The sequence below is a fragment of the Polyodon spathula genome, chromosome 5, assembly GCF_017654505.1.
Source record: "Polyodon spathula isolate WHYD16114869_AA chromosome 5, ASM1765450v1, whole genome shotgun sequence".
Classification (NCBI taxonomy): domain Eukaryota; kingdom Metazoa; phylum Chordata; class Actinopteri; order Acipenseriformes; family Polyodontidae; genus Polyodon; species Polyodon spathula.
The window spans coordinates 44,778,199-44,850,287 of record NC_054538.1 but is presented as its reverse complement, the minus strand read 5'-3'; the positions used below and the strand labels follow the sequence as shown (position 1 = coordinate 44,850,287).

At 39.3% G+C, this 72,089-nt stretch overlaps 1 protein-coding gene and 1 long non-coding RNA gene across 3 annotated transcripts in view; both read right to left on the bottom strand.

Annotated features, from left to right (window-relative positions):
* LOC121315294 overlaps positions 1 to 3,439 on the bottom strand; it is a 4,431-nt gene extending 992 nt beyond the window's left edge. The window contains exons 1-2 of the long non-coding RNA XR_005950232.1: positions 3,119 to 3,439; positions 383 to 1,946 (exon numbers count right to left, since the gene is read on the bottom strand). This is a non-coding gene — a long non-coding RNA (uncharacterized LOC121315294). The remainder of the gene's footprint in view (positions 1 to 382; positions 1,947 to 3,118) is intronic.
* A 22,495-nt stretch (positions 3,440 to 25,934) lies between these two features.
* Positions 25,935 to 68,274, bottom strand: LOC121315986 (EH domain-containing protein 3-like). Of its 2 annotated transcripts, XM_041250643.1 has the most exons (7): positions 67,891 to 68,274; positions 67,398 to 67,595; positions 65,558 to 65,734; positions 53,921 to 54,018; positions 35,291 to 35,703; positions 29,770 to 29,934; positions 25,935 to 28,970 (listed from the first exon to the last, which is right to left on the bottom strand). In XM_041250643.1, the coding sequence occupies exons 1-7, from the start codon at positions 67,896 to 67,898 to the stop codon at positions 28,443 to 28,445; spliced, it is 1,587 nt and encodes a 528-aa protein (XP_041106577.1). In that variant the 5' UTR covers positions 67,899 to 68,274; the 3' UTR covers positions 25,935 to 28,442. The 2 variants fall into 2 exon arrangements, with proteins under 2 accessions (XP_041106577.1, XP_041106576.1); XM_041250642.1 differs by having other exon boundaries at positions 67,398 to 68,274.
* Positions 68,275 to 72,089: the final 3,815 nt, after the last annotated feature.

The window sequence follows — 72,089 nt, the reverse complement described above, 5'->3', positions numbered from 1 at the left end:
ACTTAAGAGTGAATATCAAAGTTTGAAAAAAGAAGTAAAGAAGGTGCTTGAGTACATCAACTCAAAAAGTACATCACCAGATGTTGCATTCAAGTTAAGCAGGCCCCTCTGCAGATAAATTACCACCTAAATTACTGGGGAGGAAAAGAAGAGCATCCAGTGTCAGGATTAAGCTGTGTGCATCTCTGCTCCATTGTGCTGAAACTTCACTCCAATGGAGTGCTCCTAGCAGAAATTGCTAGAAGCCTTTTGGCTACCACAACAAGAGCTGGAAAGCTAGCAGAGTTGTCTTTCCAAAAATGAAGCAGTGGTGTATCTTGAGTGTCAGTCTTTGAGTTAATGTACTCAAGCACCATTTCTCTGCCGTTTTTCTCAACGTCACCTTTTGATGAACTGTCAATGCAGGCAGCAAAGAAACTGTCTGTCTCCTTTTCTTGCTCCGACACAGACTTTTGGTTTCTTTGTATGACTTGGACCTAAAAGAAAGTAAAAAAACAAACAAACAAAAACCAAAAATAATCAACTCACCACACCACACAAAGCTATGTGTGTCATTTTTTTACCCTGGGAATCCTGCGAGTCCCGTGGGAGTCCTGTCTTCATGTCACTCTCTAGTGTGCGGTGAGCCAAGGACTCCCCTGCCAACCTAACCCCTAGCCCATCAGGGCAGCACTTGACGAATTGTGCGCCGCCCCCTGGGAACTCCCATCCATGGTCGGCATAGCTTATTTTTGAACCAGCGATCTCCAAGCTTTAGGGCACATCCTACACATATTTTATTTAATTTTTTTATGTTAGACTCGCTTTTCAGTCAGAAAAGTCTTGCATTAACTATGGGTGAATAAAAATAAAAATAATTGGAGCACAGCCTCATCCCTTGGAGCATCCCATTGCCGCCTGCTAAAAAATGAACAATAAAATAATAAATCTATGCGACATGTTCATCCTGGTGAACCAAAAATATTAGGCAGAGGAGCATCGTATACTCCCCCCAAAGGAATAGAGAGGCTGAGAGATTAGGAGAATCCCTTTTTGCTCAGATATGGCCTGCACCACGTTACACATTTTGTTGAATGTGAAAAATATTTAAAAAATAAATAGTTAACTCCCCCCCCTTCTTTAGGATGTTGATTCCAGATGTTGCTGGGCAACGAGAATATCTTTAAGATTTTTCCTTATGTAGCTCTCATAAGCCTATGAAGACCACCGACTAAGCTTTTTTATGACATGCGCAAGAATATTTTGGTGAGCAGCTGTGGTTGGCAAAAATAGTTCAAGGAAGAAAGGTCGCCTTTTTGGAGCTCTCTGTCTTGCAGAAACCAGGACCAGGAGACGGTCGGATTCTGCGCAGTTAGAAACAACGGGTCCTGAGCTGCGGATCGGGGTCTGGAGGCCAGATATCTCAGCATGGAAGCGTGTGGACAAAAAAAAAAAATAGGGCGAACAATGTGAACAGTTCTCCTTCCCTTAATTTTTTAGATTTACTTTGTTTACAAAAGATAGAACCCCCCCCCCGAATTGCAGAAGGACCCTGTCAGGCAGCCAGAAAGAGCAGAAAAGGGCAAACGCAACCCGCACGACACTCTACACACTCCAAATGCATGAAATACATCACCCGAGACTGAAGTTCAAGGTGCACACGAACTGCAGCAAAACACCTTGACAGGCAGCTACAAGCAGAAAGAGCAATTCAGATTAGTGCAACATTTGTATGTGCTTTAAAATGTATGGAATACATGACCTGAAACTGAAGTTTAAGGTCTACGATGCAGGGGTCCGATAATGGATCAAGGAACAGGTTTCGGTGCAGCAGAGATGATGTAGTTTCTAGAAGGACATCCTTGAATAGGGAGAAGCATCCAAAGAGCAGAACATTAACAGATCTCCAGAAGTCCTTTGTGACGGATGGATTGGAAGATGAAGGTTAGAGTAGATCTTTAGATGTCCTGCAACGACATTTGTGACATTTCCAAATTATAATGGATTTTCTATTGGATCCGTTGAGATGGTTTGTTGATCTGAAGGATCGGTGTGCTAATGAGTGATGGAACATCCAGTTTAACAGGGGTTAGGAGCAATACATTAGAGAAGCAAGTATAATAGATTCTGAGCAGCTTTTGTAAAACGTGTAGAGATGTCTCTTTGTAACTTACCTGAGGTAATTCCCTTACGGTAAGTTCGTCTAACCTGTGGTTAGAAAAATAATGCGAATGAAATTGAATGTCCCGGGCAAATTACTGTTTGAATTGGTCTTGATCTGGAAGAATTGGTTGTATGGGATTTAGAGAAATCTGGTACATGGAACAAAATGAACATCACAGTATGATGAAACAACGCTTTTGAACTGTTTATAGCTGAACATTATATTTTGGTTAAATACTGGAAACACCTGTTATAAGTGAATCACTGTCGAAACATTTTTGATTAACTATGAATTGGAAATTTTGGTCTCCCTATTTTTACCTGGCCTCATGGTCCACTTCATATCATACTCTCAAAATGCCCCCAAATAAACTCAGTGCCTTTATGCCCTCTGCAGACCCCATTGGCAATGTAACTATTCCAAGGCATTTGGAAAGGCTAACTTTGTAAAGAATGAATGTTATACTGTGATTCTATGATATGTTACCAACTGTGAACAATGTATTTTCTTTTTCTGACATCCTGATGTGTGTGATGTGCTCTCGCATTCGGCTACGCTCCATGGCATTGATGCTTCCTGACAGCGCATTGGATACGTGTCACAGGTTTTAGCACAAGGAGAAATAGCAATTCAAGGAGCAATAACAATATGACTACATTGTACATTCCCACCTTGTGGATTCTGAGATGAGGATTACTGAAACGAGAAACGTTTAGTGACGGAGTGACTGGGATGAAGGGGTTGCTGCAAAATGAAACATTTCAGCGTTTGTAAGATGGATGTGTTTTTTTAGACAATTCCTATCAGGACATTTTCCCCTGAATCATGGACTGGTCTACACTTGGAGAGTTGAATCCATAATGCCAAGGTAAGGGACAACGTTGATACGACTGGCAGAGGTATACAGCCAAACAAGCGTTAAGCAGGAAATTCGAAAGCAGGGCAAGACTGAGATTGTGAAATAGGTTTATATACCTATCGGATAACTGGAACGTGCTGGTAATGGGTGGTAATCTTAGAATTTTGTTGATCATCATCTGGTGCCGTCTGCAGGTACCAGTTCCACTGTGCTTCTCCACATCAGCAATGTAAGTGGGCAGATGGCTTTATAATCCTCCTGTGGTCTATAAGAGTTCGCTTGAGTTAAAAGTTAAAAGCTAAAAGTAATGTACAGTATAGTCAATTTTTGAAAAGTAAATACTAAGTAGTATAGCCTTGGAATAGGTTCAAAACAGTACTTTTAAATAATGTACTGTATACATTTCTTTATGCTTCTGAAAAAGGAGGAAGCGCTTTAAACAGTAAAACAGAACATGTTTGCTGCAAATTGACTTTGTCCCACTATGGAGATAATTACGGCAACAAATGTTTACGTAATAAACTATACGGAACATTGTATACTAATTCAGTGTAATAATTACGCAAATGTTGCAACATGTATATTTTACAGATGTTTTATAAAAGCTAAATTAGTAAAATAAATAAATAAATAAATAAAAACATTCTTGCCAGCAATCATTTAGTGGTAGGTGTACTAAAGCGCTGCGCCTGTCGCAATAATCACAAACCAGCTGCAAACGAGTCGCAGGTCTAGTCTGAAATGTACTAAACAAACGCAATGCTGTTAGCGACTTTTTAGGGAATGCTTTGCAGTTTTTCTTTGCAGTTCAGCCTTAGGTGAATACAGTGGCTTGCGAAAGTATTGACCCCCCCTTGGCATTTTTTCCTATTTTGTTGCCTTACAACCTGGAATTAAAATGGATTTTTTGGGGGTTTGTATCATTTGATTTACACAACATGCCTAGCACTTTGAAGGTGCAAAATATTTTTTATTGTGAAACAAACAAGAAATAAGACAAAAAACCAGAAAACTTGAGCGTGCATAAGTATTCACCCCCCCCCCCCCCAAAGTCAATACTTTGTAGAGCCACCTTTTGCAGCAATTACAGCTGCATGTCTCTTGGGGTATGTATCTATAAGCTTGGCACATCTAGCCACTGGGATTTTTGCCCATTCTTCAAGGCAAAACTGCTCCAGCTCCTTCAAGTTGGATGGGTTCCACTGGTGTATAGCAATCTTTAAGTCATACCACAGATTCTCAATTGGATTGAGGTCTGGGCTTTGACTAGGCCATTCCAAGACATTTAAATGTTTCCCCTTAAACCACTCGAGTGTTGCTTTAGCAGCATGCTTAGGGTCATTGTCCTGCTGGAAGGTGAACCTCCGTCCCAGTCTCAAATCTCTAGGAGACTGAAACAGGTTTCCCTCAAGAATTTCCCTGTATTTAGCACCATCCTCATTCCTTCAATTCTGACCAGTTTCCCAGTCCCTGCCGATGAAAAACATCCCCACAGCATGATGCTGCCACCACCATGCTTTACTATGGGGATGGCGTTCTCGGGGTGATGAGAGGTGTTGGGTTTGTGCCAGACATAGCGTTTTCCTTGATGACCAAAAAGCTCAATTTTAGTCTCATCTGACCAAAGTACCTTCTTCCATATGTTTGGGGAATCTCCCACATGCCTTTTGGCGAACACCAAACATGTTTGCTTATTTTTTTCTTTAAGCAATGGCTTTTTTCTGGCCACTCTTCCGTAAAGCCCAGCTCTGTGGAGTGTACGGCTTAAAGTGGTCCTATGGACAGATACTCCAATCTCCGCTGTGGAGCTTTGCAGCTCCTTCAAGGTTATCTTTGGTCTCTTTGTTGCCTCTCTGATTAATGCCCTCCTTGCCTGGTCTGTGAGTTTTGGTGGGCGGCCCTCTCTTGCCAGGTTTGTTGTCGTGCCGTATTCTTTCCATTTTTTAATAATGGCTTTAATGGTGCTCCATGGGATGTTCAAAGTTTCAGATATTTTTTTATAACCCAACCCTGATCTGTACTTCTCCACAACTTTGTCTCTGACCTGTTTGGAGAGCTCCTTGGTCTTCATGGTGCCCCTTGCTTAGTGGTGTTGCAGACTCTGGGGCCTTTCAGAACAGGTGTATATATACTGAGTCATGTGACACTTAGATTGCACACAGGTGGACTTTATTTAACTAATTATGTGACTCCTGAAGGTAATTGGTTGCACCAGATCTTATTTAGAGGCTTAATAGCAAAGGGGGTGAATACATACATGCATGCACCACTTTTCCGTTATTTATTTTTTAGAATTTTTTTAAACAAGTTATTTTTTTCATTTCACTTCACCAATTTGGACTATTTTGTGTATGTCCATTACATGAAATCCAAATAAAAATCCATTTTAATTCCAGGTTGTAAGGCAACAAAATAGGAAAAATGCCAAGGGGGCATGCCAATGTGCTTTCAAAAACTTTTGAAAGCACATTTTTTTGTGTGTTGCTAGTTGTGCTCAATGCATTTTTGAGGTGAACACCCTAATATTTTTGCCTAAATGCAGGGTGTACTTACAAGCCTTGCAAATAAATGTCTATGAAATTTTTTGTTTCCTATGGCCGCTGTGATTACAGGTTTGGAAATCCAACCTCACCTACGGAGGAGCGGTATAATGAGGGTTGCCGCAACATAGATTCATGTATGAATGCCCATATGTATGGACCAGGGGTGTGACTGAGTTCACCTGGAGTGCTTAAATGCAGACTCTGCTGCCTGGACTACAGTGGAGCAGAGCTCCAGTACAGGCCGAACACCGTATCTGACTGGCCCATCTTAGTACATCTACCCCTCAATGTTTTACAGTATGTACTGGTGCAACTTAAAGTTCAGAGCATAGAGTAAGAAGGATTTTAACGCATTTACACCATCATATTTCTCATCCCCGAGACAGATATAATTTTGTTTTGTTTCTCCCACCGCCTCTGCTTTCTCCATCTTGCTGCAGATTTTGGGGGGTTGCTCATCAGGAATTCTCTGGCTGTTTCCTTTTGCAAGTGCCTGTTTCCTGACTGAAGTATTTCCTTTTCTTCAGCCATGATGTTAATCAGTGTAGCCAAACTGCGTAAAGTCCTAAACTGTAAGGAAAGATTTGCATTCTGGCAGACTGATCATTATGATTATGATGTATTCATTAACCTTCAGAAGAACACCTGGATGTTTTTGTAATTATTATCTTCCATGAAGCTGTTAAAGGAATATTATTTTATAGAAAAAAAGTACATTTAATGTATACACCTGTTTACTCTGTAGATTAATAAATAACTTACTAAACAAATTCCTGAATTCCTGAAAGCATTCCTGATAAATGTTAAAATGTTACCCTGAGCTGCGTTGTTCTCCAACACTGTAGCTCTTAGCTGGCTTGCAGCGTGAAAAAAAAAGTGGTCGGCTGATGGCACACGCTTTAGAGGACTGCGTGTGTTCACCTTCACCACTCCTGAGTCAGCGCGGGGTTGGTAGCGGTGAGCTGAGCCTAAAAATAATTGGCTATTCCAAATTGGGAGAAAAAATGATACAAACAATTGGTGACTACTACATTTAAAATAAATAAATAAATAAATAAAAAATGTAACAGATCATAATTGTCAAACTATTATTATTATTATTATTATTATTATTATTATTATTATTATTTTATTATTATTTATTATTATTTTTTTAATATATTTTGTACTGGTACAACAGAAGACATCTGTACAGTGGAATATTTATGCCTAAAACCAGTGATTTACAGTCTGCAAGAATGTGTTTTGTAGTTTACAGAGGTACACTCGAGGATAAAGTACAGGAATTTATTATATAATAAAATTAAGCATTTTTTAAACAAACATTGCAGTCGGAAACAGCATAGGAAGCGTTCTATGCTTTTTACTATAATAGACCACATATCTGATGATGACTGTAGAGGGGGTGTGGGGAGACACATTTAGAAACTGCTAAAAACAATACAAATAAAGAAATTTGAAAGATTTTTTATTCCCTCGAGGCTTTGTGACAGCATGGGATTACAAAACAGGAATCGCTTAATCAGTTCCTAAGGAAATTGTATTCCTATCTGATGGGAAGCTGTTTGAACCTAATTTATGTTTGTCAGCCAGGCGTCAGATCTCAGCTGAGGGGAAGAGAGTAGAGAGCTTACCAGAAAAGATGAAAAAAATTTTATCTATAAAAATACACAATGAAAATGAATAAAGATGGACTTCACATCTCAAACCCCTTCATTTTGGTCTAACTATTGAGTGTACTCCCTTTATTCTTAAAGTCCTATTGCTCAATTTAAGGGAAGCAAAGGTTAACCTACATGTTTATTTGGAAGATGATTTCCAATTATTGTATATTTCAGTGTCTTCATAGATGTGGTGATCTGTAACAGGGTGCGGTGGACTGCCATCAGTAGTGGGCATTGGCCTACTGTAGAGAGCAGAGATCAGCTGAAGTGAGTGAAAAGAAACTCATTGTGATATATGAGCAAATTTAAGCTGTATGAAGTGCCTCCTTGGGATTGCAGGATGTTGTTGCACAACTATCTGCCAACCAGAATTTTTAATATAACATTGATATCTTTACCTTCAATTATTTATTTTCTGATGTTAGGAGAGAGAGTGACGCCTGATAGAAGGGGCTTCTGAAATCACAGGCAGCTCGTCAGTACAGGCAAGTGAGGCATGGTCTGCTGAGTGTCGCCTAACTGTCTATGAAGACATTCTGCATATTAGAAAGAAGATGAAGAACGAGAAAATCTTCGGAGCAGGTAGGAAAATGGCTCTAAATCATCTGAGTCAGATGAGAGAACAAGAAGACGAAGTTTAGACATTAGTCAAAGAGAAAAGGTTTAAGCACGTTTGACAGAGTCTGAGCGATTGCTAGAAAGCGAAAACACTAGAAGAAAACAAACTGAAAATGCTAGACAGCGAGCTGGGTGAGATTCAGACTTAAATAGGAAATAGGAGAAGATTGACAGGGAAAACAGGGTGGAGCCCCGGATCTCATCCTCCGAAATACGCCTATAGGCTATTACAACAGTGAATACGTTTACTGTCATTTTACCTCAATATCTCCCATGACACTATTACCCCTTGTAATGGAATTTACAGTCACCTCTCAGTCAGAAGGCTGCAGACAGCTTTCAGAACTTGAATTACTTGAGACACAAGAGCCATGTGAAAATCTGGAACAAGCCAGCAGCTGATTCCCTGAATAAGGGTAGAGAAAGAGTGCACAATACGTGAGTTACCATGGCTCCAAGGAAGGAGATATAATATGATGATTGTTTAGCCATAATTACCTGTCACATGATAATGACCCTAAACACACAGCCAAACTAAACCTAAATTACTTAAATCACAATGGACAAAAACAGATGGCAATACATTGCAAAAGTTGTGTGACAGAATGCCTAGAGTATGTGCAGCTGTGATTGCTAATAAGGGGATATTTTGATGAGAAATGTTTGCAGTAAAATGGCAGCAAAACATATCCTCTATTACATGTTCATTTGAAAAGATTAATAATTTTTCATATAAATCAATAGTTTATGCTGATTCTTCCTTTCTTATTTATATTTCATCAAGATTTACAGGTGTCCACATCATTTTGACCGCAGTGTACACATATATAATATATCAGGGCCAGCTCAAGAAATTTTGGGGCCCCCTGCCAAAACAATAAATAAACAGGGCCCCCCCTTTATACATACATTATTACCAGAAAAAAAGCTGTTTGTCTACAGGTACAGTGCCTATAGAAAGTCTAGACGCCCTTGAACTTTTTTCACATTTTGTTGTCAGTGCCTCAGAGTTTCATACATTTAAATGAGGATTTCATTCCACTTATCTGCACACCATACTCCACACTGTTAAGGGGGAAAAAGTTTTTATTGATAAAAAATTATATATTATAAATACAAAACTGAAAGATCATAATTGGAGAAGTCTCCTCCCCCCTGAGTTAATACTTGATGGAAGCACCTTTGGCAGCAATTACAGCTGTGAGTCTGTTGGGATAGGTCTATACCAGCTTTGCACACCTAGATTTGTCAATATTTGACCATTCTTCTTTAAAAAACTATTCAAGCCCTGTCAAGTTCCTTGGGGAGCGTTGATGGACAGCAATCTTCAAGTCATGCCACACATTTTTTTATTGGATTTAGGTCGGGGCTCTGACTAGGCCACTCAAGGACATTTACCTTTTTGTTCCTTAACCTCTCCAGTGTAGCTTTGGTTGTGTGCTTTGGGTCGTTGTCATGTTGAAAGGTGAGCTTCTGTCCCAGTTTCAGCTTTCTTGCAGAGGGCAGCATGTTTTCCTCAAGGATTTCAACTTTTTTTGAGACTTTTTAAAAAAAAATTTTTTATAAATCTTCCTGGTAGAAATTGCAAGAAAACAGTGATATGAATAACTTGACAGTTTTTCTTGGCAATCTCCCCTAATAGACATTTTTATAATACCATCTTCCAACTAAAAATAGCTTGAAAGCAGTGATATGAGTAACTAGACAGTGTTCCTTAATTCAAATGTTTGTAATAGCCATTTTCTCACAGAGAGCTAGAATGTGTATGTTTGGCATCTTCATCAACTAAACCTTTTAAAGGTGTTTTTATAAATCTTCCTAGTAGACATTGCAAGAAAACAGTGATATGAATAACTTTTCTTGGCCAGCTCTGTTAATAAACACTTTTATAATACCATCTTCCCACTGAAAACAGTGTGTTAAGGACCGGTGTAAATAATAATGAAGTACTGCCTATGCTAAGCGGCTATAACCTGGTAAACACATCCCACTAAGCTCTGTTCACAGCAGTCTCACAGACTAGCTTGGTATGGCTGACCCAGGCTATTTATACCTTTCAGTCCCCCCCCCCCCCAAATGCAGAATTGCACTTTTTCTTTATTTGTTTATTTTTTAAAACACAAAATGTCATAATAAACATTTCCTATCAGAGAGGTACTTCCTTGGACTAATAAAAACATTATTTCCAATTTAATACTTCCCTCTCATCTATAACACGGTAAGCGCGCCCTCTACTGCCAATATCTAGGGCTGCTATACCACCGCGCCCCCTTACTGAGACATACCTCTTATACACACACACACACACACACACACACACACACAGAATCAGACTCCCAGCATGCAGTAAATTCCACTTTCTTTATCTGTTCCCAATCTCCATTAATAACACTATACCACTGCATTATCACATTACTGCCCCAAAAACAAATCCGATCCTTATTCTCCAGATTAAAGTTAAAAATAAATAGCTTATTTGCTAACAGAGAGGCCTCCATTCATTGAGATCGCTGTCCCTGTGCGACTAGCCATTCAACTACCTGTATTTAACTTTGATTTTCTATTTATGTATGCATTTATGTTTTTAGGAATCCGATCAACTCCACCTGCTCCCAGACCCCAACGTCCTTGTCAGGTAAGTACACTTATCTTTTAAGACAGTGTTTCTTGGCCATCTTTTACACAATTCAAAACTCGGTTGTGTCTACCAGTGTACTGTATGTAAGGTATACATGTACATGTGTAAATATGATGTCACTGCATTAATCAGTTGGTGAGCCGTACAATATAAGCTTAACAACAACAAACATCATCAAGAAAAATATTTGAAATCCTCTTCTTACTTCTACTACTTTTCATATTTCTTAAAACCTAAATTGTTAACTGTGATGGAGTACCCACCCGGCCTCTATAGTTTGTGATCTGTATTATTGTTTGTTTTGGATTGGCAGGGAGGGGGTTAAATTCCTCCCTGTCAAATACATGTGAGTGAGTCTGCAGGGTGGATCTGTGAGTAACCGAGTTTGTGTGAGGAATGTGTGGAATGTGCCAGGACAAATGAAGTGTTAATTAATCAATTAGTCCAGGCACCTGTATAAACGGAGAGTGGTTGGTGTTAGTTGGTGAGTGTTTGTGAGAGTGAGAGGGTCTGTTTGGTAACGGTGATTGAGACTATGTTAGCAGTGTTTTTGCTAGTTGTTTATTAGTTATTGTTTAGATTGTTTTGTGTGTTTTATATTATATTTTATTTGCTGCACTTTCCAAGTCTCTTCACTTTGGCTACCCAGTTACAGTTGGTGTTAGAGTGGGATAGCGCCCCCTGGAGACTCAGAGAGGGGGTGCAAGGATTTTTGTTTTGTGTAAAACAAAATAAAAAAATTGAAAATGGAACCGGCCCAGGAGAGGAAGGGGAGGAGAAGGAGCGAGAGAGGAAGGCGGCAACAGAACCGCAGCAACAGCAGGAGGAGGTCGGGGATGACAGCTAGAAGTTTCCTTTTTAAAGAACTTTGCGGTGGAGTTGTGCCCCGGCTCTGGGGCGTATGGACACACGGTGGCCATCTGCCCCACGTTGTATGAGGGGGAGGAGCCATCGCTGCCATCCCAAGAGCCGGAAGGGGAGGAGCCGTCGCTGCTGTCCCAAGAGCCGGAAGGGGAGGAGCCGTCGTTGCCTCTTGGGCGCAGAACCAAGTTCAGTGAAATGCCACTGGAGACATTTTGGTGTGAGTGCTCCGATGAATACAGCACTGCTTCTTCTGCAGCACTGAAAGTGTTGGTCCCATTCAGTACAACCTACTTATGCGAAACCCGATTTTCAGCTATGACATTATTGAAAACAAAGTACGGAGCCAGAATGAGCATTGACCATGACGTGCTGTGACGGGGGACTACCCCGTCTATATGAGTGTGTTTGGAACTGGCAGGGAGGCGGTTAAATTCCTCCCTGCCAGGAAAACATATGAGAATGTGGCTAATTGAATAATCAGTAATTATTGATTAATTGGGCTCCAGCCACAGGGAATAAAAGCCAGGGGAGAGGCCCTTGCTGAGAAGGGTTTTTTTCTGTTTGGGAGTTTGCTTTGTGTTGGAGAGTTTTTTGTTTGGAAGAAAGGAGTGTCTTGTTTAAAGACTTGGAACCTGACCATTTACTTTGTAAGTTCACTTATTATTTTTGTTTGAACCTCTTTTGTTGGCCCTTGTGCCTATTTATTTGATTATTTTGTTTAATAAACAACTTTATTTTTGCCTTTATATAACCCTCAGTTATATCCTGTATACAACAATCCTACTTCTTGCGTGCAGACAGGGTCAGTTATATCCCCTCTCATTAGAACTGCTGACGCAGGCCATAAGACAGACAACCAGTATTGCACCCATTAATATACAGGGAACTAAATATTGCATCTCACTTCATGCTGCTGATATCCTACTTTTCTTTCTAATGTCTCTAGCTCAGTCCCCATGCCTTGAATTTGATAATTTTGGTAGATTCTCCACACACAAAATAAATTTGTCTAAATTATTTTTATACCTGTGAACATTTCGACTTAGAATACCCCTCTCTCCCTTATATCTCTAATCAACCACAGCTCAAAGGTTTTACCTATCTGGGTATTAAGATATCGCTCCCGACCCCCTTTGTCACATATGTAGTCAGGGAGTAACTGATACTTATTTACATATGTTTTGTGAGTGTCCCATTAATGAACATTTCTGGAAACATGTGGTTACTGTTCTCTCTCAAGTGACTGGTGTAGGTGCTACTCAGTCCCCAATTGCTCCTTGTCAGTGATGACTCAAGTAACTGTTAACTTTCAGGAACGGTGACTTTTGTTGGCAGGACTAACACCAGCTAAAAAATTTTTTTATGGTGCTGGGTGGAAACTGAGATTTTAGATCGCACTTGGTTGTATTATTTTGCAGACATTGTGTTTATGGAAAGAAGTACTGCCAAACTACATCATGTCAGTGTAAAGTCGGTGACCACCTGGTCTGCTGCATTTTCTTGTATTTACACTTTAAGAACTGGGGTTGTGTTAACATAATCATACTGAAATTTGCTTCTAAGACCACGATCGTGTAAACACGATAAAAAAAGCACTTTGTTTTGATGGCTTGCAGTACAGGCTTGAAACACATATGATTGCATAGGGGGGACTGACGTTCACTTTCTGATAGTTTTTTTTTTTTTTTTTTTTTGTGTGTGACATCACTGAGAGGAGCATTTAGTGTCTAAAGGTTGGAGACAGTTTACAGCAGCCCGCAGAGACAAAAGCAGAAACAAAACATCACAGGAACTTGTTCAGAGCTAATAAAAAAGGGGAAACACTAAGTCTGATGTATTTTACTTAATTATATTAGAACATTTATTCTGTCTCGTGTGTTTTAATATATCAAGAAACGAGTGGACATAGCAGATACTATTTCATGGACTAAATGTATCAGGTACCTTTTTTTTTCCTTATTACTGATAATAATGGAATGAATAACTAGTCATTTATTTATAAATATTTATTTTGATTAAATAATTGGAGTAGTGTCCATTATTGCCTATACAGACCCTGAGAATAAACATGTATTATGTCATTGCAATCACTCAGGTGAAACAATGTCTTGTAATTTTTCAATAAAACTTTCAGGAAGTATTGTAAAGTCCCTCAGGTCATAGAATAATGCTTTCTTATACATGTGTAGTATTTCTAAGCAGAATACATAATAAAAAATACTTAAAGAAAAACAAAATGAAATATGGTATTGGGGGGCAAAAAAAGCGAAAAGTTTGTATGGTTTCTGAAGTACTTTATAATGTTCCCCAGAATGTTCTGAAAAAAGGACACTATTTCCACGTTACTGTAAAAAATAGATTTTTAGCTAATTTTTATAGGAAAAGAGTCAACTATAGTCACAGAATGCCTGGTCCTGGGGGAGCATCCCGCTGATAAATGATTGGCCCTGAAAGGGTTAAGAATACGTTTTTATGGTGTCTCTTTTTGTCTTGTGGAAATGTTGCTTAATTTGTGTGTGTTTTTTGAGGACCCCACCTCGCTATACACAAATACACTGCTTTCTTGTTGTATTTAATACTGTTTTTTTGTATTCTCTGAAAAAAATGTTGTACAAAATGTGTTAAAAAAAAAAAAAGTTTACACAGGAAAAGACTCTGATTGAGCTGCCTAGCTGCCCCCTATCCTTGCAGACCACTGAAAAAATTGTACGGGATCTTGTTTGTCCCCTTCAAAATATTGGTTACCATATACATTGGATGGGCAACTCCAGTCCTGGAGGGCCAGTGTCCCTGCTGGTTTTTGTTCTACTGTACCCTAAATTACTTAATTGGACCAATTAAGTGCTTATTAGAAATTTCATTGGTGAGTTGGAACAAACACCAGGAGGGACTGAAATTGCCCACCCCTGAAGATCTGATAACATCCAGTGTCAAAAATATGCAAAAATGCAGAAAATCAGACAGGGCAAATACTTTTTCATGGTGCTGTATATATTATATACAGTATATGTAGATAACTTCTACCCCTGTGCACATCTGATACAATGGCTTGTGGTAAAATATGACACAACAGGAAAGGATTTCCACATCAAGTGGTAGCCAAGAAACAGAGGCATGGTGAGACCAGCACTCTGCGCTGTGAAGAACTGCTGGCAGTTAAATACACAGCCAAAAAAAAAAAAAAATGTGTACTGCCTCACCACCATCCACGATGAGGTTACTGTAGCAGTTCCAGTGAGAGGTCAGGACACATACCTAAACAAACCAAAGTGTGTTCTGGACTACAATATATACATGGGAGGCGTGGATCAGTCCAGATGCTGGAGCTGTACAATGCTGCAAGGAAGACTATGGTATAAGAAACTTGCCATGTACATGGTTGAGATTTCTGCACACTGTATGGCACCAGAGAATCATCTCATTTTTCTGGAATTTCAGACCTCTATGATCTTCCGCCTTGTGTTTGGTACACAAGAAATACCAGAGACGGAAACATCAGAAACAGTGGCAAGGCTTAGTGAACAGCATTTTATTAGAATGGTTCTGCAGTCTGGGAGAAAAGCCAAGCCACAAAAAAGGTGCTGTGTATGTTCCCACAAGGGCTACAGAGAGATACATGGTACTACTGTCCATGCTGTCCCTCTCAGCCAAGCCTCTATTTGGATGAGTGTTTTGAAAGGTACCACACAGTGAATGAGTACTGGAAGGACTAAATAAATCCCAGAAGAAACCACCATAACACGTCCTGTACCTCTACCTGAGGTAACGTAACCAAAAGGTAGTAAAACTCACTTGATTTTATGTCATACGACAGCATTACCTTGGACTCCAGAAGGATTATGTACAAGAAACTATTGAAGAGAGATGTTCTGTTACCTATTCCTAAAATCCTTATAGTTATGCCAGGGTATCTCATTCTATGGCGGTGCACTGCGCACATGAAATTGGGGTAGTCAGGGCTGCATAATTCATAGTGAAAAAGTGAAAATGGTCTTGTCTCACAGACCACAGACGAGATATATATATATATATATATATATATATATATATATATATATATATATATATATATATATACACACACACACACACACACACACACAGTCGTAAAAAAGTTTAAAAATTGAGAAAATTCTCAAAAACTTTTGTAGCAAAAGTTTTGCTTTTGTGTATGAGGAAAAAAAAAAGAAATAGATGGCTATAATTATTTATTTCAAACTCCAAAAATGGTAATTCAAAAGTAATCATACCCTTTGTTGCTGTTATAGTATTGTCTTGACACAAAAATCAAAATGATAATGCAGAACCTAATTCTAGATAAGTCTAGAAAATGCTGAATTGTAGGTCAACGTTGTTAGAGAGTATGACAGGATGATTGCTGTCATTACCAATAAGGAAGACTACAATTCTGTTACGGAGTTCACGGATTCCGTGATTTTAAGAGATGAACTTTCATGAAATTCCCATAAGCGTTATATTTTACAAAAATAACAACAACTATGCAATGTGCTAAAAATACCGCTACATAGCATTGTGTTGCACAGAGCTGCACAGTAAGCACGTAGCAGGCAAGTGTAGTGGTGTAGCTCAGCCAATTAAATTTGTTGTAATTGAGCAGTTAAGCGTGTGAAGGCTTAGATCGAAGAGAGAGAGAACTGTAAAAAATGGCGACGTCAAGTGCATGAGTGATGTTTTGTACAGCATGTAATATTCCTGCAAGATAGCAGTGTTACTGATGAGGTGCTCTTAGAACAATTAAACATTGCTTGTAGTAATGATGCTGAGTGACAACGAAAGCTTAGATCTACTTCCTACAAATCTGTCAAAGTGAATGCTCTACACTCAGATGACAACCAAGCCAGAAAGCAACCTGAAAGTAAAAAGCAGGACACATCAGCACTTTTGGCTGAACTGAAGGAACTGAAAAATGTTTCTTCTCTGAAAGAGTTGAAAGCTGAAATAGCGTCAATTAGACAGACTACACTTCTCCAACCACAGGACTACATTCAGACCAAGTGAATCTCCAGTTGCTGTAGGGACACCGAGAGGACCATGGTGGCGTGGATGTCCTTTATGTCAGGAAAATGGGCAAGCATACAACTGCAGCCATTGCTTCCACTGCGGCAGTGATGAGCACTACATGTCGGGTTGTCGCAAAAGGAATAGGAGACCACCCCCCATGTATTCGGGAAACAGAAACCAGTTACCCCCGAGGGACAGGGTGTAACTGCAGCTAACCAGCTGTCCCACTATTGCAGTAACTGCTTCAGGAGACCGGAGGCGAATAACAGGTTTCAACAGTGTTCCCAGTGTAAAACGATATGTACTGTTTCAAAGACTGCCAGCACACACACTGGAGAGAGCATCAGAGTGTGTGCAGAGCAATTAAAGAGGTAAGCGGGAAAGCAAATGCTAAAAGACAAACAGTTCAAAGGGTGGGTAGACAGTAGTCAAGTGAACCCTGAACAAAACTAAACTGCAAAATTAGTGGCGTCCAAGTGTCTTGTTTGGTGCAACTTGAATGGACTGAAAATTCAAGCAGTTTGGGACACAGGAGCTCAAGTGAGTATAATGGACAAAGACTAGAAAGAAACTCACATACCTGATGTGGAACTGAAAGACATTACAGAATTGTCTGGGCAGGTAGACTGTCTTAATCTGATAGCAGCAAATGGGACAAGAATTCCCTATGAGGGTTGGGTTGAGGTGCAATTTAACCTTATCTCTATATTAGTGGCACACAAATGTAACATTGAGTACCCTATAATTGGCTACAATGTTATCGAGTCAGTAGTTAAAGGTCATAGTGTGAAACAAAGCGGGAACCTGCCCCCTGTCAAATTAGAAGAAATGTTGAGTACTGCCTTGGCTGACACAATGAAGGATAAGAAATAAATAATCTGATTTCACTCATTCAGAGTGACGAAAAGGACAAATGTAACAGGTTGAAAACTAGAAGGACACCAGTAAAAGTTGAAGGGGGTAAGACTGTCAGTCTGAAGTGCAGAAATGTAGTTAAATTTGCTGCAAATGGAATGTTGCTTATTTTTGAGCCAGATGTGGAAGCATCCTGGCCTGAAGGGTTAGAGCTTCATGAAACTTTAGTCCATCTGCCTGCAGGTCAAGGGAGATGGGCAAGAATAGAAGTTATCAATAGCACTGGCCATGATATTGTTCTTAACAGCCATATCTTACTAGAAACTTCAGATAGTTAAGTTTTCCCAGTTGACTTGGGTCAAATTGAAAGGGATTTTGCTAAACCTACCACCACTAACCTAAATTCACTTGGTGGCTACAACTGACGGTGAGGAAAATGGTGCAGAGAATCATAGGCCTACTAAGAATACATGGGATCCTCCTGTTTATTTAAGTCATTTGACAGAACAACAGCAGGACATAGTTTGACAAATGTTGAAAGAGGAGTCAGATGTAGTCTCAAAAGTTGAATCAGATATTGGCTGTACTGAAAATCTGCAAATGGCAATTAACCTCAGAGATAATGAACCTGTATAGAAAACATATATGTCTGTACCCAGACCTCTTTACAAAGAGGTAAAAGAGTACCTTCAAAATCTCATTGCTTGTGGGTGGATTTAAAAATCAAAATCATCACATTCCTCTCCTGTTGTGTGTGTAAGGAAAAAAGATGGTAGCATGAGGTTGTGTATAAATTACAGGGTTCTAAACAACAAGAATCTACCAGACCGTCAGCCCATTCCTAGAATATAGGACATACTGAACAACTTGGGAAGGAACACATGGTTTTCTTTACTAGACCAGGGTAAAGCTTATCATGGTAAAGGAAAGCAGAGCATGTACTGCTTTTATAACACCCTGGGGGTTATATGAATGGATTAGAATACCATTTGGTCTGATGAATGCACCTGCTGCATTTCAAAGGGGGATGGAAGAGACATTGGGAGAGCTAAGAGATGACAAATGTGTGCCATACTTACATTCAGGATCATGTTAAACATGTGAAGCAGGTAATACAGCGGCTGAAAGTGAGTGTTATTAAACTAAAACCCACTAAATGTGAGCTATTTAAGCAAGAAGTTTGCTACCTGGGTAGAATTGTGTCAGTCGAGGGAAGTAAGATTGACCCAAGAGACATTGCAGCAATTCAGTCTCTGAAAGGCAAGAGTCCTGCTACTGTGGGAGAATTACGCAAACTAATGGGATTAGTGGGTTATTACTGTCAGTATGTAAAAGACTTCTTTAAACTTGCAAAACCACTCTAGAACTTCTCATTGTTCAAGTAGACAATGGAAATGTGGGACCAAAGTTAAAGAAAACTGGAAAAAAACAGGTTACAGAGCAGGTGATGTCCTCACAGCCAATTAATTGGACTGAGGAACAAAGGCAGGTTTTAGAATGTCTTCCTGATTACCTAGTTAAGCCACCAGTAATGGGTTACCATGATTTCTCCCAACCATTTATACTTCACACAGACGCTTCTCAGGACGGACTGGATGCAATACTATATCAGCGTCAGGGAGGGAAACACTCCCCCAACAAGAAATTATCATTACCACTCAGGAAAATTTTAGTTTTTGGCACTTAAGTGGGCCATTACGGATAAATTCAGCGACTATCTGCATTATGCTCCATCATTTGTAGTGCATACCGCCAATAATCCACTCACCTACATACTAACGTCTGCAAAACTTAATGCCACTGGTTACAGGTGGGTAGCAGAGTTAAAGGATTTTAACTTTGAAATTAAGTACCAACCTGAGAAGTCTAATATAGATGCGGATACGTTATCAAGGATCACCCTTGATATGGAAAAGTATATCAATGAGTGTACAGAGGTAGTTGCAAAAGATGCAATACAGGCAACCACTACAGCTGTGACAGCTCAGTATAAAGGGGATGTTACATGGGCAATGGCAATTTCTGTTAACCCCGTTGATGCTCAAGCAGAGTTTCTTGGGGAAGAAAGGCCTATAATACAGAAAATTGACAAGCAGGAACTAAAGCATGCACAACTTAAAGACCCATTAATAAGTTATAAAGTTGTGAGGTGTAAGGTTCTCTACAGAGTGGCTTCAAATAGATAAATGTGGTTTACTGTATTGAGTTACAGGGTCAAAATCACAACTTGTACTACCTGAAAAATATCAAGAAATTGTGTATAGAGAACTCCATGAAGAAATGGGACACTTAGGTGTAGATCATAGCATGAAAGAGGCCAAGCAAGGAAATTTGAGCTCCTCTCAAAAACATAATGACAACCTATCCTTTCGAGTTAGTATCTATAGATTATCTCCATCTCAAACGATGTAAAGGGGGTTATGAATATCTCCTGGTCATTGCTGACCACTTCACAAGGTTTGTGCAAGCTTATGCCACAACTGATAAATCTGATAAATTTTCAATGATTTTGCATGGAGATTTGGGTTCCCTGCAAGAATCCATCAAGGTGCTGAATTCGAAAACCAGCTGTTTAAGAAATGTTGTGGCATGGCTGGCTCATATACAACAGCTTACCATCCCCAAGACAATCGCCAGGCTGAAAGATTTAACAGGACCTTGTTCTCAATGCTAAGGATGTTAGGGAATGAGCAAAAGGCTAACTGGAAAGATCATTTAAACAAAGTTGTAAACGTTTATAATTGTACTACTTGTGGCGTGACGGAATACTCCCCGTTCCATTTACTATATGGCAGATCACCATGATTGCCCATTGACTTGGTTTTTGATTTACATGGTGAAAAGGGGGCTGTGAACTATACAGAATATGTGAAAAAGTGACAAAAAATGAAGGATGCTTACAACATTGTAAAAAGGAATGCTGCTGATGCTGCTAGAAGGGGAAAAAAGTACTATGACTGTCGAGCAAATGCAGCCGAAATACAAATTGGTGACAGAGTTCTTGTTAAAAATCTAACGGAGGGGGGCCTGGAAAATTAAGGTCTTACTGGGAAGATATGATTTACATAGTTATCCAAAGGAAAGGCACAAATAGCCCTGTTTATGGGGTCTCACCTGAGGATGGGACTAGGAGGTCTAGAATTCTGGATTGTAACTGCTTGTTACCCTGTGATTGCTTCCCAGTAGAAACTAAAAAAAACAGGTAGCATAAACAGAAAGCAAAAAGTAAGACGAAGCAAAAGACATCACACCACTCAAATATTGAGTGATGAAAGTAGTGATAGTTCAGACCGTAAATCTGAATTCTGTGTATTCCAGCCAGCTGAACATAGGGGTAATTCTGATCAGCAGGGTGATGAGAATTCTCAAAATTCGATACCAGTGAATGAGATACTGCATGGTCCAAATGGTGCAACTGAGGTAGTGGATCCTGTTGTCTCAGATAACAGCAGTGACAGTGAACCAACAGAGCCTGATATTCCAGAGAATACAGAAACACATGTACAAGAAAATGCTGGAAATGTATCAGAATCTAGGCCAGCACAGGTTAGAAGAGTGCCCCAAATCCTTACTTATGACAATTTAGGGCGTCCAACTTATCAAAATGTGGGTCCTGGTATCAGTAATGTGTGTACATCTCATATACCCTATCCTGTGTTTGGATATCATCCACCTCCCTGGATGGTAAATTGTCAACCTTTGTGGAGCTTACCAGCAGTGAATATGTTGTAGAGAGAAAATACAACAAAGGGACAATGGTTAATACTGTCAAAACAGACTTAATGAAAAAAAAAAAAAGTTTTATTATTGTTCTGTTCTGTATTGGTGTTATGTTAATCATTGTATTGCTTAAAATGTTTTGACCATTACTGGTCCTGATGCTGGTGTTTCCAATGGTATATTATTACTAAGGTGGCCAAGGTTGGAATTCCAAGGGGGAACTGGGAGGCTTGATCAACCTGCCAGGCTCGAAATGGCTACTGATGGGATCAGGAGCACAGGGGGCAAAATATTTGTGGTATAGGTCTATTAAAGTTCATGTTGAATGAATAGTTCTGAATGTAATGGGGTTCTGTGTTGGTCTTGAAGGTGAGCCTAGGAATTGCCTAATGTCAGGACGACATTGAACTGCGGGGTTAAGTGTGGGCACATGTAATAATAAACAGCGAAACAGAGGGGGGGGGACTATATATTTTCTTTTTCTTTGTTTTGCGAGGTTCAATCTGTAGTGTGCTTACCTATAGAGACCAGTGGGTGGCAAGTGAATGAAGTTAATAAACACAAAGCTGCAAAGTGTAACGCTTGCACTGTCTTGATGAATTTTCTTTATTTTAAAATACTTAACAGGTAGATGCAACAGTTACAGTTCTATTTTCAGAAAATGATTCAGAAAATATCACTTACCAAACGAGAGGACTGTAGACACGTGGACTGTACAGTACATTCTTTTAAATCCGGTACGTATTACATTTGTAGCAGTTTGTAAAATTCCACATTACGACCCAATCGCAACATTAAATGAAAATGTTACCCATGACAGAATTGCGCAAAACAAAACAAAACATGTCTTTTGGTTTCTGGTCAAAAAACTCCTCCATTGACAAACACTGCTTTTAAAAGAGTCATAAACTAACTGCTGAACAAATGGCTTATCTTCACGATTGCAGAATGACTCTTTCAGCGCAGCAAGTCAGACAGTTCTGGGTGCTTTGACACCTAAGACAGGAACCGGCCCATCACATAAATCCAGCCGACAGGGGGCGCAATAGCGGACCAATGGAGAACAACGGGCCGCAATGGAATGAGAATAACCAATGAAAAACACTACACGTGGACTCAGGCACCACACAAAATAACCAAACTATCCAATCACAGGGGGAGAGAGAAGATTACTAAAGCATGATTGTGACACTCAAACAGGGCTCCTGACACAAAATCCAAGGTTCTGATTCACAAACTAGTCTTTGAACTGTGACCTGCTGGAACAGAGATACCATTTTCAAACACTCTAATATGAGATAACTATTCTAGTGTTTGCCTTGGTGTGGGAGTTCGCTGCATAAGACGTCAAAAATCCTAAAAGTACTTGTAATCAAATCTCTAACTTAGCCCCAATTGATCATCGGAGAAAGAGTTAGATGAACACTTCAAGTCAACATAAATTGAAGTATATTCAATTTATTGAGCTAGCAGTGCCAGAGTTTGCGGTGGAATATCCCAGACGTAAACGGACGAAGAGTGCACATATTGGTGGAGGAATTGATTTTTCAGTGGAATACCTAAATTGTTAATGACTTTTGTTCTTTGCAAAGACATTTCTTTCATACCCTTGAGTGGAGACGAAATGCGAGGAAGGCAGACCCCGGAACCTGGCCCTGTCCTTGCCAGCAGGAGAAACTTTGAACGTCTCTCTTGTTGAAGACATGGATCAGCTGGCTGAGACAGCACATGTCCATTAAGTATTCAATGAGTATTGTTTTAAATTTGAGAATAAGCAGACCTTAAAGTAAAATGAATGTTTTAAGTGTAATGTAAGAAAAGTATTATTGCTTTCAATTCATGCTTTGAGTTAATGAGCACTATAGTGTTTGTTTGTATGTGATTTATACAAATTGGTGTGGGTGGCATTAGGCAATTATTATTGTGTCATCTTTGTATATTCTTTATCTCGCAAGAGAATTGCCTTCTGAACCAAAACTATATATATATATATATAGAGAGAGAGAGAGAGAGAGAGAGAGAGAGAGAGAGAGAGAGAGAGAGAGAGAGAGAGAGAGACTGATTTAACGATGCTTTGATTATCAAATATTAACGAAAGTAAATATTTCTGTTACTAACAGTACCCGTTAGTACCACCTTAAGGGAATCTCCCATAGATTGCGTTGGATTGCTGGTCAACCAGAGTGAGTGAGGTGTTGTTGTTTAAACTTCCTTTTCTGTACAGTTAGTAAATTCTTCCTTTCTGAATTTTAGTATAGTTGCTGCACATTTTTCCTTTATTTAGTTTTATTTCTAATAAAATTGTTCCTTTGTATTCACTGGACAGGTCAAGTCTGATTAATCCGATAGACGCTGGGTTCTACATGACGAATTCAAAACAAGTTATTTTATTATTACAATTTAAACTAGTCCAAATACAAATATACCTTGCACACTACACCGTATTGCCAAGACGCTGATTCTCTGCGGACCATCTCCCTCCGCTCAATCTGCGTTGGTGTCGTCAGAGTCTCTCTCTGAGTTTGACCCTTCAGAGGCATACAGCTTGAATTGATACGGGAGACAATCCATTTTCTCTCTCTACGTCAGATCCATCACTACATGATTCACATTCATAAGAGGTGTCTGAAACTGATAAAATTAGGCTGCTCTCCCTATCACCGTAAGCCATACAGGCAGATGCAAGTAGCTTGCGGGTATCTCCCTCTGTGAGAACCCTCTGTGTGTATTTCTGGGTATTATTTGATTAATTGTAGCATGATTAAACATAATTTGGTAAAATTAATGTGATCATATGTTCAAGTGAGACCTGTTGATATTATTTTTTATGTTTTTGGTAGAAGTCAAATTCCGTGTCATAGGCTCTTTAAATTCAAAGGAATACAATAGTTCCAATTGTTCACATTCTTAAACCTAACCAGACAGTAAAACAAACCAATTAACTAGCACTTACAATCAATCTACTGTATTCATGTACAGATGTGTCAACTATTCTACATTAGACTATTCCACATACAAAGCAACAAAGTGGAAGGTTTCTACTGCCTTGTGGCTACAAAACAAGGCAGCAGATCCTCAATGAAAAAATAAATAAATAATAGAAGTGAATTTAGTGCTTATGAAGTATGAGGGACAATCTCTGGTGGCAAAATACACGAGAGCTTCCTCTCACTGAAGGCAATGCAAAAGGTCACAATGGATTAGATTCAGATAAATCAAGAATCATACTAGGGGATACCAATACTGACTATTACTAAAAATCCCCAGATTCTTCCTCCACAGAGGATAATATCTTCTGGAGCACCTGTACATCTACCGTTCCTTGTTGAAAACCACATTCTTGTAAGGAATTACCCATCTTCCCTAGCTCATATTACATAATTGTCTCCTTAATGTATGTTAATGGTGAGCTATATTGAAAACAATGGTCAAATCAAATAAAAATATATTGGTGTACCAGGAGGTATTGATTTTGTAAATTAAACAGATACCATGATGGTTCCCTCAGTGGTTAGGCCTTTATATGTCAATGAAGATACATATAGTACTTCCATAAAGGGCACAGAAGTAAGAAAGATTTAGTTTAATTGTGCAAAAGATGCATTATAACCCTCATTCCTCCCAAAGGCATTTCTGCAAAGAAACTGGGTGCATTGCCAGCCGTCACAGTGAACACATTTAAATTTACAGAAGCACTGTAGAACACTGTAACCAAGTGTGTGGTGAAACAAACAAATTAGGAAAACAATCGTTAATATGTTGTATTCATTTTTAAAGAAGCTGAGCGTTTGCCCATGAGGAATGCTTTATTAACATTTTTCACAGACTCTGAAATATACAGGTAACACAAATGCTTCAGCTTTTACAGTTTGTTGTAAGCACATTCGCAACAACCAGGTTAACATACAGAACAATGTTATATACAACACTAGTACACAATCTATTTGCTAGTAATGTCTACATGTAAAATAACCTATTTTTATTTCCCCTCACAGAGTATTTTCAATATGTTCTCATAATTCTTGGAAGCACAGTGTATGCATATGGTTTCAATGTATGAGAACTAGCCTTACTTCTCATAGACCAACGTTAGTAATGAACAGGTTTAAATAAATATATTCTAAAATGCTTAATAACAAAATGTGCAGAGAGAAGTAACAAGAAAAAGTATCTAGTTCCTTATCAGAATAATCTAGTGCCACATATTATATAAAATAAGACAGGAGAACTTGTACAGAAAATCTGATACAAAGCCAATTAATTTACCAAATAAAACTACAGCTTTGGCTTTCAAGAATAATACTGAGAAGGCATACATTTTGGATTTCATTTTATTCCTTAAATAACTAGTTCTGTAGATTTTAGCTGTAAAGTAAAACACTACTTTGGACAAATAAATGTACTCATTTAAGCAAATAGTTACTGTAAGGTTTAACTTCGTCAAATTCACTCTTAAAAGTCATTGTATACTTTATTTTGCTTACTTGAATTGATTTTATTGTACTTTCATATCTGCTCTTATTTGTATTATGATATTCTAAATGTGACATTTTTACAATGCAACACTTTGCAACATGGGTATCATTTTCTTTATTCCTCTACTGCATCTAATATAGCCTCAAATTCAGAGAGCCTTTAAAGCTGGGTTATTGACCTTTAACGAAAGCATATGGTAATACATACTTAAATAGGGCACTGTATACAGACAGTAATAGTTTGCCTATTTTTCCTATACATTTCTAAAGACACATCAGATATAAATCTGGGCAGGCTCATTTGACTGGATGGATATCCGGAGTTTAGTATATATATCTTATATATATATATAGATATATATATATATATATATCTATATATATGTATATAATATATTAATATATATATATATATATATACATATACACACACACACACACACACACACACACACACACATATATATATATATAGAAATTTATAAATATGATATTTTCTTGTTTTTTAAAGGATATATATATTTAAAAAAAAGCACATATCATATTCACTTTAGAATGAGCTGTATCAATTTACTGTAAGCCGTTAGCACGGTTTACAATAACGGTATTTTTTAAACTATGTGCTACAATAAAATAGCTATTTCACAGAGGCTGCACAGACTAGATTGGGGTAGTACTTTTTGAGCAATCAGATTAAAAAAACTAGAACATGGTCAAGGTAATTGTCCATTTTATCAGCCATTTCAACTGAATGCATGTGACTGATAGTAACTTGGTACACAATACATTTGCTTGGGTGTTGACTCTGCTGTAGAATACATTTAGCTTTGAAATCAACAACTCTGAACTCCTTTGTTAGTTATTTCCTTATTTAAATAATACAAGATTGCTGTGCTTTGTCAAAGTGGAACATTTCATTCACTACAGTTTCGAGAAGGCTAAAGTACCCATAAAGAGATTTGATCACAATGAAAGACAGTTTCATCTGTTTGAAATCTGAGTCAAGCACTTTTGAAATCCATTCCTAGACAATTCTTACTTAACAAATACAATTAAACTACTAAATAAAACAACGGAAGACAATTGTATTACCAGATTTTAATGTACCTCAATACTGTAGAAGAAATGTTTCCAATACTCACCCACAATGTATTCTAGATGGCGAGAACTGTGTGACGTAACTACACTATATTTAAGTCTTGAATATTTTAAGTTAAAAGCACCAAGAAAGAATACATAATGCGATAGCAGTAAATAAGTGCACGAGGGAGTTCACATGCAAGACCATACTGTCATTTTTGGGACACGGAGAGATGTAAAAATATCCTGAATAAGCCGCTGTCCCAATTAAAAAGGCATTTGAGCCGATCTTAGTCACAAAAAAGCCGCACTTTTTTGTATCTAAATGAAAATAAATAATACAATCACATCACATAATGATTAAATGTGAAATACATCATTTAAAATGAGTCAATCGTTTTTATTTGTAAACAAAATTATTAAAAAAAAAAATTCTACATGAAATGAAAAAGAATGGCATTGCATCTTTATCACAAGGCGAGGCATCTGCGATGCTGACACTACTTTCTTTGCAACTGCAGCCTGAGAAACCACAGGACAGACACTCCAGCTCCTTCAAGAGTTCAACATGGTTTAAGCAAATCACAGGGTAATCACATACTCACTGCACTGTGCAAACCTGTCTTACTCCAAAAAGCCATCTCCTTTCACAATTTTAAAATACTGTATCCCCATTAAACAAAGTGACTTCCCAATTAAAAAGACATAAATAGCATTGGGAAGAACTGTCTCCCACAGTTGTATCCCATTTAAGCAGAAATCCTGATTAGCAGTATCCCGATTACGTGGCGCCAACTGTATTGATTAGAGCTACTCTATAAATCTACATATTGTACACAGAATCACAGTACAGTACGTGAAGTTGCACTTTCTACGGGGGAGTCACTGTAAACCACTTATTACAAAAAGGTTAGCAAACACAAACACTCTTGGAACAAGCTACTGAACATAAAAATTGCAAAAATGTTGAAGTGCGTAATTTTAACACGCTCCCTAACAAGTTTTTAGCCTTCTCAAAAAAAAATAAAAATAAAATAAAATAATTGCCACAAAAACCTGACCGCAATAAAAAATAAAACACATAACTGACACTCCACACAGAGAAGAATAATCCACCTGAAAAACCACAGGAAGCTTGCTTTTTAAAAAAAAAAAAAAAGTTACATGTTTAAACTGTTCACTTTGGTTACAGGTCACGTTATAACTCCTAGCACAGATCACTGCAATTGCGGTTTTCTCTGCACTGTCTCACATAATGCAAACCTTAATTTAAACTGTGTGAAAGTTATCAAAGTTGCTACTATTTTAAATAAAACTATTTATGCAGTTCACTTTCTGTCTAGTAACTCACAAACTAAATGGAGTGAGTCCCCCACAACAAGTAACACTGAACTTTAGAACACTGGCAGAAAAAAAATTGCTCAGCAGAGACAATAAAAAAATACTGCATGCGTTAGTGTGCGATATGAGAATTGAATGCCCACCCTCGGGTTGGGATGCTTGGATAAACCCCTCTGGCTTCACCCTCCGGGTTTAAGTAGCCACTCACCCCTCGGGTGTGCATTCAATTGTCATCCCACACACTACCCCATGCAGTATTCTATATATCTGTACAAGAAAGAATATTTTTTTTAAATATTATGTTTATGGTAATACATGCCCTGGGTCCCTGAAGAAGACAATTTTATTATTATTTTTAATAGTATGAATCATGTACTTACCATCAATTCTACAAGTATAAATGCTAAGACTGCAATCAGTTTCCTTCAGCAACTCAAAGACTTCTGCACTTCTTGTTTGCTTTCTTTATATCACATACTAAGAAGCATGTTTAAGAGGTTTAACACAAAAGCTCAATAGCCTTTTTGTTCACCACCAATCATTTTATGAAAGCTCAAAATGACCTTCAATAAGGAGTACTACTTCTTTCCTTCACATGTTTCCTGTTGCCCCTCCTCCTTTTATTCAGTGATTTTCCTCTTAGAAGGGGGAATAAGATGGGAAGGAATATCACTTGGCAGCTCATGACCTTCCAACTTAACCTTGATAAGATGGTTAGCCAGAGCAAATTCCTCATCATCCAGCATGCCATCTTTGTCAATGTCTGCCAGCTTCCAGATCTTGCCTAGTACAGTGTTGGGCAGTTTGGACTTCACCATCTCCTTCTTGGCGTTGGCTCCTGTCACCTTCCCGTTGATGGGCGACAGGGTGTAGAAGATCTCATCATACATGGGCTTGTCTCGGGCCACCACCCACTCAATTTCGTCGATGCCTTCGCCTGCTCCTTCCCCATAACCATGGCCGAAGGGGCCGTTCATGGTGCCCTCAAAGGCGCCGCCCTTCACCACTTGGTTGGGTCTCTGCATCTCCTCCTGCTGCACCAGCACCATGAGTTGGGCGATATCGTGAGCCAGCATGTCGTCCACCGTGTCCAGCAGCTTGGACTTTAGGGGTTGGAACTTATTCAAATCATGAGACTGTAATAGCTCCTAAGAGAAGACACACAGCACACATGTGTCAGGATTTCCTATTTATGTATTATTTAATGTCATTTTATGTAGCATGAACTATAACATTACAATAAATAATGATTAACAACAGCAGTAGCATGTCATTTGGAAGGATATCAGCTTTTGAGTTGCAGTGCTCCTTTCATTACCCTAGTTTCCATTGGATTTCAAGTAAAAGGGAGAATTTTGTGTGTGTGTGTGTGTGTGTGTGTGTGTGTGTGTGTAGTGTTAACACTCAATAACTCCTGCTAAACAACATTGCAACAGGATTTTAAAGTGGCCCTTTACTTTTCCTGTTATGCCATTTGATAATGCCTTTTTTGTAAGTCTTTGTGATCAGTGTATCTAATAACAAGCCTTTTAAAATGTTAAATGTAAAAATTACTAGCTTACCCTTTTTCCCCAAAGCACAGATAAAAAAAAAAAACAACAAACTAGACATTTACTTTGTTGTGAACAAAAACACCCCCACAGCACAGTGTAATCTGAATGTCACTTGTGTGAAAATAATGGAAAAATAGATACCGTAATACAGAGAACACCCCTATTAATAAGAAGTTCACAGTACAAATTTAATTTTTAATCATCAGGAGACCCTTAACAAAATCGAATTATCATAGCTGGGTCTGAATTAAATGACAGCACTTTGTGAAGGCTATGGCACTGCCATTATTTTGATTTAATTCAAGCCCCTGTAAACATAAACTGTGGTTTGGGGGTGTTGAGACAATCATTTTGAAGCAATTCTGGAAATATTTTCTCCAAACCCATGTCTCACCTGCATTTTCTTTAGGTTGGGGAAGTCCCCTGGAGAGATCTGATGTTCCTTCTCAATCTTGCTGTAGATCTCCCCTAAACTGCCAATTAGTTCTTTTTTCTTATGTTCTTTTCCAAAGACAGCAGGCATCTCTTTCTTCAGCGAGCTAATAATGTAGGCATGCACCTGCAAAAATAATTTAAACAAAATTAAGACAGAGCAAGAATCCCTGGCAAATGTATTTTACAACTATGTATTGGTTTTTCATGACTGTCAATTCAGCACTATCCTGCTGTACTCAGGATGTAGGTGACTGTGGCCCCTGGGTACTTGTAACAAAGTATAAATTATTCTGTCCCACGGTAGGCAAGTATCTATGAGCACATACACAATTTGCTGAAATGTAACATTTGTTATATTAGGTAAACTTTCATGCGTCATGTTTTTTTTTTTTATGTCAACAAAACGCATGCCTATGGCAGGCCATACATTATCCTATAAACATTCAGGGAGAATTAACATTTTCATAGTACAGTGGTTATCAAGTGGCTTAACACGGACAAGGTTCCCGGTTTGTAACAGGGTGGAAACATGTAATTATCTTTTTCATCCTTCGGCTGAGACGTACAACCAAGGTCCTATTGTAAGTGACTCTACAGCAGTTGTTGATTCACAGTTCACCCCTTAGTCTCTGTACATCTCTCTCGAAAAAAGTGTCAGCCAAATTGCTAATTATTATTATTAATAATAATAAGACCAAAAAAAGTTGTTTATAGTTTTTCACTTACTGGAGACCATCTGATGTCAGAATGTTTGTAAATTATGAATGAGATCCATAAAAACAAAACTTTTCGTTTATACTGCTCTTGAATTGGCTGAATATACAGTAATTTGTGTGTAAAGCTTTTCAGTAAAATAATTCCCTTTTTAGTCAGCCATCAACAATAGATACAAGGTACCGTAACAATAAAGTGTTTCAAAAGCTGTGAAATGTAATAAATCAGTAATAAGCAGTAAGGGATAACAAATAAAATGTACAGTTCTGCGAAGCCTTGTTAAGACTATGTACGCAAATGCCTGTCCAAACGAGTATGCAGAAATGTCACAAAAAAAATTTTTCTCTCTAAAAGCGAAGCATCTAGCAGCTACTTAGTTCCATTATAACTGTACTCGTGGATCATAAAGGCCAACAGCCTGTTGGGACTATGCTACCTTCATCTGTCAAATTGATGTTATTTTCCTAATAAGACCTCCAATTTCCACAGTACAGTAGTCCCTTGCTAATACAGACACTTATGCCACACAGTCGGATATGCCGGACACAACCTATGTCCCTGTGGCAAAGTGCGCAGGTGTAAAGGTGATGCAGTGCTCCAAACAACAAACACAGTTCTGATGAAGTGATGGGTTTTTAAATGTAATCCAAGGGTCAAAACTGACCAACAGAAATTATAAATGAAATACAGGCAGTACACAATAATGTGTACTGCTCTGTATAATTAATGCACGAGGCAGCCCCAAATAAAGTAAACAATAACTATAACTCACATAGACACACACACACACACACACACACACAATCACCAGTCCTCAGTGAGTGCGGTAGTGCTCGTGGTGAATATACAATTTATCGTGCTCTGGGGCAGTAACGTTCCGGGTACGTGCTGGCCTCTGGCGACAGCTCTGGAATGTGTTTAGCCATCTAATAAACGAGTAATAAATTAGACAAACAAACAAAACAATCACAATACAACAATATGGGTCCTTCCGGGTTCAACGCTTTGAACTATAAATGAAGGAACAGATTATGTTGCTTTGTCCCCTACTTATACCGTCACTCATGACCCCTTGGTAAACAATTGCAGCCGCTCCTCCAATCCGCGGCTGCCACATCATTTCCCTTCCTGGTTGATGAGTTAATGTACCGAAGCTCTGCCCCTTTTCCAAATGACCGACTTCCTTTTAACCCTAGGAATGAAGTGTCAGGCCAAGAATCATTGCCTTTCTGTCACATATCTCACCGCTCAGAGTGGAGCCGAAAGAACACTCAGCTGAACCTACCTTTCCCATTACCCCCCTCCCTCCCTCCCCCTCCCGGGAAAAATAATCAGCATTTTGATGGTCTTTCCCTGCACGGTGTACTACGTGGTACATGAAGGGCCGCAATGCCAGCCAATCTTGCGTTGTTCCACACACTCCCATCTCATCCATTCTCCCTGCTTGGCCTGGGAAACTGCCTTTTCACACCTGATGCTCTCTTCCTGCTTTTGCACCTCGATGACTACCAGCTTCCTCCGTTGAGTTGGAGTTGCCTTGTGCCATGTAGGAGGAGCTGAACTGAGACCAAGACCCCCTCTTCCATGCTGAACTTGCCCCATAATATCATCGATTTGAAGGGCAGCCTAAGCGTCTTCCACAGCTTTCTTTGCCGCCCATTTTCTTCCAATTTTCAACACAGGTGTTGCCTCCCTTACGCATTTGTCGTGTGAATCTACTAATGTCATTTCCAGTCGGACTTTGGTGCACTTAAACGCCTCAGTTAGAGCAGAGACTGGTAGCTGCAGTATTCCTTTACCATAAAGTCCCACTCTAAAGAGGCAGCGTGGAACTCCCATCCATTTCCAGACGTATGAACTGATTAAATCTTCCATCTTCTGAACTGTTGTCAAGGAAACCTCATACAGAGTCAGTGGCCACAGCAGTCTTGGCAGTAGACCCAAACTGAAAGCACCAGAGTTTGTTTGCCCGGTAAAGCGCTGCTGTCTATGCTCTTCACTGCTTGTTGTCTAACTACTCCCACACGAACTGTATCCTTTAGATCCCTGTAGTACCATCTCCTTAGACTTTTCACTGGTTCTCAGACACTGTTGATATTGCCTCACCATTAATGTAGAACCTTTTATCTACTACTTTACCTTTAATTATAGATACTCCTTGATTTAGTGGGCTTGAATTGCATTCGTGCCCATTCAATGTTATTGGTTAATTTGCCCAATAACCGATTAGTGCAGGCTACTGTTGCAGTCATTGTCGTCATGTCATCCATGTATGCTCAAATTGGTGGTAATCGCATTCCAGAAGCCAAGCGCTCTCCTCCCAGTACCCATTTTGATGCCAGTGGAGAAATTGTACATCCTGCCATTATTCCAACTTCTAGGCATTGCCATGTAGTGTCAAATTCTGAAGTTGAAAAACTAAATTACAAATCTCCAGCGTAGGCTTTCACTAAATTTGTTATTGTCATCGGTATGCTGAAAAAATCAAATGCTGCCCAAAGAAGTTCATGTGGCACTGAACCATATGCATTAGCCAAATCTAGGAATGTCACATGGAGCTCCTTCCTCTCCTTTTTAGCTGAATTTGTTGCTAGATTATGCTGAATTGTTCTAAGCATCCTGGGAAACCTGGAATGCCCGCTGTGTCAAAAAAGCAGTTCTTTAATAGGCAGGTTGACAATCTCTGAGCAATAATGCTGAAGAAAATCTTGCCTTCTACGTTTAATAGGGAAATGGGATGAAACTGACCGATGCTTGTAGAATCCTTGTCTTTTGGAATAAAGACTCCACCTGCTCGGCGCCACGCTCTTGGTACAACCTGTTTTTCCCATGCCACTTTCATCAATTTCCACAGGATTCGTAGAACTCCTGAAGCACTCTTGTACACTCTGTACGGAACTCCATTAGGCCCTAGAGATGATGACGCCCTTGCTTTTTTCACAGCTTGCTCTACTTCTTTCCACTTAGGTGCACAGTCCTCCATTCAGTATTCTGGTGGATTGATAAGTGGGATGTCTTAAGGAATTGACATAGGCTCCTGCCTTTTTGAATCTGTATGCGTTTCCTCCAAATCTCTCTCCAGCTCAAACTTAAAAGCTTTTAGTGTGCCATTTCTCACTGGTGAATATCTTCTTTACAAATATGAATGGATCTTTATAAAAGTTAGTTCTCGCATGCTCCTTTCTGTAGCATTTCCGTAGGCTCTCAGCTCTGCGCAATGCTGCAAGCTCATCTTTTATGACCCTTTGTAACAGATTGAGTCCTTCCTTCTGACTTTGTTCTGCTTTTCTCCATTGCTTCCTCAGCTGCCTCCTTTCTCTAAACATTAAATCTCCTGCTGCAGTCTAGACTTTCCAGGAATAGTTTATACTTTTTCCTTCCTTTTGCTTCCATATGCGTAGATGTCCCCAAATTTATTCAGCTTCTTTTCAACTGTTCCACTTAACCTTTCCAAAGTTAAACAGAGATCCGTGTTTACTGTGTCCCTCGCAGTTTTCTCACAAGCTATTGGCCATTTAACTCCAGGCTTGTGCCCGTTGAGGTTCTTTTCTCTCTTACGCTGGTTCGTCTGACCGGGTTTGCAAGGATCACTAGGTACCCAAGCAATTAAAAATACTTCAGCTCTGGCCAAGCTAAGCAGAGTATGTCAGTCCTGATCATGTGAGCTCATAGAGTTTCAGCTGCAATGTCGGAATTACATCTTTACTTTAGTAAGGGGAAATCAAAAACTCAACACCTACTCAACCGAAGTAAAACACTACGGAAAACTTCACAATTGACTTCATGGGTTGACCTTGACAAAATAAGCTTTTCAACACCCCCCAAAAAAATAACCGGCTCAACTTCTCTGAAGGAATTAGAGATAGTAAACATTGAGGAATGATCTTATATCCTACTGGAACATTAAACATCTTGCCAACTTGTCACATTGTATTAGTGCCGTGGTGGTCCAATCCTATGAGTTTAATTAGATATGCTGTACCTGAGCTCTCAATACAAGGCTACAGGCTTTATTTCATCGAGATAGATGACTGGCATTACAGGATGTGGTTCTGTGCAGAATATGTACAAAAGAAAGCTCTGATAGTATATTTTTATATCTGTGCTCTACCGCAGCGCAGCAACAGCAGGCAAGCTCACATGCAAGTATGAACCAGAAGTACAGACATCCTGTTGCTGCAGCTGCTGGCACAGAGACATGTGTATATCACTGGGGACAAGTGCTGCATTGAACTCTTTCAAAAATGTGTCGAGATTTGTGGATCAGAGAAAACATTTCTTAAATTTATTTAAAATAAACTGAGTAGTGCCCCCCCCCTACCCCCCCGACCCCCTGGGGGTACTGTAACTAACGCTGTTAGACCTTACAATAATAAATACGTGAATTACCAATGATCACATAGTGTCCTGGTGTCACAAAGTTAATGCTGCTTGGTGGACCATGGTCATTATCTAATGAGATTATGATTGGAATCGTTCATATTGTATAGTTTAACATTAGACACAAATAGAAACTGAATGGTAAGAATATAATGGTAAGTAATACTGTAGGTTATTTTATATATTCATTGTTTCTTAAAAAGGCATATCTGTTTTAGGTTTTAGATTGCATTCCATCACTGTCACTGCAGATAAAACAAAAACAAATAAATAAAACAGGAATGAAAACAAATCAAACAAATACAAGGAATGTTGATATAAAGGATAAGGTTGCTCCCACCGAATGTCATTGATTAAAAACATTTTTTTTTTATTTTTTTATTCACCTTGGCAAGCCTTGCCCTCTTGATCAGGTCATTCAGCTTCCTCAAAGCAGCATTTCGTGGTAGACTCTGAATATCCTTAAACAGGTCTTGCTCCTCTGCCTCAAAGAGCTTGCGGTTGTCAGGAATGTGCAGCGGGTGAGACCAGAAGGAGCCGATGTAAACCCGGATCACCTCGGGAGTGTTGACAATCTTCCCCAGCGACCACATCAAGGCACCATAGACCCTCATCAGTTGCTGGGTCTCGATCTGGTCAGCTTTGTTCAGGACCACACGGATCTTGTCCTCGTGGTTCTTCAGCGCCTTGATCACATCAGAGAACTCGTCTGAGATGTCCAGCTTGTGGGCATCGAACAGGAGAATGATTCGGTCAACTCTCTCTGCAAACCACTCCAGCACCGCAGCAAAGTCATAACCTGTGAAAGAGAAGGACAAAACTCACTGGGATGCTACAGCAAGACAGAGACAACTTACTGGATCACTATTAGTAGAGTAGGGAATATGGTTTTGTCGAGGGAAAACAAGCTAATTGTTGAGCTTGTTGTGTAAAACCATGTAGAAAACTACAAGTGGCAATTGTTAGGTCAATTACCTGTAAGCACATAGCTCAAAACTACACAGATTAGTCTTTTACACAGCACAACGCAGGTGGACAGAAGAGCCTTTAACTCTTTCAGCATGTAGTAACTTTGCAAAAAGACAACACATGGCACAGATCAGGGGATGAGTATAGAAAAAAAAATATCAAAAGGCCTCTATTATCCCTTGGAGACGATTATTAAAAGAAGTGGAAAGTGTATGGCACCACCAAGACCTAAATTCTGTCCTAGATCAGGCCACCCCTCCAAACTGGATGACCCAGCAAGGAGGAGACTGCTCAGAGAGGCTACCAAGAGGCCAACAGCAACCTTGCAAGAGCTACGGGCTTTTATGGCCAAGACTGGTCAAACTGTGCATGTGACAACAATATCCCCAAGCACTCCACAAATCTGGCCTGTATGGTAGGGTGGCAAGAAGGAAGCCATTACTCAAGAAAGCCAACCTTGAATCCCATTTGAAGTATGCATGCAAAAAAAAAAAAAAAAAAAAAAAAAAAAAACCTCAGGAGATTCTGTAGCCATGTGGCAAAAAAGTTGTGTGGTCTGATGAAACTAAACGAACTTTTTGGCCTAAATGCAAAGCGTTATGTTTGTCGCAAACCCAACACAGCGCATCACCCAAAGAACACCATCTCTACTGTGAAGCATGGTGGTGGCAGCATCATTTTTTTTTTGTGAACAATTGTTTTTTTAATAACAGAAACAAAACATAACAAAAAAATAATAAACTATATACAACATTGCCAATGCTTGCACATTAAAATAATAATAAAATAAGAAAAAGTTACTAAAATATTGTTATCTAAAAATAAAATTACATAACAAAAACAGAAGCTAGTATGAAGGTAATGGAAAGAAAGCCCATGTCATTTAAACATCAGCGTAGCCAAATCGGCAGCAGTTGCACCCCATGACTGTATAGTTGTCAGAAATGCCTTAATCCCGACTGTGGAGCATTCCAAAAAAAAAAAAAAAAAAAAAAAAAAAAAAAACAATGCTTTTAAAGTCCGAGAGCCAGGTAGCAATCATAGGAGGAGTAGGGTCTATCCAAAGCCGTAAAATTGATTTCTTGGCTGCAGTTAACCCTGCCGAAGTATCCTGCTCTGGTGTAGAGAAAGGCCCAGGGAGAAGTCATCACTCAATAGAAATACAACCAGATTTTTTATGATCTGAACCTCCGTCAGCTCAGTAATAGTTTGAGCTACACTGTCCCAGAACGCAGCCACAATTGGACATTCCCAAAACATGTGTAGGTATGTGCCCACTGCACCAGTCTGACAAACTGCACAGAGCGGACTAGGGGACCTTTTCATTTTAAAAAGTATGCATGGAGTAGCATATGCTTTATGGATAAGTTCAAAGTGTATTAATTGGTAAGCTGGGTTCTTGGAAGCTAAAATCATATTGTTCCATACATCATCCCAATCAGGAGAAAAGACCAGCTTTTCCATTTCACGCTCCCAAATTTGGCAGAGTATTACATGCTTGTTTTAGCAAGTGTCCATAGATAGTTGAGACTGTCCCTCGTGAACAGCTGTCTGTCACCACTCTGTCTATCAAAGGATGAGGACACACATCTGAGTCCTAGAACCCCATAGGCACGTAAAGCAGACCTTAGTCTTAAATATAGAAAATAAGAGAAACCTGAGAGAGAGAAGTCTTCCTTGAATTCCTAGAAAGTTCAAAGGCCTTCACTGTTAAAAATTATCTTTAAAACTATGCACACCGCTATTTGACCTGGCAGGGTATATAAAAGGCTTACCTCCTGTCAGTAAATGATTATTACTCCAAACGGACCTCCTATAAAATTTTTCCACATCGTACGAAGTTTTTAATGAATTTGCAACAATATGGCCAAATCTGAAATGTTAATTTTTCTTGGGGATGCCAGTAAATAAGTCCTGTAGTCTATGTGGGTGAACGATAACTGCTCCCAAATTGCACCAGGCAACCTTTGAGTCTATGTTGGTCCATGTTTTTAAGGCTCTAACTAGAAAAGCCCAATAGCATAGCATAGAATTATTTCAATTCTGATTGCAGATTTGAAATCCTTGACAAATTATGAAGCTACAATATACTCTAGGTTTTTTTTCTACAATACTTGGAAAAAGGTTGAAATTGGGCATTTTTAAAAATATTACTTATTTTACATTTGCCATTTCGGAGGTTGATTTTTGTAAAATACAATGCATTATAAAACCTTATCTAGCTCTGCAACTGAACATGATATTTCAATAATGATTTCAGATTTGAAATCCTTGGAAAATTGTGCAGCTACAATATAGTCTAAGTTTTTTTTATATAATACAGTAAATCCCTCGCCAACCGCGTATTTGACAGTTGCGGAATTCATGTATACATTGTATTCCTTTTGTATACCAATTTGCCAACCGCGGCATATAGATTTGTGTATATGCGGTTTTGCACGGAAACATGACACATCCGCATTTGCTTCTGCGTCATCTTGTGTATTCTTGCGCGCTCCCATCTCGCCAGCATCTTCTCCAGCTTTGTCTCGTGTACTAGTCATAGTAGTATGCGCATGCGGTCTCGTTGCTCAGTGTTAACTTAATTTAATTGTCACTAGTCAACAACACCTTGGCCTTGAACTCTAAGAATTCAAGTTAAATAAAACATTATTTTTTTATTATAATTGTATTACTTTTTACATGTTACATTACCCAGTATGTTATAGTATTTGTTACTGTGTTTTTCATTTGCGTTTAGTGAAGGAAAATGCAACTTAGATAGGCTTTGATAAGTGTAACTGCGGCCGTGAAGAACCTAACCCCCTATTTCCCATAAGCTCTAGTATTTACCAACCGCGGTTTTGCCAACCACGGTTGGCGAGGGATTACTGTACTTGGAAGGAGGTTGAAATTGGCCATTTAAAAAAAAAAAAAAAAATTCATATTTCGATAATTGTCAGGTGTAACTCAAAAGAAAAAAAATAAAATAAAATCATCCAACAACAAAATAAATTACATCTACTTAATGCCTTTCTGTAGGTGTATTGGGTTTTAATGTCTGATTTAAGGTTCCAAAACTACAAGTGCTTAAACACAAAGTGTTCATATTTATCACGAAACATGGTCATTGCCCGTAGGCAGCATAGGGTTAAAGAGGGAGACTAAGTAAGGGAGAATTAGAGGGAGGAGTGGGGGTATGAGGGAAGAAGAGGTGGGTGGGTCTTTGAGATGACAGAGAAAAGTTCAAGTATGGAAGTAGGGGGGAAGTCAGTAAAGACAGTGTTAAGAACAAGTGGAGGTGGAATAGAAAGCTGGGGGAGGGGGCTAATCTGGGGGAGAGTCAGGAGGTGGAGACAAATGGTGCCGATTTTGGTGGTGAAATATTGAGAGAGGTTGTTAGCTGTGAGGGTGGAGAGGGACGGAGATTGGAATAAGGGGGGGGGCGGGGGGGCGGAGAGTAGCTTGTTAAGTGTTGAGAAGAGCCGTAGGGGATGAGGGGCCACAGCAGTAATGAGGGTTAGGAAATAGTCGTGCTTGGCTAGTTCCAGAGCAGAAAGGAATTTAGAGAGAAAGGAGTGAAAGTCTTGGAGGTTGGAAGGACTTAGAGTCGCTCATCATGGCACAAGATACAGCGGTCCATTTTAAGGGCAGGGGTAAGCGATGGTTGGGGGGGCCTAAGTGAGGGACAGTAAGGGTGTGTGGGTGCAAGGGAGTTAAGAGAGGAGGATAGCACAGTAGCTAGGATGTTAGAGGCTAAGTCCGGGTGAAGAAGAAGAGGAAGTGGTGTCTAGGGTATGGAGATTACGGCAGAGGATAGGGAGTAGAGGAAGAAATGGTCAAAGGGAGGTTGAGGGGAAGTTATGATGGATGATGATGCCTTACAACCAGAGACGAAGATAAGGTCAAGGGTACTACCTGATGTGTGGGTAGCGGGGAGGGGAGAAGTAAGATGTTAAACGAGTTGGTGAGGTGGAGGAGGGCAGAAGCAATGGGGGAACAATGTAGTTGGAGGCAGGACCGCTGCCTTTACCAACTGGGTGGAGGGTGTGGTAGAAGGTGGTGACAGAGGAGTTAAGGGCAGTAGGGTGGCGAGGGGGAGAGTCAGGAGGTGGAGATGAATGGTGCCGATTTTGGTGGTGAAATATTGAGAGAGGTCGTTAGCTGTGAGGGTGGAGAGGGACGGAGATTGGAATAAGACTCACTCACACAAAGCCTGGAATTAGACAAGGTCAGTACTGAAAGCAGGGGGTGACTGGAGGGAAGTACTTTGGGTAGGGAGGGGGTGGGGAGGAAAGACAGAAAAGCACAGATCAGGAGAAGGGTACAAAAAATATCAAAGTATCTGAAAATCCCTGTGAGCACAGTCTACTCAATCATCAAGCAATGGAAGTAGCATTGTACCACCCAGACACTGCCTAGATCAGGCCGTCCCGCCAAACTGAGCAGCCGGGCAAGGATGAAACTGGACAGGGATGCCACTGTGAGGCCAACGACAACTTTGAGAGAGCTAAGTTCAGTGGCTGAGATGGGAGAAAATGGCATCAGTCAACAATATCCAGAACACTTCACAAAAGTAGCCTGTGTGGCAGGGTGGCAAGAAGGAAGCCGTTACTAAAAATAAGCCATCTCAACGCCCACATGGGGTTTGCAACAAAGCACCCGAGTGATCCTGCAAAAATGTGGCAAAAGGTGTTGTGGTCAGACGAGACCAAATTGGAACTTTCTGGCCTAAATGCCAAGCGTTACGTTTGGTGCAGACCCAACACAGCACATCTTCCAGTCAACACCATCCCTACAGTCAAGCATGCTGGTGGTGGCAGTAACATGCTATGGGGACTGGAAAGCTTGTTAGGACTGAAGGAAAAATGGATGGAGCAAAGTACAGGCAAATACTAGAGGAAAACCTGTTTCAGTCTGCTAAAGACTTAAAACTGGAACAAAAATTCACCTTTCAGCAGGACAATGATCCAACGCACAAGACCAAAGCTAAATTGGAGAGGCTTAAGAATAACAAAGCGAATATCCTTGAGTGGCCCAGTCAAAGTCCTAACTTGAATCTGTGGAAAGACTTGAAAACTGCTGTCCATAAACAATCCCCAAGCAACTTGAGAGAGCTTGAGCAAATCTGCCAAGAAAAATGGGCACAAATTGTACCAAGCCGGTGTGCAAAGTTAGAGACTTACCCAAAAAGACTTGCGGCTGTAATTGCTGCCAAAGGTGCTTCCACCAAATATGGTATCACCAGCGCTTCTTGGACCCAGGCCGCAACTGGTACTGCAGGTGTTTTTTGTTTTTCCAAATTCATTTTTATGGGTGTACAGAGGAGAGTACGTGAGAGCGAGAGGAGAAAAAGAAATTTAAACAAAACCTATACAATCTGTGAAGGTGATTGCCCAGCCTGACCTCTAGTCAGTTTGTGCTTGAGATTTGTTTTTGTTTGAATATTTACTTTGCTGTGTGAGCACAGTAATTTGTTTAAATATATATTCATTTTTTGTTATTTAAATAAATGGCACTGCAGCCTCTTTTTGCCCTGCAGTTCTGTGTTTGTTTTCTTCCTGCATTCTGGCCTGATGTCACCACTCTGTCAACCCTGTCACAGTCAGCTTCTCTTGAAGACTGCAAAACTTAGGACAGTTTAGGATAATTTCCTACATGAAAATAAAACAAAGTGTTGGTTTAATTATAAAATTAAGATACACCAGTTTATGATTTGTTTGTTTGTACTGCACTGACGAAGGCCAGTGGCTGCAACGAGACACAATCTTGATAGCTGACATTTGGCGAGTGCTTGGCGTTTGATTATTTAATTTTGTACATATAACTTAACATTAGGTTCTCATGTGAGTGCCAGCAGAAATTGTTGGTACGCACCAAATTAGGGGGTCATTATCCAAGTCGCTGTCTAGCTCCACCCCCTCCTCCGACAGTTCAAACAATTGGGATGGCAGTGTCAGAAACCACAACAATAGTTTCTGAATGTTTAAGTAGGAGTCCGGATTGCTGGTTATTACATTGCTTAACAAACCATCACGCATTTTAAAGTAAAATGGTTAAGTAAATGTATTTTTTTAAGCTCACATTTAAAATAGAACAGCTTTCAAGCATCAACATCTCCTACATCCCAGCTCAGTTAATGCCACTCCCAGTAACTGCATCACTCTTCTCTGAATGGACGGCTTAATAGAGATCCCTGCTATCATTGGTTATTTCAAGTGCCCATTAAAAGAAAATTATTGATCTTATGAACCGCAGTGGTTCCACCTATTGCTCCTCATTTTTTAATAAAAACTTGCAGCCACTGATATAGCAGGGAGGGGCTGTAATTAAATTGGAACCCTCCCAAAGGTTGCTGACACAGCCCAGAGACACCCCCCACTTTTTAAAAGTACTTCTCGTTTTATATTTTAATATACAATCTAAGCCTAAAGCAAATCGGCTATTCGATCACCAAACACAAAAGATAGTACACAGATAGAACACAAATGTAAAAGGATGAGGGAAGAAAAAAAAAATCAGTTGTACAGCTTTTTAGCATGAGGTGGTGATGTACCCACCCTTTAAAGTTGTAGTGTTTTAGACGCACACTTTCTTAGTGTCGGGATTTCTTAGTGTTGGAATTGTGCAGGGTATGTGCGTGCTATGTAACGGTGGTGAGAGACTGTCTCTCCTTTTGTGTTTAAAGATATCCCATGTGCCTTAGTGGGATGTCAACACTGCCTCTGTTTTACATAAATACGGAAGTATTTAAATAACTGTAACACTCAACTGGTTTATAGCCGACACATGTATGTATGTGCTCTGCTTTAAGAATTTATTTTATTTATTTATTTATTTTTTACAGGGAATGGCAAAAAGTATATAAAATGTAAAGCAATGGATGCTGTACACCATCTGACCTATATTCAAATACAAGAATTCATGCTAGTCCATCCCACAATTATAACCACTGAATATGTGGGACGCGCAGTCTTCATTTTTATCCTCCTGCAATGTAGTGTAATTTATATATGAGATATTTAGGTCACTTTTCATATTTTTTTTTCTTACACAGTCCTAAATTTCCACTACAGCTGCCAGGACAGGAGGTGATGAAGTAATGTTTAATGCTCTGTCTGCTTTGAAAGGCTTTGGACTACTGACAAGTAGAATGAGGCCCTTTGATGTAACAGTGCTATAGTAAATAAACATTGAATCCTGCCATTCACATTCCTGCACAGGTCCCACATTACTACGCAGCAGGCCCAGTTTCAAAGAAACAGACAGCAACTGATTTTAGTTTTATTTTAAGCCTAAAAACACAGCTGTAGAGATAGTGTCGTGATGACATTTAAAAGGAAAATAAATGCCATTTAAAATTTGGGAAAACTCTTCTTAGTGGCCATTAAAAAAAGTCAGTAATTTTAAACTACCAATTTTAAAAGCGTTAGATTTACAACATTTTGAGAATTAAAAAAGGTAGCCATTGAGGAAAAAAAATAAATCGTAACAGCATACAGGTAGACACTCATCCCCATATTGACTACACATTCATGCGTCACTCTTTAACCAACCTGTGAATAATCAATACTACAATTACCATACCCTGTTAATTCTGTTTTGCAACTGGAGCCATTTTGGCTCCACAATAACCTCCTTGTTTTAAGCCAAGCAAACCTGCCACTTGCCTCCCTATGGTCCTAAAACCTTACCTGTACCCATCACCAACACCCACAAAAACCCACTATTTTATTAATAAATAAACAAAACACCACTATTTACACATGCAGGGCATTCAGCCCTTTTTAATGTATGTTAACACAAAGTGCTTTATGTTTGTGAAAGTCTGTGGTAACAGTACATACAACGAACTACAGTAAGTGCCGCAAAACCATCAGCTCTGATACAATATAAAAGGTGAAAATGTTAGATTATTAACCCTTGTTCCGAAAAATAGGAATATTAACCACTGCAAATGGGTTTTTCCCCTTTAAGACACCCAAACTTGAAACTTTGTACCATAAGACTTCAGAGCAGTGTGATGCAGCTGCTGCTCCGCCCCCGAGAGCATCAAGGAGCTGCATGCACCGACAACCATGTCATTTTCCTTGCGACCATGAACGCTGCGACCCTGAAGTTAATGGTTAATATTCCTATTTCACGGAACCAGGGTTATGATAATAACCTAAAGTTCCCTTTCAAGTAGGAAATATTAACCATTACAAATGGGTGAAGTATACCCAAGCTGTTGCAAGAACAAGGAAGTACCTTGCTGAGCTACAAAGCTGAGCCAAAACCACCTTGTGCTAGTAACCAGCATCCAGCAATAGCTGGAAGAAACGGAAGATGAAAAAACATACCTAATGTTCTGTTGTGAGGGTGGATTGGGAAGCCGCCCTCAGCACTTTAGAGCCGGAACCAGGGTTACGCAGATCTACAACAATCAGTCGGTAGAACCTAGTAAAAACATGGGGACGGAAGCCCACACAGCTGCATTGCATATGTCCTGGACAGATGCACCCTGGAACAAAGCCCATGAAGTTGTCTGACCCCTGGTGGAATGGCCAGTGAGCTTCTCTGGTGGTGGCAGACTGTCCAGTTCAAAAGCAGTCTTAACTGTGCCTGTGAATCAACTATTTCAGACAGAAGCTGTTCAGACAGAGCCTGTCCCTGGGACTTTGCTCTGGAACAGAAAAATAATTGTTCTGACTGCTTCTAGCTTTTAGTCCTGTCAACATATGTTAATGTCCGCACAGGGCAAACCATATAGAGCTGGCACTCCCTGTCAGATTGGAAAGGAGGGAGATAGGAAGCTGATTAACGTGAAAAGCCAAGTTAGTACAAAGAGTAACCTTCAATCTGCCCTTTGAAAATTTTAAACAGGCTTTTGAAACAGAGAATGCTTGCATTTCAGTCACCCGCTTAACAGAGGTGATTGCAAGCAAGAAAGCCGCTTTGAAAGACAAATTTGAGCTCCGCTGAGTGCATGGCTCAAACGGAGGTTTCATCAGTACATTACGCACTACATTCAACCTCCAGCGAGGAACCTCATCCTTCACCAGTGGCCTAAGCTGCCGGGTGCCTTTCAATATTTGCCCCACCAGGAAATAAGCCCCTGGGGAGACAATCTATTTTTTGCATGGCACACGAGATGGCTGCCAAATAGACGGAGATTTCCTCTCATCAAAAAGGTCCTGTAAAAATTGCAGTATAACTGCCATGGGACATGTCGTGGCTTCAAACCCACAAGACAAGCACCTCACTTGAAACACACCCTACTTGTACCCATATTGGGAACATGTATAGACTGCCCTGGTGTTTTGCAGGGTGTCAATTAGCTTGTTCAATAACCCCAGTCGGCTCCAATGCAGCCGTTCATGGGCCAGACCCAGAGCAGTCGGCTTGATGGGTTGGAGTGCCACAAAGTGCCCTGCACCTAACTAAGCAGGTCAGCAGTTCCCATAGCTAGTAGTTCAGGAGCTGCAGCAGGGAGGAGAACCAAACTCTCCTGGGTCAGTATAGGGCTATTAAGAGCACCCTGACCCGGTTCTGCCTGACTTTCTCCAGACATAGCGATAGCAGCGTGAGCGGTGTAAATGCATTGCCACAGGTGCTTGCCACAGGTTTACCAGTGCATCTACTCACAGAGGTCCACCACCTCCTGTGTGCTGACTCCTGAGAGGCAAAGAGGTCTACCTCTGCTCTCCCGAATCTCTCCCAAATGAGACTCACAACCTCGGGATTGAGTCTCCATTCTGCACCGCTGGGTACCCCTCTCAAGAGGAGGTCCACAGCCCAATTCATCACCCCAGGTAGGTGAACTTCCAGGAATGAGAGGAGGTTCTGTTGTGCCCATTGCAGAAGCTTGTGGGCCACACGGTGGAGACACAATACATTTTACAAACAAGTGTCACTGCACAATAGACAGTGTCAATGCACAGATCAGTATCAGTACACACAATATAGTGTCAGTCGCACAACACACACATACAAATTAGTGTATCAATATGGACAGCAGTGTACACTTTAGAGAGTATCAGTGCATACAGCAGACAGTGTCAGTATGATAGTGTACACAGCAGATAGTGCGACTCGGTACCGATATAGTGCACTCGATACAGACGCACAGCACCGAACGGTAACCTCGGTCCAGGTATTACCAGGAGCAGGGATGACAGTGTCGCAGTTACTGTTGTGGTGTATTAACGGGCAATCCCATTGTAAGACGACCACTGGCTAACCTTCCAGTCAGTACAGACATGAGACTGGGAGCAGCCTGCCTGTAAACAAGCCTTTGTAAGAGTGTGCCGATAACTACACTAATACAGCAAGCTGATGAAGTTGGCACACCCACCGATAAGTTTCACTCCTTACTCTAAGAAAAAAGAGAAAGAAACACAAAGATATTATAACAATATCAAAATATACAGTAGATTTTACACTCGACTGGAGCACGAAGCAAACACGGTGAAAAGTAAAAGAATATTGCACAGCCAAAGGAGTGCTAAGAATCCTGGCGGGACTTCACCAGCACTTGGCTGAAAACTCAAAAGCTAGAGATAAACCAATTTTACTTCAGCGATTCAATATTTTAATTCAACATTTAAACAAAATGTGAAAGAAAGGTAAATTAGAAAGTTGATAATTTAATATTAACCCCCTCTCATGTATTCAGGATCAGCTGAAAAGGAAAATGGCATTGCAGTGCACACAGCTCCTTTATGCTCTCGGGGGCAAAACTGGGATCCATTCAATGTATGTATTAATAAAATACAAAATAAAACGTTGACTTTAGTTAATGCATGTAAAAGGAGTGGCAGAGAGGAACCCTACCGGAAACAAACAAAAAAAAAAAAAAGCAGAATCACTCTGGTCTTCTCCAGCACCAAGACACCGCTACCCGAAATATGGACTACTATGCATTTGGTAGTGAAATAGTGTACAAGTGTTAGTGACTCTGTGCATGTTGGAAGACAAACAAGCTTTTCTGCTGGCCATGTCTACTTTTCGTTAACGAGAAGAGTGTGTGGAATAAGGCTGTTTACCACGATTTAAACAATTTACACAATGCCTGCAAACGTCATGAAACTAGCCAGCAACACCTAACAGCGTGTATACAGTTACGAACATGTGGACAAGCTCACACTGATCTGTAGTTGTCTGACAGCAAGTCTGTTCATTTAACACAATGAAAAAGTCCATTAGAATTGTGAGACTAATTCATATAGTATGTCATCTCGGAGAACAAGAGTTGGCATTTCATGGGCACAACAAATCTGATGACTCCCGGAATCGTGGAAATTATGTCGAAACCTTACCTTAAGTCAGTGAGTTTACCTTAACCTTAAAGTCAGTGAGTTTGACCCTTTACCTAAGCAGCATTTGGAAACCTCAACAGATTTTTTTGTGGTAACAAGATTCAGAATGACCTAAAATCGAAGCAATGAGTAATGTCCAACTTAATGCCATTGCCAAAGAAATTGAGGAGGCACCATTTGTTGCTATTCTACTTGATGAAACCTCAGATATAGCCAATAAGTCGCATCTTTCGACCGCGCTGTGTTTTGTGACCAAGGACATGGGTGTTGTGGAATGCTTTGCTGGCTTTACTCATGTTAGTGACAGTCGGATTGCAGCTGCCTTTTTCCAGCATGTTGATGCGGTGTGCCAAAAGTTTAAAATGTGGTGACAAGTTGGTTGCTCAGACATACAACAGTGCAACAGTAATGGCAGGCAAAGTAAGTGGACTTCAGAAAAATGTGCGTAAAAAGTTCCCTTGTGCACTTTTGGTACACTAACATGCACATGTTTTACATCTTGTCCTCTGTTTTGCAGCAAAGAATATTAGGTAATGCAGGATTTTTTCCAAAAATTAGGACAGAATAGCTGTGCTTTTCTCCATCTAGTAGGCGGTCTGAGCTTCTTCGCTACAGTTAAACGAAGACTGCATTCTGTTTGTACCACTAGGTGGAATTTTCACTAGAAAATAAACAAACTGATAAGCAGAGCAAAGAAGCTCTGAACGAACTCTCTGAAAGTGTGGTGCAAAATCCAGCAGACTGGGACGCTCCATGCTATTCCTCAGCAATGGCTTTCTGACCATGACTGACGATGTTGAGTTTGTGGTTCTCCTCTGCCTCTACAGCAACACACTCGAAATAACATAAGTGTTGATCGACGTACTTCAAACCAAGATGTATGAAATATGTTTGTATTCAGCAGATTAGCGACACACCTGACCGAATTCACCGAAAGCAACAAACATTTGATGAGTTTTGGAAAGAGGTGTCAGAGCTCAGTGTATTTGAACCAAAGGCAAAACAAGAGCGAGACAAGAAAGTTCAGATGACCAAACAAGATATAAAATGTATTTTTTTTAAGGTCATTAACAACATCAGTGAACAGCTGTCAGTAAGATTTGAAAGTGTAGAGAAACTTGAGCTAGTTGCTGAATCCAAAATGATTCACGGAGTTCCAGACACAGTTTCCGGTTGATGCTATGAAATCTCTGGAAGCATCCTATCTGAATGTTTTTGACAATAGTCGGTTTCGTGCTGAACTGTGTGCTGTGTATAACTCAAATCAGCTGCACGGGAAAGGTGCGTTTGACCTGTATAAAACAATGCATAAGCTGGACTTACAAAACTTGTTTTTCTGAGGTCAACAAGTTGGCAGCATAAATTCCAGCCACATTCCAGCCACACTTCTACCAAAGCTACGTCTACGCCTGCGACGTCAGCACGTCTGTCTCCACCCCCACAGAGGACAAGCTACATGCAAAAACGGCACCCACCTCCATAAACTTTCTTCAGCCTACTGCATAGAATGTACGCAGCGACCAAAGAATTGTAATGGATACATTTCTATTTCAGGGAACCAGGGTTATGATAATAACCCTACGTTCCCTTTCAAGTATGAAATGTATTCCATTACACATGGTTAAGTATACCTAAAGCCGCTGCAAGGACATGACCTGCAGAACAGCCAATTTTGCATGACCGATGGATTGCCATACTGATAAGACACAATAACGTCTACAGAATGCATAAATAAGCCTGTATTACCTTGTGAAGGTGTGAGGAGTGGCCTACACCGCTGCATCACAAATGTCAGAGACCAATGCACCCTGAAAAAAATGCCCAAGAGGTAGCAAACCCCTGGTGGAATGACCAGTGACCTTCTCTGGAGGAGGCAAGTTAGCTTGCTCGTAAGCAATCTTAACTGTCTCCACTATCCAATTGGACAGCCTCTGTTTTGATAGAGCTTGACCGTGGTTTTTAGCTCCAAAACATATAAACAGTTACTCAGACTGTCGCCAAGTTTTTGTCCTGTCAACATAATACACTGACCGGGCAAAGCACATGGAGCCGACGCTCCTCATTTGACTGGAATGGAGGAAGATGGAAAGCCTCCATTGAAAAAGCTGGCATGCTCCTTTTAGAAACTGACCAGCCAGAAAATGAGCCCCTGGGACACAGAGTCAATTTTAACATGGCAAGCAGAGATGGCTTCAGAGTCGAGGGGGGACTTACCCTCATCAAAGAGGTCCTGCAAAAACTGCAGAATGACTAGCATGGAGTAACAGAAACAAAGCATTAAAAAAATAAAAATAAATAAACTATTTACAACATTGCCAATGCTTGCACATTAAAATAATAATAAATAAGAAAAAAGTTATTACAATATTATTATCTAAAAATAAAATTACATACCATAAACAGAAGCTAGTATAAAGGTAATCGGAAGTAAGCCCAACTCATTTAAACATCAGCGTAGCCAAATCTGAAGCAGTTGCACTCTATGCCTGTATAGTTGTCAGACATGCCTTATTAATCCTTGCTGTGGAGCATTCCAAAAAAACAATGCTTCTTAAGTCTGAGAGCCAGGTAGCAAAATCATAGGAGGAGTAGGGTCTATCCAAAGCTGTAAAATGGATTTATTGGCTGCAGTTAACCCTGCCAAAGTACCCTGTTCTGGTGAAGAGAAAGGCCCAGGGAGGAGTCATCATTCAATAGAAATACAACCAGATTTTTTATGCTCTGAACCTCCGTCAGCTCAGTAATAGTTTGAGCTACACTGTCCCAGAACGCAGCCACAATTGGACATTCCCAAAACATGTGTAGGTATGTGCCCACTGCACCAGTCTGACAAACTGCACAGAGCGGACTAGGGGACCTTTTCATTTTAAAAAGTATGTATGGAGTAGCACATGCTTTATGGATAAGTTTAAAGTGTATTAATTGTTGAGCTGGGTTCTTGGAAGCTAAAAACATATTGTTCCACACACTGTCCCAATCAGGAGAATAGCCCAGCTTTTCCATTTCACGCTCCCAAATTTTTGTAACTGGCAGAGTATTACATGCTTATTTTAGCAAGTCTCCATAGATAGTTGAGACTGTCTCTCTTGAACAGCTGTCTGTCAACACCCAGTCTATCAAAGGATGAGGACACACATCCGAGTCCTAAAGAACCCCATAGGCACATAAAGCAGACTTTAGTCTTAAATATAGAAAATAAGAAAAACCTGGGAGAGAGAAGTCTTCCTTGAGTTCCTGGAACGTTCGAAGGCCTTTACTGTTAAAAATATCTTTAAAACTATGCACACCGCTATTTGACCAGACAGGGTATATAAAAGGCTTACCTCCTCTCAGTAAATGATTATTATTCCAAATAGTAGAAAAAATGAAAAAACTTAAAATGGACCTCCCATAAATTTTTCCACATCGTACCAAGTTTTTAATGAATTTGCAACAATAGGGACAAATTTGAAATTTAACTCCTGTAGTCTATGTGGGTGAACTATAACTGCTCCCAAATTGTGCCAGGTGACCTTTGAGTCTATGTTGGTCCACGTTTTTAAGGCACTAACTTGAAAAGCCCAATAGCATAATTTAAGATTTGAGTAGGATATGGGGATAGTGGTAACATAGAAGATAAAAAAATTAATTCTCGGTAAAATGTTCATTTTAATCGTGGCTATCCTGCCTTGTAAAGATAAATGCAAGAGAGACCATCTCTGCAGGTCTTGTTTAATTTTGTCGAATAAAGTAGTGTAATTAACTTTGTTTATAAGTTGCAGAGATGGGTGAATCTGTATTCCCAAATACGTAGATTTATTATCAGTTGGGACTGTAATAGGGAATACTGCATTCTTTGCAGCTAGATTTAGAGGCATTAAAATTGATTTAGCCCAATTAATTTTATAACCAGACATACTGCCAAATTTAGTAAATAGTGCTAGACAACGAGGAGTTGATTCTGAAATATTTGAAAGATATAAAAGAATGTCATCTGTGTAAAGAGAAATGTAATGTTTTGAGCCTGCGGTTGTTATTGGAGAGATACCTGTACTTTGTCTAACAACTTGCGCTAGCGGTTCCAACGATAGAGCAAATAGCAATGGGGACATCCTTGACGCGTTCCCCGTTGAAGTTTAAAAGGGTAGGATTGACAGCTACCAGTCATCACAGATGCCAAAGAATTGTTATAACTTGCACCATATGAATAAAATCTGGACCAAATCCAAAGCATTCCAAGACCAACCAGAGATACTGCCACTCAAAGATGTCAAAGAATTGATATATAGTACTTGCACCATATGAATAAAACTATCATCCAAAGCATTCCAAGACCAATCAGAGGTTGTGTCACTCAATTCGATCAAATGCCTTTTCCGCATCCAGGGAAAAAACTGCACAAGATTCAGAGTGAGAGGCAGCATCACAAATGACATGTAGTAATCTACTAATATTGTCAGAAGCTAGACACCCTCTCATGAAGCCTGTTTGATCAAAGTGGATCAAACTACCAATATATTGTACTAATCTGGAAGCCATGACCTTAGCATAGAGCTTTGCATCTGTACATATAAGTGAAATCGGACGATAACTGGAACATTAATTTGGATCTTTATTTTTTTTCAATAATAGTGAGATTAAAGCTGTATTTTGGTCCCTTTGAAAAGAGCCTGTTTCAATAGCATAGTTTATAGAGTTGAATATAAGGAGGACCAGCTGTATCCCATATAGCTAGCAGGAACACAGGGTAGGCCATCTAAGCCCAGAGACTTATGCTTTTGCATAGATTGAATTATCTGTTTTAATTCTTCAAAGGTAATAGGTGCATAAGAAGTTTACTTTGATCAGGATCCAGTTTAGGTAAATTTAGTTTGCTTAGAAATTTTTTTTTACAAGCAGCGTGATCTGTAGTGGTCTTTGATGTATATAATTTGTAATAGTATTCTTGAAATGTTTTATTAATTTCTTTAGGTTTGTAAATAATGTATTGTTTACAAGTTTTAAATCGCACCAATTGCTGCCAAACATCATTATGCTTTAGTCTCAGAGCCAGTAATCTACTAGCTTTCCCCTTGGTAATAATAATTTTGCTTGGTGCGATGAATGAGGAATTCTGCTCGTAACAACGTCAGGGCTTTAAATTCGGTTTTGAGAATATTTAATTGTTTTGCTCTATCAGAAAAAGCTTGTTTCTGTCCTTTCTCTAAAATTTGAATTTGGGTTTCAAGGGTAGTCATTTGTTTGTTTCTAGAGGTGTGTATATGGGAAGAAAATGCAGTGCAATTACCTCTCAGAAAACACTTAGTAACTTCCCAAAGAACCTGAGGATTCTTAGCAGAACTGAGATTAAACTTAATAAATTCGTGTTATTAAGTTGAGCAATAAACTCAGAATTTTGTAAAAGAGAAGTATTAAAACACCATCTCTTTGCACGTGGAGGGCATATTGTAGGTGATATATTACACAGTACAGGGGAATGATCTGAAATTAATATTGGCAGAAATTGAATATTTGACAAAAGTGTAGATGAGGTAAGAATATAGTCAATCCGAGAATAGGTTTTGTATCGAGCAGAAAATGTGTAGTCCCTTGCATTATCTTCTTCATACGGCAAATATTCTGTGAATTAGTATCTCTAATAAAATTATTAAAAACCACTGACGACTTCAAACTATCAGATGAACTGGGATTAGATCGATCTAAAACTGGATTACTTACTGCATTGAAATCTCCTCCTATTATTAACTGGTGCTCACATATATCTAGAAAAACATTTGCTTTACCAGGAAGAAAGTTAATATCGTAGTCATTATGGCCATAAATAGAAATAAAAGCAAATAACATTGTTCAAGGAACATTGACAAATAGAACAATAAAGAACAGATTTGTAGAACGTCAACACCGAGAAATATTCACAAGAAACACAAGGCAGTCAGCGAGGTAGAAATTGCTCTCATCTGTGACCCCCCCCCCCAAGTTACTTGCATACTGTCAAACTTAGAAGTAAATGTTTTCATATCCTTTTCCAAGGATCCGAGCCTCTCCGTTAAACCGTGAAGTTCTTCCCAAATCACTTGTCTCATTAGGGGCTGCAAATCCCCGAGCTGTTGATTCAGCAAATCCACAACGGTAGCACGCAGCTGTGACTTGAGGAGGTCGGTACTCATATCCTTTAACTTTTTCTTTTATGGTGAGGAACTCATGTCTTTATCACGTTTCATTGCCATCTCTGATATTTTATAATAACTTTTAACGAATTAAGTGGCTGAAAAATGCCTGGATAAAGTTTAAAGGAAAAAAATAACAACTGTCGGTGGCAGGGAACAGCAGACTCAGGCGTCCATTCCTGTCTGCAGGTCACGTGATCCATCTGAATTATATAGTCTTCTGTTAATTAAAACCTTCCTTTCCCCCCCCCCCCAAGTGCAAATTAACTCCTGATAAATTATGGCAAAATGCATTTCCTTTTAAATTCACACGCAAACAATATAAACAGTCGCAAGAAGCACTGCTCGTTAAGATATTAACATTATTTCGTAATTCAACATAATTTCAGAAATCCCACTTGCACGATTATTTAACAACGAAATAGGCATAACAGCCTGAAAATGCCAAAATCAATGCAACATACCGATTTGTTGATGAAAAACCAGGAGTTATCATTTAAAACAGTATGCCCGCATGTTTCCCACTACTTAGTTGTACCAAACGATTTTTGATGTTCTATGCAAGGCCTGCTAAATAACCCAGTACCATATTTTTTTTTTTCGTAAGTGGAAAGAAACATACCTCTGCTGATCCTCTGTTTCTCACCGGACAGGATACCTGGTGTGTCAATGATACTGATGCTCTCCAGTACTGGGTTTGGGAGCTGGGCACACACAAACCTATAGGACACAAAGAACGTTGCTTAAGAAAGTTCATAACATACATACAACTCTCATTTTGAAGTAATATCCACTTCAATTTGTGATATAAATTCAAAATGGTTCGTACCTTCCACTATATGGAAGTGTAGTTGTAGGATATAATGTAAAAACAAGAGTTGGGGAACATTGTCAGAGCAGAAGGAAGCAAGTTTTCTTCCAGGACAACCTTGTACTTGGCTTGATTCATGCCAAAGCTGTCCGATTCCAGTCTTGCTGAAGCACCCCCAGATCATCACCGATCCTCCACCACATTTCATAGTGGGTGCGAGACACACTGTGGCTTGTAGGCCTCTCCAGGTCTCCGTCTAACTACTAGACGACCAGGTGTTGGGTAAAGCTGAAAATTGGACTCATCTGGGGGTGCTTCAGCAAGGCTGGAATCGGGCAGATTTGTCTTTGTGAAGGACGTGTGAATCAAGCCAAGTACAAGGTTGTCCTGGAAGAAAACTTGCTTCCTTCTGCTCTGACAATGTTCCCCAACTCCTGGAAGAAACAAAAAAGCCCCCCCCATGTTATTTACCTCTGCGAGAGGCATGCTGGCTGCCAAGACTTGTGGGAATGGAAACATTTAAAATTACAGGTAAGGTATGCTTTTTCCTTTTAATTGATGAAGCTATAAATGACTGGGGAGTGTACAGGATGTTACTTACTACTTCTGGTGGGCTGTGATATGTAAATTAAACAGGATTGGTGGCACACAGTCGATATGACATAGCATTTTGGTTAAATACGACAACGTCAAGAACAGATTGTACAATAGGGCTGCTACAATTAAAACAGATTTTTCGATCGAACCCCTCTGTATTTTCGATGTAAACAAACAAAAAGCACACTGTCTTGAATCCAGAGCAGGACGACAAGCTTGTATTCCTGGCTTACAGCCTGGAAATAAATTGTGCACATTGTGCAAAACTGACTTTATAGAGTTTGCAGTTCTTTGGAGTAAAAAATGAACTGTTAGATAATGAATATTTAACAATAGACAATAACGTTAAAATAAATAAACAAGATGCAATGTGTGATGTTGCAACTCATGTCTAGTTTATATAGATTATCTTCCAAAATACTGTAATCTGTTTGGAATAAATATTTTAGTAACACCCCTGTAATACGTTAAACTTGCTTGGCTTGTTGCGAATGTTGTGGTTATTTTTTATTTATTTTCTCCTGACGCTACCAAGGCATAATTACCCTTCACATTCAACTGTTGTGCACAAGCTTTTAAACTGCAAAGATAGTACAATAAATCATGTCGGGGGGAGTAATGGAGCAAAATATGTGGGCGGTACATCATCGATATTTATTCAAACAATTATATATTTTGTGTGCCCAATTAATAAATTGCTATTTTGAGGCTGAACTGACAGCCCTACCGTAAACATTATTTCCAGAAGTAGTATTAACAGAATTTTCACCTTGGGGAACTCTTCAACCATTTTAAGACTCATATGAGCCCAGATGGCCACTTTAGTGACGAAAATCTTTAGACACTGTGTAAAAGCATTTCTTACATTTTTTTTTTTTTTTTTTTTTAAATCTTTGAGCTGCAGATTCATAAAGTACTTGAAAGTTTTTTTTCCCCCAGAATAAAAAATCCAGCATTTCTGTTGCTTAAATATCTAAAAACTCTGAAAATCAATTCTAGTTCGAGGACAGGGGTCGGTTATGAGATCTATGTTACAAAACTTTAAAAAAAATGATATACTGTAACTAGAGACCTAAATTTCAATAATTTTCTCATTAAGAGAGTACACAAACACCCTTGCCTAACCTGTGTCGGCTTCACAGCACTGCAAATTACTGTACAGTACACCTCACAGTCCTTCAATATTAGCACTTGGACTCCAACCTGCAAAGGTTTTCAGTTTGACCACTTCAAGTTACTTAAAGCTTATACTTTATAGCTTATACTCATGTGCTTTCGTTTTGAAGTTAATCACTGTTAAGTATTCATTTTAGTAATTTATCATCATATACAGTAGTTCGTCACGTACCCGCCGGCTGTGGGGCCACAGTAAGGGTAGATATTATAAAAAGGAAGGAGTTTGGCAATTGCCCCCAAATAGTTTTTGTAATTGGTGCAACAGAAAGATTGACATGGGTGGGTTTCATTTTCAGTCAATCTGGTGCTTCACTGGTGCACTGTGTTCATGCTGTAGTGAGTGTCGCATGGTATCCAGACCACAGAGGGTAAAAAAATGTTAATGACAAGCGTTTTTTCTGACGTTTGTTATATATTTAATGAAATGGCATTTTTAAACAAGATGAAGCCACGCTTTAGGCTGGGAGATTCTCCAAAAAATCTGATGCAGTTTAGTAACAAGAGTGTTGTCCATGGCTTATATTTGAATTGTGCTAACATTTTTATTTTAAATTTAAGCGATGACTGGCATTTGCTTACAATCTGCCCAGCATTACAGAATACCTGGGGATTGATGTTGCGTTGATGCTTAATATTTTGTACTCTGAATAAATGCAGATTTTGTTTAAGTTTTGTAGGGTGTCATATCCAGAGGTCCCCCCCCCCCCACAGAGGTCTCAATATCTCATATAGCACTTTGCATGTCCCTTGTATTAGAGCGATTCAGTAATATATCACAGCATATTACCTGTTGACCTATACCTATTTTAAGACCATGGATGAGGCCAGCAGGGTTTTTATTGAGACCAGCAAACACTCGTTTGGATGAGGATCATCTAAACAAGACAATTCAATAGAAGCGCCTGAGAATTATGAAGACTGATTTGGCAAAAAGCACAAGCCATTTTGGAGTTGGGTGCTAAAAGGAAAATTTAAAGAACCTTTAAAAACAGCAAAACTGTAAATAGTTCTGATGTTGACAGCTACCCGCAGAAATATTGGTACATGTTCTACAACACTGATTTTTACATTGTGAATGGTGGATTTTCAAAAGAAAACGTTTCATGGTAAGCTTGTCTTTGTCTATTTCTACTACCATGATTTGTACTACTGTTTTGCATGTTAATTTCGTTAATCTGAAATAGTTACACTGGAAAATAATATAACTATGTTGATGCAATATGTAAAAATGCAGATTTCATGGTTGTAAACGCAGATTTTGAGTGGGTATGCTTTTTACAAATGCACATTTTTAAAGGCTAACATGACCTTTGCGGTCATTAAATGGTCACACAAATTAGTTGAGTATCCCAAACATTCCTTTCTTTACGTCAAAAGGCATTGTAGCTCGACCAATTCAGTATTTGTAATTCCAGCACAACACTCTTAACTTGCTCTGTTACTTTGAAGACTGCTGCCTGCACAGATGCAATCCCATCTGTAAACACTCACAGGGGGTGGGGCTACAGGAGGTGGTGAGCTCATCGCATGCAGATTCAGTGAGTCACTACTGAGGGGAGCAGAGAAGCTCTACGCTTCATGCAAAAAATAATAATTGCGTTTCCAAATTGAATAAAAAATAAAAGCTTTCCTTCGCTTAAAGCCTTTACACAAAAACGATGCACACGCTTGACTATCGATAGTTGTCAAAAAATCTGACGAATCAATAAAATCGATGCATCGCCTCAAGCCTTACCACATTTCAAACTATTTTGAAGAACCGGATGAGAAAACCGCGATATAAATAATTATGCCAAACAAAATTGCCGTACCACAAAAACACAAGTTCAATGCTTCATTTGAAAAGAAAACATTCCGAATTACAGGGCGCAAAATAACTGACGGAACTTCCCGTGCTGCCCAACCCGTTTTGCTGCAATGTCTCTACAAATTTAAAAAACTTGCGGCAGAAGTTGCCTCTGTGCCCGCCGTCACCAGTACATCTTATCTGCAACCCACTGTGACAGAAATACAATGATTCTTGGTTGTAAATCTCCCCACCCCGACCTGTGAGGACGCTAAGCAGCTAGAACTTCTATGGATGGGCTTGTCTGACAGTTCTTTCCCAGGGTTGGAAAGTTGATCAGGCTGGAAGGCGGCGAGACTCCATTACAAGAACGTATTGACCCGGAAGGGAAATGACGTAGCAGCTGCAAATTGACAGCATAAAAGGGGATGGAGAATTGCAATCTGTTCCTTCGCTTAGTTTTGTTATTAGAGACTAGAAGGACCGTGAGACCCCAGTGAAAACTGAAATTGCATTTGTGAGAGTTTTGTTTGTTTGTGCTTGTTAGCAACGGTCTTGGTTTGTAAGCCACCAAACGGCTAACACGTATCCAGAGCTGTGGCCTTGGGCCAGCACAAAGCCAGAACAGCACTACACCAGTGTCACAAAAATAACCTGTTATCACCCACCACTAGCACTACAGCACGAACCCAGGACTGGTGACCGTGTTCAGTATTATTATGGGGCAGATAAAGTGTTTATTATTTGGGCTGCAGCCCGTTATTACCTCCGCGCACTACACATTGTTGTATATTGCCGGGGTTTATTGTTTGGTCACCAGACCTGGATTAAAAGAATAAATAAAAGCCCCTTTCCAAATCGGATTACAGTTTCTGTCCGTGTTATTCCTGCACTGCATCGCCTCTGTACTAGGGTATTAGTGCTTAGGTCGGCCTGGGTTTCCTTGGCTCACCATGCACCAGCGACCCCTGTAAGCTGTGTTGTCCTCCGACGCTGTAGCTCTGGAGGTGGCTGCACAATGAGTCTGCAGTGTGAAAAAAAAAAACGGTCAGCTGACGGCACACGCTTCAGGGGACAGCGTGTGCTCGTCTTCACCTATCCCCGAGTCAGCGTGGGGGTGGTAGTGGTGAGCTGAGATTAAAAATACGTAATTAGTTTATTCAGCATGTAAGTTTACTTTTTATTTTTTTTCATTTCTTTACTGTTTTCTTTTAAATAGTTTAAATGTTGATCTATGTGAAGTTGTCTTGAAAGAACTACTGTATAAAGATGTTCAATTCTATTTGGGCATTTCTTCATTATTCTGATACAGCAAATTGCCAAACCCTACTATAGTCAACAACCTGATATAACAAACACTGCTCCAGGTCAAAGGGGGATTTGTTATAATTAAGTTAGACTATTTAAAAAAAAAAAAAAAAAAAGTAACATTTCACAACTATAGTACAGTTAACAAAACCCCCAGCAATAGAATTGGAACAGTTTAGTGCAGATACACACATGTAATTCTAAAAAGCCAGCCATGTGGAAAGGATTTTACCACAACAACACTACATTAAGTCCAAGTTTGATGTTGACCTAAGGTGGGAAAAAAAGTACTTAACCTACATTACATATCTACTGTATTGGAACAAACTCCAAATAATTTTAAATATAACCAAAATAATCCAATATTTTATTAGACTAACACCATCAACCACAATGGATTTTTTGTATTTTTTTATTTATTTATTATTTCTTTTGTGTTTAGATTTTTGATATACAGTGAATTCTTGTTAAGACGAGCTTGGATAAAATTAACTTCCAGATACGACGGATTTTGTACACTGTCCCAGACAAATTTAACAGTTGCTTATTATAAATTACTTCTTATAATATGAATTAATTTAACATTAAATTGCTGTTAATACTAAATTATTCTGGAGTCCCCTCAGGGAAGAAAATGTTGAAAAAAAAAACACGTCCCTAGTTCCAACACCTTAGCACAAAGGATACTGGGAAATGTATTAACTTGCATCCATGTTTGCGCCTCTGTACTATTTAAGTACTGTTTTAGACTACAGACCCTATGATGCATTTCGAGTTGCCATAGTACTCGCGCGGAAAAAACGTGCACTATCCGCTACCATACAAAGAAATGAAAGATGTTGACAGAGATTAACAGTCCGACAAAGACTTTGTCAACCAGTCTAAAAAAAATGGGATATAGCAATACAGGCTTAGGAACAGCGAGCTGTGGATGCAAGTCAATGCTTCCGATTTGCCCAATATTCTGATTCTGAAAACGCCTTTTGTGGTTTAAACCCATGATCAGAATGGGACATGCAGGTTTCAAAGTTCACTTACAGCCGTATCTTCAATAAAATGCACGGTACTTTTAAAATGTATAATACTTTTCATTGTACTGTCATTGAAATTTGATTTTCAGGCGTTACTTTACTGGTATGATTTTTTATTTTATTTTTTTTGCTAATACCTTGAAATTTGTATTAACGAGAACTGACTATTTATAAGTAGTTGTACTGCCATGCGGAATTGCTAACACTGAGCTAAGGGGCAAGTGAAACAGGAATTACCAAAGCAAAACATAGCCATAGACTCTATTCTTTCAAACCTAAGCAGCCGCAATGGTTTTGCCATTTCCTAATGTATATAAATGTAGGACATTTCTTGTCTTGAGGCTACAACGTATAAGTATAAATATTAGTTTTTGTGGCTTCTGAAACAGAAGTTCTAGATAACCACATTAAAACTTAACTTAATTCATTTCTCATTTGACAGCTGCTTGTTTGTCCTGTTTTTGTTGGGTCAATTACAGCAAACTTGCAAATTTAGTACAGAGCTGCGTACTAAATTGCGGACTAGCTAATACAGTACGATCTCAGGATCCCCCAGCTGCGTACTAACTTAGTACCAATTACAATACAGATGGGGACTAGCTGATCCCCAAGCTTTAGTACAGCTCAGGATTAAGATCCTTATTGTAGTTTATCAAACTGGTACTAAAGGGGGAGGGCCTCAAAATCTGAGTGACTGGTTCCAGCGAATTATTTGAAGTGTTACTTTTCATTACAAGATCTATTTATTTATTTATTTATTTAAAAAAAAATAAAAATAAAAACCTAACTTCTCAATTACTGTTTTTTTCTTCATTTACATTATTTTAAACTTAATTATGTACAGAAATGTATTTATGCACTAAAGTAAATAAGGCTGAATTGCATAAGAATATTTTCTTAAACCAAATTCACATATATAATCTAATTTTCCTAAAACACTACCAAAATGAACAAAGCTGCTTTAGGAGGATAAACAAAACTTGTATTAGTCCTTATTATTTAACTATTTATTGTCACTGGTAGGTTGTACCGGAATTATTTATTATTATTTTTTGCTTTATAAAACAGGCCTATGTTAACTTGAATAAGCTCAGTTTAGTTTCATGAAAGTTGTCAACACATTTTGGAATTTTTCATATTTGTTCAAGTTAGTACAATACCACAAGTCTTTAGTCTAGAGAAATTGTTAGACTACTTAGTATTGTGTTTTAGTATCTTCTGGAGGTCAGCAGCAGTTTCTTTGGCCAGTGGTTTTTGTTTGCGGACCACCTGATTTTTTTTTATTTTTATTGTGACGGACCACACAATAAAAACAGTATAGCTTACTGAAAAATAAGTACATAAAAAAGTCACTATAGTAAGCACTTAAAAAAATACTATAATATTAAGAATAAACATATATTTACCTTTCTTTGTTTTTATGAGATAGATGGGTTTCTGTGAGCAGTTATTTTAAAATTGGAGTTTAAGAATGGTTCTAGTTTACTTTTCATTAACACAAATTTGTTGAGGGGGGACTAAAACAGACTGTTTTAGTTTTAAACTGATAATTACAGCAGAAATTGATTCATGTGAATTAATAATCTGTTAAGTTACAATACATAAACGGAGGTAGCACTGCAGTCGGAGCTATGAATATCCAGCTTTTCTTTATTTATACAACAAAATGTTTGGATGCTGCATGCTGATAGGCTGTTGAAGATTTTTTGCCCTGAAGTAAAATGGCACAATGCACTGCAGAACTTATTTTTACCGAAGCACAGTTCAATTAATCATTACACAACATATTAAACTCACAATAAATACACCTTGTTGTCACAGGTCTTTAAAGTTTTTAAAAATGACTGACATTCCTTTTGCCACATGTGATCTTCTCAGAAGCATGATTGACTAGAATTACAAGCAAAACCTAAATAAAATTAGAAGCAAAAATAAATAAAAAATATCAAGAGACACAAAGATTTAACAAGTCAACAACTTAATGAAATTGAAGAAAACAATTATTGGGCAGCTGGTGTTTTTATTGATTTGATGAAACAAAGAAATGGTAATCGACTTAAAAAATAGATTGTCTTGAAAATGTAAACGGTTCTTTTACGATAATTCCATGCTTCAGTGCGCAATTCAGCTGGTCAAGAGTACTCAATTTTGTTATGTTAGCCTGCATGCTGGTCTCAGTCGCTCCGTAAACAGAGCCAACATAAACCACAATGACAGCGTGTTAGTGACCAAACATTTAAAAATGACAATGTATTTTTCTATTGGCTTCTCCAGGTCAGCGGTAGTAGTGCGTGGATAGTGAATTTTGCTTTTGCCTACTTTTCTGTATCTTTTCATTATCAACAAAAATACATGTTTAAATGCTTGGTCACTGACAAGCCTAACATTACAGGTTATGTCAGCTCTGTTTACTAAGCGATTGAAACCAGCAGGGGCTTCACTCATTTTAATTAATTACAGTAAATATATATGTTGAAAACCTCCAGTTTAATGTTTACAACAAATAGAATCTTGTTTGAGGGACTGTTTTTCTCCAAAGCGGAATAAATAAAATTGTTTAAAAAAAAAAAAAAAAAAACCCTGGAGTGTTATAAGCAGGATAACACTCCAGGGCTTGTGTGCTGTGTTGCATTAACATACAGCTTTGTTGGTTGAACACAACTATAGCTGTATGTTAATGCAACACAACGCACACCTTGCTGTGTGTTACCCCCTTAACAAGCTGCTGTGTAGTGAACTTGAGCATAATACATAAAAACTCCCTAGTAAATCACACATTTTAGACACTCCGAAACTATACATGATGGAGATTTTAGATCTTTTAACTTGGAAATATTCTCCATGTAGCATTTTGTTCCTGCTTCTGTAGCTCAGTTTTTAAGGTCTCAAATTTTGGGTTTGCAATGGGATTTACAAACTACGCTGCCGTAAATTAGGTAACCTTTCATGGACCAAATGAAGGGAGAATGCGGACCATAGATTGAGAATCACTGACTTCAGGTTTGTTGCAGTTGGACACATTTCAATATGCAGCTGGAGACAATCTTGAGCTGCTTAGTTCATTGCAATTGGTGTAAACTTGCATACAAATTTAGTACCATTCTCCATACTAACAACGGGATCATCCACAGTTAGTACGCTCCTTTCAGTTCGTTGCAATTGACCCTGTGTTATTTCTAATTTAAGCCGCTGCAGCGATTTTGCCATTTTCTAATGTATATTGTTTAGGACAAATCCTGCCCTGAGGGTTTATGGAACAAATCTAACTATTTGTTTTTGTGGCATTACATCCTCTGAAACAGAAGTTACTGTATGTACAGTACTTAGGGTGACCAGATTTTCAAAGCTCAAAACCGGGACACTTAAATAATTGATAAGACTAATTAAACCATTTAAATATAGACTCTTGGTATCATTTTTTTTATTTTATTTTACTTTTTTTATTTTAAAGAAGCTAGCTCATTTCAGTACACTCCCACGTGTTTAATTGACTAATTAGTATAAGTTGCCATATTGTTATATTTGTATTGCTACTTTTTAATTGTATTTATTAATAGCAATACATTAAATAAATAATTCATTTTGCAGATTGCTGTTAAATACATTTACGTTTTAGCATTTCTTTTACTTACTGCGTCAGGATAGCTCTATTTATTGATGTTGTTGATGTGGTTTAACCTGGTGGATTTTGATGCTTGCAACTTCTCGCTGTTCTGCTTAGTTAGGGTCTGTGCCAAATCCTGCCAGAAATCAATAGCTACTAAATTACTGTATTGCACATAACTGTAGATTCATATGGAATATAAACTAAAATGAAAATGCATGGTGCATTGAGGAATAAGCATGTATCTCTATGTTAATCAAATTAACCTAGTACTAGAACTTCCAGTACTCCAAGTTGGGGTAGCAGGCCACTTGTGGTGCCAGAATGGGTCATAATATCATTGTGTATGAAATTAACAGAACTGGATTATACAGAAAGGGGTCCTAAGCCATTATCTGTGTTTACTTGGTTCCTGGTCAGACTCCTCCACTGACAAAGAATGCTTTTCAAAAAGTTGTAAACTAAACACTGGACAAGGGGTTTATCTTCACCAGCACTGAATAAATCCTGTGGTGCTGGCGATGTCTTTAAAAAGGAAAAACCTGACGGTTTTGAATGCCTTGACACTACTGAAAGAGAACAGGACACTTCATAAATCCAGCCGACAAGGCATAACAGCGGACCAATTGAGAACAATGGGCCATCTCAGAACAAGAACAACCAATGGGAAACAACCCATGGACTTGGCCACAGCCCAAAATAAACAAACTACCCAATCACAGGGGTGAAGAGAAAAGTTACAAAAGAATGAGCGCGACATTCAAACGGCTCCTGACACAAATCCCAAGGCTCTTGACACACAAACAAGTCTCTGAACTTTGACAATCTGAAGACCCAGCTTGAACGGAGATTTAGAGACTCTGATACAAAATAACTACTCTAGTGTTTGCCTTGGTGTGGGAGTCCGCCGCGTAAGACGTCTAAAATCCTAAAAGTATTTGTAATCAAATCTCTAACTTAGCCCCGATTGATCACTGTTGAAAGAGTTTGTAGTCGACAGAGATTGAACTATATTCAGTCTTGTATTAGCTAGCAGTGCTGGAGTTTGCGGTGGAATATCCCATACGTAACCAACGAAGAGTGCACATCTTGTGGAAGATTTTCTGTTTCAGAGGAATACCTAAATAGTTAATGACTTTTGTTTTTGCAAAGACATTTCTTTCGTACCCTGAACAGCAAAGCCAAGAGCCTGTTAAGAATTAACACATACCGTTTATTCTTTTATATAACTTGAGAACATGTCAACCTAAGCCAAAATAAGCCATTTTGTTTGAGGTAGAATGTAAGTATTATTGCTTTCAATTCATGCTTTGCATAAATGAACACTATAGTAATTGTTTGTTGTATATGACTTATACAAATTGATCTGGGTTTTATAAGGCAATGATCATTCTGTGTTAAAGATTAAATCAAAATTTGTCCCATATTGAAAATACAAGTAAATCAAATTAATAAATGCAGAGTAAAACAGTCAAGTCGGGGGGGGGGGGGGGGGGGGGGGGGGGCTTGTACCTCTACAGCTAAAAATGCATTCTGGGATTAAACAAACCAGGTCTGTTTTCTGATGAAGCAGAGCGCACACAAGGCTAAACTAGAAGGATGGAGAAATAAAAAAGTGTGAAATTTAACAAGATTATAGGGTGCAGCATTAAAGGTAAGAGGTTTGTGACCAGTCTTGACTAAATGAGCCAGTGGAACTTTGGCTTTACAAAATGTCCTGCATTGTTCCATTAAATCAGAATCTGTTCTGCATTGTTCCATTAAATCAGAATCTGTTCTGTTATTGATTATGCAATTTGAAGTTGAAGCAGGACCATCCCCATGGTACTTGCATAGTCTGAGTGAAAACCAGCACACCAAACCAGCAATTAATTAGATTTTAGTTTACTATTAAACTACATTTTGAGATACAGTGCAGAAAGAAGAAAAAAGAATGTACAACTAACCTGTTAAGAAATGCATTGCCAAATGCATTCAGCTTCCGGAAAGGTTTTTTGGGGTCCACAACCAAGGCATTTCCTGGAACTATCCCCTCCACATCCCCGTGCATCACTGCTATGAAGGAGTCAGTTGTTGGTTCTGGACCAATTCTCATACCAGGGAATTCCTGCTCCAACAGGTACCTGGTAAAATAATACAAACATACAGAATTTAATGAAAATCACTAAAAGATCTTATAACTCCTGTGCACTTTTCTGTGACTACAGTCCTATTAATCTTTTATTAAACTGCATGCTTTGTTGAATCGGTACTGTGAGCTTTGTCCTGTAGAATTACAACTGCTGAAAGATTAGATGGCTACTCAGGGTAAATTTGAGACCTATTACAATTCAGCAACAGCACTTCACACCACTCATTTAGTACTAATACAAGTGAGGTTTCAATTTAGAATAACTTTAACATATTTGTCCATGTCCTTGTCTAATTTTGTAACCTGAACTGTAAATTAATATGCAGTTCTTAAAGCTGTGGTTTTGATCCACAAAGTTCATTTTCCACCATGATCAATTTGGATAATAAAAAATACCCGAAAGACTTATTCATTTATTACACAGTGCCCAAAGTTGTATTGCCCACTTCAAGAAGTCCCAAATTAGATGGCCAGTTGGAACTTTGATACATAGCAATTTCAATACAATATTTAAAATTCACTCAAGAAATTGTCATTTCAGAGTGCTTTCTGCTTTATGCGGAATGGAGGACATTTTTAAACCGTGCATATGTGTAAAAAAGTAGGACATTCATGTTGACAGCAAAAGGCTTATTGCACAACTGAACAGCAGTTGTCAAGACTACTTCCACTGTGGTATCACTAATACACTCTACTGTGAATATACATGTGTAAAAAGCAGGCAGGATGCACAGTACGTCTTTATTGTACTCCACCTTAAGTTAGTACCAACATGTGAATTCGTTGGTGACTTAAGTTTGATCTGTGCATAATAAATATGGCTCCCAAAACAAACAAAAAAAAGTTAATTAACAACGTACTACATGTTTTCTACATAAAATTAGATCTTAGGATAGCGGGGAAATGAATCTGTAAGCCTACATGCTAAAACATTTGTGATTACACATGTAAACGGTTTAGTCATTCCAGAAGCCGTCTGTATACTAGGAAGGAACTACTTCCTACTTTCTTGTTACTGTTTACAACATAAACAGATGGATACCACTGAGCTGCTTAATAGCTTTCTCAGTCATTAATAAACATTTAAATGGAAATTAAGTAACACTTAAGGAATGGGTTGCTATTTGTCAGATGTTTAAACTAAACTCCAAAGCACAGGCAGATATTAAAATAGTCTATTTGGAAACAGTACTACTGTATAAATGTAACTGTACACAGTAAGCACATTATATATATATGATTAAAATGACACTGTGGCTCTGACTGGAATAGGATTCTGTTCAAGCCCCAAACAGTTCCTGGGACATGCTATCTAGGATCTAATCGGGCAAGGTTGATTATTTTGCCAGGATTGTTCAACTTCAGTCTGAAACCAACAGGTTAAATGTGAACAACAATATGTTGTCACTATCAGTGGTTATTTTTGTTTTGGTCAAATTAAAAGTTGATTTTTTATTTTTTTTTGGTTTTGTTCTGTTATCTGTTAAACCTTGAAATGTACTATAGGCTTAATGCACTATGCCTGCAGCCTGTAATTTTGGCTACTGAAGGTCAATTGTTAAAGGCTGTCAATTGGTTTACATGTTAACTTCAAACAGAGGTTAATTACACTGTTAACCATGTTTAAAAAAATACAATCTTGAATGAACACATACCTAATGAAGGTGGTCTTTCCAGTGGAATACTGACCAACCAGCAGGACCATGGGCTTGTTGTCAAAATCGGCATCTTCCAAGGCTGGCGAGTGGAACTCGTGAAATTTGTAATGTTCCTCCAAGGGCAGCAACTTGGTCTTGTAGAGCTTCTTGAGACCCTCGCTGACAGTCTGGAACACCTCGGGATCCTTCTTCCTCCTGTCATCATTACCCAACCAGCTGAACATGATGCAGTTTGATAATTTAGCGAATACCTTTCTACAATATTTTAAAATGCTATTGAATTATGCAGACAGAAAATAGACTGATTTATTATGTTTTGGCGTTTGTTTGTTTTTTTTTTCAGGCCAAACTACAATATTTCATGTAAAACATACAATTGTATTTTCGTTTTGCTTCTGTAGAGACGCTTAGAAAATGCAGTTGGTTGCCAGTATTTTTCTTTCTTTCTTTAAGACAAACAGTAGCAACAAATAATTATAAACAGGCTTACTTAAACATTTCCTTAGTCCTTTTCCGCGGGTAACGGAATTTTTTATTTATTTATTTATTTTGCTTAAAAGAAAAAGCTTGAAAAATGCATTCAGGTTTAACGGACCACCGCACTATCGTGAGTAAAATTACAAAAAAATCTAAACATAAAAATGAAAGCTCTTCATTCAAAAACTGGAGGACCAACACAACACAACTCTTCTTAGACTGAAACACTGCAGCGGGAAATTAATTATTTCTTCTACTGACCTTAAATATTAGACAAAAATTACACTTATTTCTTAAAATAAAATGAGTAAATTTTAAAATAATGTCCTACTATGCAGACCATACGTACTCCTGCTCCTTACTGCGGCTGATTTAAATGTCAGTCTAAACTGACCTACAGGAAATGCCCAACTCCTGGCAAAGCTCCTCCCCATTGGCTTAGAGCGGTGAAGTCATCGATGGTGACGCCATGTTCGCTGGGCGGGGTTTATCTCGTGGAAACGACTAGAGAGAATCTGCATGATATGATTACTTGTTGATTGCTGTGGCCTATATTGTGTGTTGACTAGCGTCTAGTCCCATCTAGCTGTTGTAATCGGTACTGCTTACATATAAATATGTTCACGTAGTCCTTTATACCAGTGGTTTGATCATGATCATTAGAGGTAATTCTTGAGAGATTTAGAATATATAAAGGTCAGAAACGTTCGGAAGCCAAATGTTTGTTTGATCGGGATCTCTTGAAACGGTAGCAAAATTACTTTTACATTTGCCTGTAAATGTGCTCTTTAAGTAAACAACAGGTGCACTGTCCTGCACCCCTTCAATTTACATTCCAACAGTTACTTGACCTTTGCCAAACATGTCAGATCACACCAAATGGGTAATTCACAATTAAAAACGTAATACACACGTTGTGTGTCATAAGTTGTCATACAAACAAATACAGACATGATACAGGCACATGCACAACAAACATACAAATCATAGCCTTTATGAATATTCAGTTAATTGTTTTTTCATAACGATGTTATAATAATAAATATATAAGCTTAACAGTAGAATCCTGGTGAGTGCTTGGCTTTTTACGACTTTCTGTATATTTACTTGACGCCTATAGCACACCTTCAGTACAAGAACATTGCTCTTTTAGCGTGCTCCTATTTTTTCAATAATATTAGCTTCAACCTGTTAACAACCTTGTGTAGAGCTGTGTGTATATTAACCGATAAGGATGGGGTTAAATTGCCTGTTAAAAGCTATTTTTTCTGTATTGCAAGTTAAATTGAACAGTTGTGAATGTGCTTTTTTGATTAGAAACTATTTGATTGGTGAAGTTGGTATAAAACATGACTGAACTTCAGTGTTAATTAGGCTGTTATGTTAACTTATTTGATCAGATGCCTTTGTAAGGTATTTACGCACAGGCAGTACTTTTGTTTTTGAAAGGAGATAAGACAAAGAGTCGTGCCAGTGGCAGCTGGTGTGTGCGTATGCGCGCATGCGTGCATGTATTACCATCAATGTGGGGACAAAATTAGAAAAACTTCTGAAAAATAACGTTGTGGGGATGTCCCCACTTTGTAAAACAACTTTTCAAGAACTAAATATGCATTAAAAAAAAAAAAAAAAAAGTGCCAAAATATTTTGTTTGTTGTCGACTTTAGTGAGAGTCAATGATAAGTCCCCACAAATATAGAAATACAAACGTGTGTGTGTGTGTGTGTGTGTGTGAGAGAGCTTGTGTGTGCATGAGTGAGAGTGTGAATGTGAACATAGACACAAGAACTATAAAGTGAATGAAAGTGTGAGCCAGGTAACAGTTATGGAATTATTTAATGTGCTGAGTAACCGCTTGGTAAACTGGTAGACAACTTCCATGTGAGCCTTGAGGTTGTTCTCTGTATGTATCAAGGTCACTCAACCAACACACAGCAAGGAAGCCAGCAGCACTGCAATACTGCACCATTAGCCAGTTTTATGTCATACATCAAAACAAGATTTCTGACCCATATATTTTAGAGACTTTCCTCAGAGCTAGGACAGATATGTTCCAATCCCTGTTTAGCAGAAATGAGATGCAGCATCATTATAAAACCATTGTGAAATATACATTTATGTTAAGGGTCCCATCTCCTTCTGCCTTTGCCGCTGTCTGCGCTTCTTTCCAATTTTTAATTTTTTAATTTTTTATTTATTTAAAAAAAAAATTGTCCCAAAAGTTCAAAAAAAAAAAAAAAAAAAAAAAGCAGTACTGCTCTGAGCCTCCTGGAGGCGCTATATCCCACCTGACACCAAGTGTGACAGGCTGACGAGTGGATAGAGGCCCAGAGACAGACTGCAGTTCAAAAAAATAATATTTTTATTATAAATAAGCACAAAATAAAAGAGCACAAGGGCCAAAGCAAAGGTATTTAAACACAAAAACACAAAACACCAAGCAAAACTTACAGAAAAATGTTCCCAGGAAGGCTGGGCGATGCCTTCACTGGATCAGAAAATATAAAAAACAAAAAACAGCAAACCAAAAACCAGCAAACACAACCATTAGCTTGCTTCCTCAGCTCCCTCCTCTCCCTAATGGGAAGCTGAGGCCTATTTTTATGTCAGGTGGCTGGGTGCTGATTGATCGTTAATTACTCCAATCAACCCTAGCCACCTGATCACAATAAACCTAGGCAGGGAGGGGAATTTAACCCCATCCCTGCCAATCTATAAAGGGCAGAGCTCTGCTCTGCCACAGAGATGAATACTTTTGAGAGACACTGTATGCGTCTGACAGGTACGCGCGCACCGTAGTGGAGTCCAGCTGGAGACCCACATACGTTGGGCAAGCAGAGATTTTTCCTGTGCTCTGGATGAATGGGGACGTGAAAATATGCATCCCGCAAGTCCACCGTGGTAAACCAGTCGCCCAGCCAGAGAGACTGGAGTATGTGACGATGAGTCAGCATTTGGAACCTCCTCTGTTTCAAAAACTGGTTGGGGAACCACAGGTCCAGGATAGGGCGAAAGCTGTTATCCTTCTTTGGCACCAGAAGATATGTTGAGTAAAACACCTCCTCGTGAAAGGTGGGGTCTACGAGACGAATGGTGCGCTTGCACAGCAAGGTAACCACTTCGGTCTGGAGCATCGAGGCCTGAAGCGGATCCGTCACAAATGTAGTCATGATGCCACGAAAAGGAGGAGGTCCCAAGCGAAACTGAAATGTGTAACCGTCTTGTGCGAGTGCGCCAATAGTGCAGCTGTTGTGCCGTAAACTGGGTTTGATGCTGCAAGCCTTCAGCTGCCCTGCTGGGGCTGCTGAGGCTGAAGCGAGGCTGACTGAGGTGGCTGCCTAGGGCGATTGCCGTGGAACCGCCTTCTAGGGTGCTGCTGCATGGACTGGCCACGGCCTGCGTGCTCTCCACATTGCGGGAGAACGCTGTCTCTTGCTGATGGGGTTGGACACCGTCCTGGTGACCGTCCACGTAGGAGGTGTGTGCCAGCGGCTCGACCTACCCTGCTTCGGAGTGGGAGGAGGGAGCAACGCAGCCACCTGCCTAGATGCCTCGCATTCTCGGAGAGACCGCTGCAGGATCTCCTCCACTGCTAGACCAAAGGTATGGCCTGGCGATATAGGCACGTCTAAAAGTGCAGCCTTATCCACATCCACCTGTGCCTGTGACAGCCATAGCTGTCTGCGTGCGACCACTAAACCAGCCAGGCTCGGGCCCAGGGCCTGTCCTTGCAGGCTGGAGATCTGGAGCAACATGTGCGACAGCAATCACAACTCCGTGGCCACCGGCTCTGGGAGTGAGGAGTCACGCAATATGCCATCCATGTATGCGACCAGCATTGCAGATTCAGGCACATAAGGTCCTTGGGCAGACCTCCCACCGGTGGAGACTTCACCAAGGCTGCAATGGTAGAGTCTAATGGGAGAAACCCCACCAGGCCCAGCATCTCTGCCCCTTCGAACGAGGCCAGTTGAGAACCGTGCCTCAACTGACTAGGTGCTGTGGCTGGGTGGTCCCAAGAGAAGCACATCTCCTTCACAAAGTCAGGGAAGGCGGGGAAGGGCTGAAGCTAAGGAACCACGTCATGCGGCCAAAAAACGGAGCGACATGGCTCTGCCGCTGTTCCCAGGGGACCTGCAGATACGCTGCTGTGCGCCCCATGAGCGTGGACACTGACCGTGACAGCGGTGGCGCACTAGTAACCGAGAACAC

Bases quoted from the DNA above. Each gene is read 5' to 3' on its own strand.
- LOC121315986 (XM_041250642.1), bottom strand. From the start codon at position 67,624: ATGTTCAGCTGGTTGGGTAATGATGACAGGAGGAAGAAGGATCCCGAG. The intron at 29,935-35,290 runs GTGAATAAAAAA...TTATTTTTGCAG, and splicing joins AGAGGGCAAGGCTTGCCAAG to GTGCATGCCTACATTATTAG. The intron at 28,971-29,769 runs GTGAGACATGGG...GTCTTCTCTTAG, and splicing joins CCAACCTAAAGAAAATGCAG to GAGCTATTACAGTCTCATGA.